At 35.7% G+C, this 57,522-nt stretch overlaps 2 pseudogenes; both read left to right on the top strand.

Annotated features, from left to right (window-relative positions):
• The first annotated feature begins 34,821 nt into the window (after window positions 1–34,821).
• LOC116119212 lies at window positions 34,822–37,612 on the top strand (annotated as a pseudogene).
• Window positions 37,613–46,365: 8,753 nt separating this feature from the next.
• LOC116119238 lies at window positions 46,366–48,061 on the top strand (annotated as a pseudogene).
• Window positions 48,062–57,522: the final 9,461 nt, after the last annotated feature.

Raw genomic sequence — 57,522 nt, 5'->3', positions numbered from 1 at the left:
CTCATCCGCATGCACTCTCATGGGCTACACCACTTCTCTTCTCATACTTATGCCGCTCTCTCTCAATGCGGCGTACATGTGGGAATACTCTACCCATAACTCACGAGTTCCCCATCGCACAACCTACTCTCTTCTCTTTTCTCTTAAGAAAGCTCACACTCAAAGTTCTCTACTCTTTTTCTACTCTTTCTCTAATGCATAACTAATGCATATGGATGATTCATGCTTATTAATGCACTCATGAAATGAACAAATGCAATGTTGCTCTAAAATCGTCATTCTGCACAGGTCACACTAAAAAGGGCATAACTTGCGTTATACACATCGATGGCTACGGTTTTGGTCTCGTTTTAAAGCTTGGAGACAGGGCTATAACTTTATGTTTTGGTCTAAACCCAGTTCAATCCGGAAAATGCCCAAAAATTACTCAGAAAGTCACGGCTGTGACAGGGCAGTTTCTCACTTAGGCATTTCATCAAACACTCATATGCTACCAAAGCTCTACTTATCTATAACTCTACTCTTCTCTTATCATCCAAATGGGAGGAAAACCCCTCATATAGTCATAATTCTGCCAGGAAAACACTCCCAAAATATTCATACACAACTCCTCCACTTCAACTCAATTTCACTATCTCATCACACTCAAATACAATATATTTAAGTGTATTCAAGAACTATGACTAAAACACATCTCATCTAATTTTTCAGTAAGTGTAACATATATACACAAATTAAATAAATCTCTACTCATTTACTTTCTTGAATCTCAACTTGATGGATTTACTTACCTTGAATTTGACAACTCCAACACTATAATCTCCCTTGATAGAATTCCCTTTCCTCTAACCCTAAGCATATAAAACCATAAGAATTCAAACTTTAAATTTAATCTTATTCTGATGCAAGAATCTTACCTTTGGATGCTTAGGATGAAATCCACTCAAAAATACCCAACTATGAATTTCCTTGGAAATCTAGTGAAGAAATTTGAGAGAATTTAGTAGAGAATGACATGAAGGGGGATAGAGTGGCTAGGGTTTCTACTCTTGAACTCTATTACATAATAATATATATTTAGTTTCCCATTTCGCCCTTGCTCTTCCTTGGAAATTCATCTATATCCTTTGATTCTTTGCAAATACATCCTTATCACCAACACATTCTCTACTAAATTTCCTTTTATTTTCCCCCACTTTTCCTACTAATTGGGGGTAAAAGGTCTATGCCCAAAGGAAGAATTCTCTAAAAAACTAAGAATTTTTTTTAAGCTCTTCCCGCGGCGAGAACATTCTGTCACCCGGCGAAACACGGCAGAACCTACCCGTGGGTGCAGCACCTCATCGCCACGGCGAAGATTCTCCTTCCCCCCGGAGTTGGATTTCCAAAATTCACCAAATCTCAACCAAAACCAAGGCAAACACTTAACCATTACAACATCAACTCAATTGAAACTAATCAATGAATTTTAAGTAAACAGTAATTTTAGTACGTACCTCAAGTGGGGCGTTACAATTCTCCCTCCTTAAAAGATTTCATCCTCGAAATTCACCGACAATAACTCAGGGAGCGATTCTGCATATCTGTTTCTACCTCCCATGTCACTTCTTCTACCTTGTGATACCTCCAAAGGATCTTCACTAGCGGAATACTCTTGTTCCGGAGTTCTTTAATCCTTCGATCTAGAATCTGTACTGGATTTCCTCATACACGAGGTTCTCTGCTACTCAACGTCCTGTACACTCAGAATATGGAGGGATCACTTACATACTTTCGTGGCATTGAGACATGGAAAGCATCATATACCTTGTCCATATTAGGTGAAGTGCTAATCTGTAGGCACTTTACCCATTCGTTGCAATATCTCAATGGACCTATGAACCTCGGTGCTAATTTTCCTTTGTTCCCGAAGCGCATCACTCGCTTGTAAGGGGAAACTCTCAGAAACACTTTATCCCCCCTTGAAATTCCACTTCTTTCCTCTTTAATCGGCATAACTTTTCTGTCGATCTTGGCTTGCTTCATTCTTTTCCTGATTAATCTTACATCCTCTATCATCTTCTGAGTCATTTCTAGCCCAAGAGTGGTATTCAACTCATCTTTTCACCGAGCTCATCCCAATGTAGTGAGACCTGCATCGTCTACCATACAAAGCCTCGTATGGTGCCATTTTAATTGTAGACTGATAACTGTTGTTGTAGGCAAACTCCACCAAGGTAACATTTCATGCCATGACATTCTATAATCCTGCAGCAGGCTCTCAACATATCCTCAAGCACCTGAATGTTCTCTCTGTTGGCCATCCGTCTGAGGATGAAAGGCTGTACTGAATGCCAAACGGGTACCCAAATTTCTCTGTAAACTAGTCCAAAGCTAGACAATCTCGAGTCTTTGTCTGACACTATAATCTTGGGCACACCATATAACCTGACTATCTCTTTCATGTAAATCTTAGCCAACTGATCCGAGGTGGTACTTTCCTTTACTGGAAGAAAATGGCGGACTTAGTTAATCTATCCACAATCACCCATATAGCATTATATCCCTCTGTACTCAGGGAGACCTGTGATGAAGTCCATTGAATACTCTCCCATTCCATTTGGAATACTAAGTGGCTGAAGCAACCCTGACGGCCTTTGGTGTTCTGCTTTTACCTATTGACACGTCAAACATTTTGCTACAAACTCTGCTATATCTCTCTTTATACCTGGCCACCATTAGCCTTTCTTACATCTTGGTACATCTGTTGCTCCAGGATGAGCAGTGTACGGTGTGTCATGAGCTCTAAAAGAATTCTCTTTTCAACTCATCATTCGGAGGAATGCATAACCGATTTCGAAATAGAGGACACCATCAACTAAGTGGAACTCTATCGTCTTGCCCTCAGCCACTTGCTGCACTACTCTCTAACACCACTCATCGGCCACTTGTTTAACTCTAACGTCCTCCAATAAGGTAGGCTGAATCTCTACCTGGCAATCCTTCCCGAAATCATTTCGATCTGCTATCTACAAAATCTTCTATTAGTTCTTTCTGCTTGGTGAGCTGGGATAAATAGGCTTTCTACTCAAGGCATCGGCTACCACATTGGCTTTCCCTGGTTGGTACTTGATCTCACAGTCATAATCCTTCCTAGCTCTAACCACCTTCTCTGTCTCATATTCAGCTCCTTTTGATGAAGAAGTACTTTAAACTCTTATGATCAGTTGTAAATGTTACTCTGGCCCCATAAAGGTAATGCCTCCAAACTTTAATGCAAACACCACGGCTGCCAACTCTAGTCATGCGTAGGGTATCTTGTCTCCTACTCTTTCAGTTGCCGAGAGGCATATGCTATCACCCTACCATAACTGCATTAACACCGCCCCAAGTCCTTGCAATGAGGCATCCGTATAAATTCATAATCTACACCCTCTTGTGGTAACACTAACACTAGAGCTGATGTTAACCTCTTCTTCAACTCTTGGAAACCTCCTTACAAGCTTCTGACCATACAAAAGGACTTCTGTTTGGTAAGAGTTGTCAATGGTTTAGCCAACTAGGCGAACCCTTCAACAAAGTGTCTGTAATAACCTGCCAGGCTAAGAAACTTCTGACCTCTTTTACTGTCTTCAGCCTCTGCCATTCAAGGATTGCCTTTATCTACTCGGATCTATTGAAATCCTTTCCTTAGACACTGTATGGCCTAAAAATATTACTTGATCGAGCCAAAACTCACACTTGGAAAATTTAGCATACAATGCTTTTCTCTCAATCGTTGCAGCACTATTCTCAAATGTTCTCATGCTCTTCTCTCGATTTAGAATAAACCAGAATATCATCAATAAACACCACAATGAACTGATCTAGACAATCATGGAATACTCTGTCATCAAATCCTAAAACTGCTGGGGCATTAGTCAAGCCAAACGGCATCACTACAAACTCATAATGCCCATACCTTGTAGAACAAGCAGTCTTAGCTATACCTGCTCAGCCACTCTTACCTGATGATACCTTGACCTCAAGTCATCTTGGAGAATACTGCTGCTCCCTTCAACTGATCAAACAAATCATCTATTCTAGGTAGCGGGTACTTATTCTTCACTGTCACCTTATTCGACTCTCTGTAATCAATACACACCGTAATGACCCCATCCTTTTTCTTTACAACAGAATCAGGGCTCCCAGGGAAGATGACTCGGTCGGATAAAACCTTTACTAAAAGCTCTTGAAGTGTGTGTTTAATTCCTGAAGCTCTGCTGGGGCCATTCGGTAGGGGCTTTAGATATAGGTGCTATTCCTGGTCTAGTTCAATACTAAACTCAACCTCTCTTTCCTGTGGCAAACCTGGTAAGTCTTCCAAACACATCTAAAAATTCTCGAACTACGGTACCCTCTGAATTTCTGGCTGTGGCCAACACCTCTGCACTACATGGGCAATATATCCGGAACACCCCATTCTCAACATCTTTCTCACCTTTATACTAATTAACATACTCAATTGATGGCCTTCTCCAAAACTAAACTTATCTCCACTGTCGAGATTAAATCTTGCTTCTTCTTCCGACAATCAATTTCTACTCCATACCTCCCTAGGAAATCTATGCCCAATATCACATCAAGTTGGGCATATCAAAAACTATTAAATCAACTGCTAACTCTCGTCCATGGATCCATACGGATTCTCCTAATAACATCTCTTGAGTCAACAACCTCACCCCATCAGATAACTCTATCTTAATAGGTTGACTCACTCTAATAGGTTTCAATCCTAATCTCTCGATCATTCCGTGAGAAATAAAATATGGGTAGCCCCAGAATCAATAAAGCATATAGAAACAGCATGAAATAACAACTGACCAGTTACAACTGATGGACTGGCCTCGATTTCACCGTAAAAACTCTGGCATTGGTACCTCTAGAAGTCTGAGCCACATGTGGAAGAGGAGCCGGTGGAAGGGGAACTTTACATATCTCATCAGATGCCCTGGCTGTCGGCACCTATACACACATTTCTGTCCCTCAAACACTCTCCTGAATGGTTCCTCCCACATTTAGCACAAGGGGGAAACCCTTCTATCCTAGGCTGCTTGTTCTACCAGTCCCTCCTGTTCCTCTTGTTAAACTTCTTCTTGGCCCTACATCTCTGTCTCAGACTCTACTCTCTCCCGCTGTAAGGTAGTGGATGGTTCACTGGGTACCACTGGAGATAACCCTTCTGCCAAATATTTGTTTACATAGATCTCTGCCCTTAAAGCCCGTGCTAGAGCTTCACTGTAGGTATGAGGGCGCTCGCTCCTGTTATTACATCTTGGGCAATATCTAATCTCAACCCTTGTATAAACTTATCTCTCTTAGCTCCGGTGTGTACACTATTTCAGGTGCAAAGCAGGCAAGGGAGTTGAATCTTACTGAATATTCTTTCACAGTACTAGTCCTTTGCCTCAGATGAATAAACTCTTGGACTTTCTCATGTACCGATCTTCTGTTCGATACTCAGCCTCAACAATCTTCTGAATTCTTCCCAGGTCATTGAGCCATATCGTGAGTCTCCTCATTAATTCCCACCAATCCGGGCATCTCCCTTGAATAGAAACTGCATACCTGATCCTCTCTCTATCATTCATGGGAAACAGTTGCTGCCATCTGCTCTACGGACTTAAACCACTCTTCTGCCTCTAGCATCCTGTACCCTAAATGCTGGCGGTTGATGCTGGTTTGCAAGCCCTTGAATCAGTCAACCCGAGTCTGTACTGTATGAGGTACCAGCCCTTCTCGCTCTTGTCTTGTGGGCAGTACCCTAGTGGGGATCTCGGTTCTCTCCTGAACAACTCTCCCCTGATTCTCTGCTAATACTTGCTGTACAATAGTTCGAATCATCGTCTCATCAAGGTAGGGGGGTTTTGGTTCTGGTGGGTTAGAGGATTCTCCCTCGTTCATCACATTCTTACCCTTCCTCCTGTTACTAACGCCCATCACAAACAACTATACTTAATTAATAATAAAAAACAATTAATGTAAGGAAAGAATTAACTTACACAGTCGGCTCTTGGACATCGTAGCGATGAGAATGGTACACTGTCAAATCCCAAAATCTCAGCTCTGATACCAAAATGTAATTGTACAAACATCAAAACAAGATGGACAATGTAGCCATTTTCCTTCGCTTGCCGACGTCCATCGACCGGTTCCTCCTAGGTCCTGCAAACACATGCAAACAACGGGGTGACACAAATAATGCTCAGTAAGTAAATCCTCACGCATCTATCCCCGTAACTATCTCTCTCTAATTCTTTCCTTACAATTCTCGTTTACTCTCTCTCTTACATTTCTCTCTATTTCTCTTTCTCATAACTTTTTCTACTAACTCTCTTTAGTAGTCACGGCCCCATCTTACTGGAGGCACGGCTGATTCGCTCCCACTCTATATGACTTCTACTCATTCTAGCCGATCGGACTCGATTATGCATGGATTCGAACCCTTGGCCATGTGAGTGTATAATCTCTCTCTCTTGGATACTCCGGGTATAGCCCTCATCCGCATGCACTCTCACGGGCTACACCACTTCTCTTTCTCATACTCATGCCGCTCTCTCTCTCAATGCGGCGTACATGCGGGAATACTCTACCCATAACTCACGAGTTCCCCATCGCACAACCTACTCTCTTCTCTTTTCTCTTAAGAAAGCCACACTCAAAGTCTCTACTCTTTTTCTACTCTTTCTCTATGCATAACTAATCATATGGATGATTCATGCTTATTAATGCACTCATGAAATGAACAAATGCAATGTTGCTCTAAATCGTCATTCTGCACAGGTCACACTAAAAAGGGCATAACTTGTGTATACACATCGGATTGCTACGGGTTTGGTCTCGTTTTAAAGCTTGGAGACAGGGCTATAACTTTTATTTTTGGTCTAAACCCAGTTCAATCCGGAACATGCCCAAAATTACTTAGAAAGTCACGGTTTGTGACAGGGCAGTTTCTCACTTAGGCATTTCATCAAACAACTCATATGCATACCAAGCTCTACTTATCTATAACTCTACTCTTCTCTTTAATCACCAAAATGGGAGGAAAAATCCCTCATATAGTCATAATTCCTGCCAAGGAAACACTCCCAAAATATTCACACACACTCCTCCAACTTCAACTCAATTTCACTATCTCATCACACATCAAAACACTTATAATTTAGTATTCAACAACTATGACTACGCACCATCTCATCTCAATTTTTCAGTAAGTGTAACAATACACACAATTAAATAAATCTCTACTCATTTACTTTCTTGAATCTCAACTTGATTGGATTTATTTACCTTGAATTTAAGCAACTCCAACACTATAATCTCTCCTTGATAGAATTCCCTTTCCTCTGAAACCCTAAGCATATAAACCATAAGAATTCAAAACTTTAAAATTTAATCTTACATCTTGGATGCAAGAATCTTACCTTTGGATGCTTAGGATTGAAAATCCACTCAAAAGTACCCAAAATCTATGAATTTCCTTGGAAATCTATTGAAGAAATTTGAGAGAATTTGAGTAGAGAATGGCATGAATGGAGGGATAGAGTGGCTAGGGTTTCTACTCTTGAACTCTTATTACATTATAATATATATTTAGTTTCCCATTTTGCCCTTGCTCTTCCTTGGAAATTTTATCTATATCCTTTGATTCTTTGCAAATACATCCTTATCACCAACACATTCTCTACTAAATTTCCTTTCATTTTACTCCCCACTTTTCCTACTAATTGGGGGTAGAAAGGTCATTATTCCCAAAGGAAGAATTCTCTAGAAAACTCAAAAAAATTTTTGTTAAGCTCTTCGCCGCGGCGAAGAACATTCTGTCGCCCCGGCGAAACATGGCAGAACCTACCCGTGGGTGCAGCACCTCATCGCCACGGCGAAGATTCTCCTTCGCCCCGATGAAGGTTGGATTTCCAAAATTCATCAAATCTCAACCAAAACCAAGGCAAACACTTAACCATTACAACATACAAACTCAATTGAAACTGAATCAATAATTGTTAAGTAATACAGTAAATTTTAAGTACGTACCTCAAGTGGGGCGTTACAAAGGCTCCTAAAATTGCACTTTTAGTTATAGCATGTCCCTAGGATGGATGAAAACTGACGCAAAAATGCTCAGAAGAAACTTTGAAATATCTACATAAACCATGAAACATGTTTTCCCTACTAGAAGAAACTCTAGGTTTCTACTTTAAAAAATACAAACTATTAAGTTCAATCAAGAGAAACAATATAACACAAGTTAAATTTCAGCCTTATCTTGCAATGTTTGTAACATATCAATAGCAAACCATAGCAAAGTTATACGAGTTTGGTAACACTCAGGAAAACTAAATGCCAATATCAAACAAATGCACAAGCACCAACATAATTACAGGTCAAAAGATGATAGAGAAATGCAATGGGACTCAAATTAAAATAATAAAAGCATGGCAGTATGGAACAGTTATTGAAAAACAATACATTTATACCCAATTCAATGGTAAGACATTTCATATATCGATAATTGAAAGATGATCAACTTAGATATAGCTCTCTTGCTTGTTCATTAATTCACCATTTCTCGGTGCTCCAACGAGTGTCATGAAATAATTGTATAGGACTGACAGATTCCCCAAGTTGGTGCGCCTTAACAGTTCATATTGTCATTGACTATAAATTGAAATAAAATTTGTAAACAGGAAAACAAAGTTGTATATTTGTATAGGTGAATCATATTAAATAACTTTTCCTTTTCGTGCTAGATAAGCTTCTTGGAACCACCATGGTGGCTATACCTCGGCTTCGACCGGTTCTCAGAATAAGTTTTTGATCGTGTCTAACACCACAAAATTTAATATTAAAATACAATACATATATAATAACATTAAAAGCCATGTTGACCTTGCCTGAAACTTTTCACTAGAAAAAAGGTCACAAAGATATATCCAAGCCATGAATTTCTTGGAGTTGTTTGTACTTCATACAAGTCAAGACATGAAAAAGCAAATGGGAGAACCATAAGATTAAGGAAATCTTGTAAATTAAATTAAAATAAACAAAATTTATGTTATATACATATTTTATATTTCAATTATAAATCCCTGGAAGTATTCTGTTCAGAGATTTAAGAAAAAGAAAAGGGACCAATGGTGATATCTTGTTTATTCATCTACTATATTGTTATTGATTCAAACTTTACACAAACTTTCTACAACATTTACACATCTCTGTTGTTCACCAGTTTCTGACCAAGGTTATATTTCATAAAGAAAGAGCGATTTCCAGATCCATGAATCAAAGTTCAGTTGGGAGTCCCGTCTGTCTCCAGGCAGCATACCCTCTAGCCATATTAGTAATGCCGATAAAACCCTGAAGTTGAAAACCAAAAGCCATTAGCTAGATTAAAATTAAAGTAATTCAATCTCTTAACATCGAAGCGAATTGGATTCTTTGCTTTAAATGTAGTAAAACACACTTGATGTTGAAACTGGAGCAAATTATGATGTTTACATTATCTCTGTTATGTAGAAATTAATTTGCTTGAATGAATGCTTAAAAACCAAGTTTAAGCTTTAAAGCATAATGTGCTTACCGCAGCTAAAAGATTTGTAGCAGCCATGAGAGACCTTTTTCCAAGTTCACACCCCTGTACAAACAAGATTTACATTATATTTTCCATGTTCAATGCCAATTGAAAGAGAGTTCAAGACAGTAGAATAAAAAGAAATTTAGTTATAGGAGGTAGGAACCCACAACTGAAATAACTTTCCAGAACAAGCTCTGATACCAATTGAAAGATTTAATTCCTTTACTAAGTGAATTAAACCTAGGCAGAATAGGTTGCTATGTTGATTTTAAAATTCCTTTGAGCATAAACATAAAGTAATAAAAATAAACCAAATTAAAACAACACCAGGAGTTTTTACATAGTTCAGCAATATGCCTAAGACATATGAAACCTGATTCAAACAAAAGAAACCTCAATGAATTTTCAGAGTAATATCCGAGGAATAATTAGGCTTTAAAAGAATTGCATTGGAGGAGACAAATATATAGAAAACTTGAGCTTTAATGCAAGGGAACATGTGGCAAGGAATAACTTTATTGCATTCACCTTTATAAAAGTTTATTCCAATATCAAGATGCCACCTATCAAAGAGAATAAAATTTTCCAGCACATTGAATATAAAAATGACAAGTGTTATGAACCACACAAATATCTCAAAAGAGAATAAAATAACTCATGCATTCTAGAAGATAACACGTGTTACCCAAATAAATCTGTCAGATGCGTTGTGATCACTCTGACTTGGAGGTGCTCTTCTGATATAGCAGATAAACAACATAATAGAAGGTGGTCACTTTTCACACAAGGTCATCACACTGGAAATTTAAACAAAAATGATTATGCAAAAAATCAAATTGAAGTGTTCATACCATGACTTGTGTTACACCAAAGAATCATAAGTTGACAAAATAACTTACATCTTCTTTCATACAAATAGAAGCATATACATAGAAAAAGATAAGAACAAAATTTGATTAAGATTACAGTATACATTTCTAATAAATTAATAAAAACTAGATATAGAGAATTTAAAAGTTCACAATATGTATTCTCTATTTTGATTTAAAAAATAATGTTATTCTTATTTTATCGAGAAACTAATTTAAATTAAAATAGTATGTTGTAGAGATTTAAGAGAGTGGATGTTGAAGTCTAAAATGTAGAATAAACAAAAGAATTGAAATGTCACTATCTATATATATATATATATATATATAATATATATATATATATATAATATATTATATATATATATATATATATGACATAAATCATCTTGGGCCTGACGAGGCCCAATAACAAAATAAACATGTCACAACCCAAGGCTTTAGCCCAATTCCAATTGAGTCTACACTTAAATTTACCTTGTGAATTACCCACTCTATGAATTGGGCCATCCTACAAGTCAAGCTAAAACTGGGTTTCGTCCCACTAGCCTACAATAGTCCATAAATAGGAAATTAGAATCTAACTCTATTTCCTCTTCTGTTAAGTTCCCGAATCTTACTCAAACTAGTAAATATAACCTGATAAAGATAAGAAAATATCTTTCTTTCCTGATAGGGATTATCTCTCAAAGTAGAAGTTAGTGTCTTACTAGGATTCCAACCCCTTGGGTTCACTGTATAAATAGAGGCTTACCCTATCATAATTCATTCAATATCCAATATTCAATACTCAAAATCACCTTCTTACTCCTAAACTCTTACTCCCGAGAATTCTACACCTTTGGGCCTCCGGTAATATTTTTTTCCCTAATTCTCATTAAATTGTCTTTTTCAGCTTTGCTGACTAGAGTGTTGAAGTGCCTGCGGCAAACACCACCCTGGTGTTTTTCGTAAGCTTCATACTTATCTTTTCATGTGTGTAGGTCCAACAGATTGTCAGTGGCCTCAACCTTACGAGATCAGACCTTATTTTAGTAACAATAGATTTTTTGCATCTATAGTTTGGTGCCTATCATGGGGCCTTGACAACCATCTGCCAACGATGACTTGCAACATGAGAGGAGACATGGAACTCCCTTCGACTGACATCGTTAATAAAAAAATTTCATCACAATAAGAAAGTTTTTCTATACTTTTCTTCATTTTAAATTCATTAGAAGTATCTAGGAATCATTCGTGTTTGGAAGTTATTTCATGCACTGCCTTAATTTAACTATCTAGGAATCATTCATGCACTGCCTTAAACATTGCTTATATTTGGGACTCTATGTGCACCAGTGCATGGCTAATTGCCTCTTTGGAAGGTATTTCATGTTTTAAATATCTCACTGTGATGTTTTAGAATGCTTTAAACCTCTTTCCAGAACTAACTTTTGAGCCAAAATCCTAAAATCCTTTCCCTTCTACTCTACTCGGGTGCCTTGGCAGTGTGATGTTGAATTGCAACGCCAAGTAGAACCACCTCCGTTATCAAGGCAATGGCCACTATCGTCTTCTTTTATTCATCACAAATGTGCTATCTATCTCCAACTACTTCTCAATGTTTGGCCTCCAACACTAATTTTTTTTAACTGTCATAAGTGTTATAATATTTTGTTTTACATGATTGCATCTTATTATCTTTATGAAGTGACATCTTACATATATGCTAAATCACAATATACTTGCATTTAACAATTTTATTCTTTATGGATTTTTTGTGTTATTATTATTCTTAATATTCCTAATTTGATAGTTAAGTAGTTGCGGCTAATGGGAATTAGTATGCTTCCTTAATCCTTTGCCACGACCATTCTATGAGTACCACCACCATTATCATGTTGATAATTCATGCTGCCTTTACTCATGACATGTGTGCTACTTATCCCCAACAACTTGACAATGTTGATTGTGATGGCCTTAGGCACCAATTTCTTTAAACTGCAGTAAGTGTTATGACCTCACACCTTTATTCATCCTTCATTCAGCTTATACACCTCTAGTCGGCTCTCCTAGGAGACCATACTCCTTTTCCACTATTATTCCTACACACCTCACAAAGCTATTTGAAACTCCCCCACGTTCCATACCATCAAAATCAATTTTTTATTCTCTGCTATCATTGACGCTCTCCCAAATAAAAGCCACCACATCGATGTCCAATGCAAGTCTCGTAAGGATTATGTTAAGAAAATACACGAGGTCAAGAAGGGACTTACCAGATCCACCTCCTCCAATAGAAGAACCCAAAAATCTTCTTGGTCATATCCCGAGTATATAGACACCTAAATGGAAAATAGAGGTTTAGCTCATCTGCTAAAGCTTATGCTTGCCAAGCGGCAAGTGGTGAACCATGTCCCATATCCAACATCCAACTTTTGTAGGAAGGAGCAATCTACAACAGTTAATGAGGTGAGGATGTTAGGGAGTAGTAAATAACATACCATTTCTCCACCCATATGCAGTTTGACTTTGCCAGATAGCTTAACACCGCCACACCACTTGAACCATGAGTTGGTTCATCATGTTCAGGCATCACAATGTGGGTAGCTACAACCTCTTCACCGTCAGCCATGTTCACTCAGCTCGTCATGGGTGACATTTCTAAATGTGTAGCCAAAGGGGAGTAGGTGAAAGCCCAAGCACCTTCTCATATGACATGGCTGGGATAACTCAAAGATGGTGTCGGGCGGTTGAAAAGAAACCTCCAATCACCACCACTTGTTTCCATATACATATACTCCAGTTTGACTTGAAACGTTACACTTAGTCTTGGCCTCTACCAAAACAAGCTCACATAATAGAATAAGCCTAATTGTTTGCTAATAAAATCTACATTCGGCACCACACGGTCAAGCAAACTTGAACTCAAAAAAGGATCACCCTGCACAGTTTGGCGGATACAAATTTGAAACTAGAAGATAAAAATTGCTGGACGCCTTTATCATCACAGTTTAGACAACTTGATTTTGACCAAGGGTGATTAAGGTTAACAAACTTACCATTCAATGTAACTCCGCACCACCATCCTCAACATTCCACTTGGCTCTCCAAAAGGTTTTTTTCACCAAGTAAACAACCAACAATCCCCTCAGACACGTCTCATATGACTTCGCTCGGCTAATGCCTTCTCAAAAAACTCACTCATCTCCTCCATGAGCTTTGGAGGATCACCCAAAATTTTGCTCAGCCTAACAAATGCGATAATACCATGATCGTTTTACCACGAAGAGCCAAGACAACACTCACTCAGCCCTGTCTCCTAAATTAGAAACATTGTCCCCTCTCAGTTTAGCCTAAAATTCAGCAATCTTCACAGCTCCAACCCATTTCAAAACATGCAAACACTCAATTTGCACTTGGCTCTAATAAGCACTAGCTTCTCAAAGAAATACATGTGTCGTTAAGAGATCTCACCCTCTATCTCTTCCAAAACAAACAAGGGACCTTGCTCCACTCGTCTTGTCAAAGAAGTGCTCAATGCTCAAAATTCTAACACTAAACTCGGTTTCACAGTTCGAGTCAAGTCAAGTGAGGCTAGATGAAGAAACTCATCATTAAGGAATCCCTTCATCAAGAGAACCCACTCTCTCTCAAATACTTTCTTCGAGACGCATAAGTCAAACCTAGGATTCCTGTTAGAAGCAAATCAGAAAAACATCAGCCACAAAGAGTAGAAACTCTCAAGCGGCCACTGCGAATGTTTTGAGAAACAAGCCTTTCACTTTGTCATCACAGACCATTGCCACTGCCACTGCTACCGCAGCTGCTGCTGCTAGTACTTTGTGTTGTAGATAACAATGCAAGATTTTATTGCATGATTAAGTGTATAAATCTATAAGGATATTAAGATTGTAATCAATATATATTAAGAACAAATCTATAAAATATGAAGTTAGATTATTCATTTCCTAGATTAGATTATTTGTTTCTTAGATTAGTTTTTTGTTTTCCTATATATTGATGTATAATTTATCAATACATATAATGAAAATCACAACCAGTTCTCTATTTTTCACATGGTATCAGAGCAATTCTAGGTTGTTTCTCAATTTCATTTTCTTTTTCTCTGCCCAAGTGAGCATTATTATGAGTCACCCTGGAGAGTGGCCTTTTTTTTTCTCACCGCCTGCTTAGGAATCCCTAAAGTCTGGTCACTAGAGGAGCAGCGCGTGAGTCTCATGCACCACCTTTTTCATCTGCAACAATCTTCACGCGCAGGCACGTGGGGGTGCTTGTGGCAGAGGACAATGCTCCGATCACCCTTCCCAATTTTATCTTTATATTTTTGGCAAGTCTATGTGATCAGTTCCTCAATATCTCAAGGTGGTCAGATCAATTTTATTGATTTTTGTTGGTATCAGATTTCATTCTTTGAAGAGTTTTGTTGGTTATTTGTGTTGAGGTCAATTTGCTGATTTTCGTTTGTAAGTTGTGTTGGCTATTTGTGTTGAGATCAATTTTTCATCTTCTTACCATGGCTAATAAGCCTATAACTGATATGGTTCCTATAATGTCAAAAATTATGGAACATAAGCTTAATGGGTCTGATAACTATTTTGATTGGAGTAAGACAATTTGTTTCTACCTACGAAGCATTGGTAAAGATGATCATTTCACAAAAGATCCGTCTAAAGATAATTCAAAGTAAACATGGTTGAAAGAGGATGCCGGGTTGTTCTAGCAGATGCGAAACTCCATCAACAGTGAGATACTTGGTTTAATTAATCATTGTGAATATGTGAAAGAGTTGATGGACTATCTATATTTTTTGTATTCTGGGAAATGGAATATTCCTCGTAATTTTGATGTTTGTAAAGCCTTTTATCAAGCTGAGAAACAAGATAGGTCTCTTACAACTACTTTATGGACTTTAAAAGGATATATGAAGAACTTAACGTCCTTTTACCAGTGAGTGCTGATGTGAAAGTTCAACAAGCTCAACATGAGAAAATGGCGGTTATGAGTTTCCTAGCTAGACTCCTTTATGAGTTTGAATCTACTAAATCTCAGGTTCTCATCCGTTCTAAGACCACGTCCCTCTGAGACGTATTTACTAGGGTTCTTTGTACAGAAAACACTCCATCTGTTCAGTCGAGTAGTGCTCTTGTAAGTCAGAATAATGACATTAGAATTTCATATAACAGGAGCAATAATAGAGAAAGGGGTTTGAATAATCGTGATAATCGGAGTAAGGAGGGATTGTGCGCTACTACTATCATGAACTCGGTCATACAAAGCGCACATGTAGAAAGTTGAAAAATAAGGTCCAGAAAACTCAGTTAGCTCATGTTGTTGCTACTGATATTTTTGAGAAGACAGTTATGATTTCAGCTAATGAGTTTGCCAAGTTTTCTCAGTATCAAGAATCATTGAAGTTCTCATCTACTTCCATCACTGCTCTCGCCAAGTCAGGTAAACCAAATACATGTCTTATTTCCTCATCCTCCAAATGAGTCATTGATTCTGGTGCCACAAATCATATGACAGGTAATCCTAGTCTCTTTTTAGCATATCAGTCACATAATTCCTCGTCTAATGTTACTTTAGCTGATGGGTCAACTTCTTGTGCTCTTGGGTTTGGGTCTGTTAACCTTACTCCGTTAATTTCCCAATCCTCTGTATTGACTCTACATAATTCGCTTTTTATTTAATTTCTATGAGTAAACTCACTCGTGCTCTTAAATGTTGCATCTCATTTTTCCCTGATCACTGACTGTTTCAGGATCTTATGACTAGGCAGATTATTGGTAAAGGACATGAATCTTGAGGGTTTTACATCCTTAACACACAGGTGCCCAGAACCATTGCATGTTCCAGTATTTCGACCCCTTTTGAGGTGCATTGTCGGTTAGGACATCCTTCTTTACCATTGTTAAAGAAACTATGTCCTCAGTTTAATCATTTATCTTCGTTAGATTGTGAGTCAAGTCAATTTGCCAAACACCACTGTCTTCCTTCAAGTCCAAGAGTCAATAAACGAGCTAGTGTCCCTTTTGAATTAGTTCATTCAGATGTTTGGGGTCTGTGTTCTATTATGTCTAAACCTGGATTTAAATATTTTGTTACCTTTGTTGATGACAACTCTCATGTAACTTGGCTTTATTTAATGAAAAATTGTTCTGAGTTGTTTTCTAATTTTTGTGCCTTTTGTGCTGAAGTTAAAACTCAATTTAATACTTCTGTCCAGACATTAAGAAACGATAATGCCAAATAATATTTTTCGAGTTCTTTTCAGTCTTATATGAGTCAGTATGGCATTCTTCATCAATCCTCTTGTGTTGACACACTGTCGCAAAATGGAGTAGCCGAGAGGAAAAATAGGCACCTTCTTGAAACCGCCCAAGCCCTATTATTTCAAATGCAAATCCCTGAATAGTTTTGGGCTGAAGCAGTTTCCACGGCCTGTTTTCTAATTAACAACATGCCTTCGTCTGTTTTGAATGCTTCCACTCCTTACAGTGTCTTCTTCCCGTCTAAGCCTTTGTTTCCTATTGCACTAAAGATATTTGGTAGTACTTGTTTTGTTCGTGATGTTCGACCCCAGGTAACCAAGTTAGATCCCAAATCTCTTAAATGTGTTTTTCTAGGTTACTCTCGCCTTCAGAAGGGATGTCGATGCTATTGTCCTAGTCTTAATAGATATCTGGTGTCACTTGATGTTACTTTCTTAGAAAACACCATTTTTTCCTATTTTGTCTACCTATACAAGTCAGGGGGAGGACGATACTAATCCACACTGCCACATCCCTACTAGGCTACTCTTACATATGAGGCTTCCCTACCTACTATTCCTACTCCGACACCACCTCTTGTCTTTCCACTACCACCAATTCGCATTGTCTATTCTCGTCAACAGGAACCTCCTATACTAGTCCCTTCGCCGTTAGATCCACTCTCTAATGATCTCGATACCTGTGTTCCTCGTCAAGAAAATCTTTAGAGTTCATGTCCTGCCCAAGGCTCTTCGTCATTGGATCCAACCTTGAGTGATTTTGATCTTTTTATTGCTCTTCGAAAAGGTAAACGTTAGTGTACTTATCCTATCTCTTCACTTGTTTCTTATGATCACCTATCATCTTCTTCTTGTTCTTTTATGGCATCACTAGACTCTGTCTCCCTTCCTAAAATTGTTCATGAAGCTTTATCTCATCCTAACTTGCATGATGCTATGATAGAAAAGATGAATGCTTTAGCTATTAATGGTACTTGGACCTTAGTTGATTTACCTACTGGAAAGAGACCTATTGGATGCAAATGGGTGTTTGTTGTTAAAGTAAATCCTGATGGGTCAGTGGCTAAGCTTAAAGCTCATCTTGTAGCTAAAGGCTATGCTCAAACTTATGGAATGGATTATTCTGACGCTTTTTCCCCTATGGCTAAATTGACTTCTGTTCGCTTATTTATCTCTATGGCGGTTACTCATTCTTGGCAATTACATTAGTTGGACATCAAAATGTCTTTTTACATGGTGACCTTTAAGAAGTCTTTATGGAGCAACCACCTGGGTTTGTTGCGTAGGGAAAACATGAGAAAGTTTGTCATCTTTGCAAATCATTGTATGGTTTGAAACAGAGTCCATGTGTTTGGTTTGGAAAGTTTAGTCCATTAGTTGAAGAGTTCGGAATGACAAAAAGCAAGTTTGATCACTCAGTCTTTTACAAATAATCAATAGTTGGCATTATTCTTCTTGTCGTATATGTTGATGACATTATCATCACTGGGAGTGACACTGTAGGGATTTCATTACTTAAGTCTTTTCTTCACACCCAATTTCATACTAAAGATTTAGAAGTGTTGAAGTATTTCTTGGGGGTTGAGATAACAAGGAACAAGAAAGGAATCTTCTTCTCTCAAAGGAAATATATACTTGACTTATTAACTGAGACAGGAAAATTAGGAGCTAAGCCATGCAGTACGCCAATGTTTCCTAATTTGCAACTTACCAAAGATGGTGAACTGTTTGAAGATCTTGAGAGGTATAGAAGACTGGTTGGAAAGTTGAACTATCTAACATCACTCATCCTAATATTGCGTACTCTATTAGTTTAGTAAGTCAATTCACGTCTTCTCCTACAGTTGATCATTGGGCAGCGTTAGAGAAGATTATGCGTTATCTAAAAGGAGCTCCAAGACGAGGTATTTTGTACAAAAATCATGGACATAGTAATATTGTGTGCTTCTCTAATGCTGATTGGGCGGGTTCCAAGATAGATAAGAGATCCACTATGGGCTATTATGTTTTTGTTGGTGGAAATTCGGTCTCATGGAAAAGTATGAGGCAAATTGTTGTGTCCCGGTCTAGTGCAGAATCTGAATATAGGGCTATGGCCCAGTCTGCGTGTGAAGTAATATGGATATATCAATTTTTGATTGAAGTTGGTCTTATGGCCTCTTTGCCAATGAAATTGTGGTGCGATTACCAAGCCGCTCTTCATATTGCTTTTAATCCAGTATTTCATGAACGAACTAAGCATATTGAAATTTACTGTCATTTCATTCATAAGAAAATACAGCAAGGTTTAATGTCTATAGGATATGTGAAGACTGGAGAGCAACTAGGAGATGTTTTCACTAAAGCTTTGAATGGGTTCGGATTGATTATATTTGTAACAAGTTGGGCATGATTAACATCCATGCTCCATCTTGAAGGGGAGTGTTGTGGATAATCACCCAAAATCTTATAGATATTGCATGATTTAAGTGTATAAATCTATAATAGGATATTAGGATTGTAATCAATATATATTAAGAACAAATCTGTAAAATAAGAATTTAGATTATTCATTTCCTAGATTAGATTATTTGTTTCTTAGATTAGTTCTTTATTTTCCTATATATTGATGTATAATTTATCAATACATATAATGAAAATCACAACCAGTTCTCTGTTTTTCACACTTTGCAACCTGACGCCTTCAATCTCCCTGCCATTGACTCTCCCTCAGCGTCATTGTCTCACAAGTCATCATCTACATCTCCCTCTGTGTCTCTGTCTCACTCTCCATCTAAGTCTCATTCTCCCTTTGAATCAGCCAGTTCCATGTGTAGTACTTGGATCATGTGACCCTTAAGGGTACTTAAGTGGACTTTCACAGTCCTGCTCCATGCTTCCGCTATTGGTAGGGAAGTGGTGAGCACAAATATTGACTTTGGGCCATTCCTTGCACAGGCTCTTGAAGTGTAATCTCCATGCTATATCCTATGAAGGTATGAGCTTCTCTACAGTTCCTACAACTCAAAGAAACATACAAGTGGCTTCAATGCCTTCACTCGGCTCAACCATTCATCTGCCAGTACTCCACAAAATTCAGGTCATAAACCTTTAGAAGAGCCTTCACTATTCTAATTGTTTGTAAAGTCTCTACCCCCCCTGCCACCAGTTGCAATCTGTTTCCCTGCTGGTACACCTGATGGCATTGATGCAAAAAATCGCAAGGCTGTTTCACTTGTGTATTCTCCATTCGACTTAGTCGACTTAATTGAGTCAAACTGAGAGTGAAATGCCCAGCTATGCTAACTGTTGGCATGATCACAACTGGTGTCAACACTGAATGACCATTATCAACATCTTTTCTCTGATGAAGAATCCAAGAGTCTTCCCTAGGAACCAAACCAACTTGAGAAGATTTTTTAGTCAACTTCCCAGCTACAATAACTCCAACAGAATTTGCTTCGTCATTGGCCAAAGCCATCACTCGTAGACTCCATATTGTCTTTATTCTGAAATTTTTATCACTCAAATTCGCTCAGTCTCAATAGCATTCTACATCCCAAGAAGAGCCGAGTGAGCCATCCATTTTTTGCTCAAACTTCTACCTGTACACGACTCCACTAAAGACACCTTGAAAGGTCGCATCCTTTAGGAGGAATCGTGTGGATCTCCAGGACCTCTCATTTGACCATGCATACACACTTAGATGAAATTAGTTTCAGTTAGCACAAACTCGATCACACTTTAGTATGAACTACCTATGCTCAGCTCAACTACCAAAGTTAGCTACACTAGGTAATGGTCTCCATTTGGCTCAAAGACTAATAGCGAAGCTCTATTCAGTTCTGTGCAAACTCAAAACAATATTTGAGTCAGTCAGCTATACATACGCCTGCATTCATGATATCTCTGAAGCTGGTTGAATCACCTTCAAGGAAAACACCACCACCCGATCCAGCAAGCATGGGTAGCTGCATATAAAGTGGTAAAGGTATGTCCCAGTCGACCCTTCACTTCACCTTTTAACTTACACCCCATTTGCTTTATTCTTTCTCCATTTGGCTTATTACTTAGACATATGCACATTATGCATATCACTTCTCTATTTGACTTGTTGCTTATCACATGCATACCATGCATGACATCACTAGAAAGTCTTAAAATCATGTTAAGCTATCCACTTGCCTCCACTTAGTAGATTGATTGGGAGTATATGGTAGTGGGATACAAGTGGCAACACGCACATGTTCACTCGACATGGTTAGTTCCACTCATTGTATTAGCATTGGGAAAAAATTCCACTTGGTCCAGGTTCACATTGAATCATTATCACTTGGCTCAACATTTCATGTGAATCTTCCACTTGAATTGTGATATGCCACGAGAAATGGATTTCAAGGCCAAATTAAATCCCTTTCAGCTCCAGATAATTGTATATTGTCACCAATTTCATTCGGCTCTACCCAAATGCCTTAAAATTATGTTTGTTTTAATTTGTTCTCCATTCAACTCAAGGGCCTTCATTCGATCCCAAATGACTTAATGAACACTTGTTTCCTTCATTCGGCTTCAACCAACAAATAAGCATGCATAAGCACCATTTGGCTTGGCCTCCTCGCCATGAACTTCAATGACATGCTCCATTTGTTTCATTCTTCTCCAGTCATGAATCCTCCACTCCACTCAGTGATCTCCACATGACCCTCAATAGCCTCATATGCACAATGTCCAACTTTAAAGAAAAAGCTCTATACAAGCTCCACTCGACATATACCGTCTAGTCATCAGCATGAGCCAAGCAGAGTGAGAGGTACACACCCCCATCTTAAAGTGACTCCACTAAACTTCGTCCAAGTCCACACCTGGATGAATCAATTCAAACTAACTCGACTCTTGAAGGGCTACGATTCACATATTCTTACACCTATGGAAGGAACAACATACTCTCCAAGCTACTTAATACTCCCAACTCAGGTTGGTTGAGTGAACCTCCATATTTTTCCTAACTCAAGTTGGTTGAGCAAACTTTCATGTTTCAAACAATGGTCCATCCAACCTAATGAGATGTTAGCGCTGATCTACTGAGTCCGCATTCAATCGATTAAATATACTCTCTAAGCTAAATACCCTTTAACTTAGAAGAGATAGGGGGGGCTAACTGTATGGGGAAAAAAATCGTCTTGGGCTCACAAGGCCCAATAAGAAAATAAACATGTTGCAACCCAAGGCTTTAGTACAATTTTGATTGGGTCTATGCTTATATTTACATTGTGAACTGCCCACTCTATGAGTTGGGCCATCCTACAAGTCAAGCTAAAACTGGGTTTCGACCCATTAGCCTACAATAGTCCATAAATAGGAAATCAGAATCTCATTCTATTTCTCTTCTGTTAAGATCCTGAATCTTACTCAAACTAGTAAATATAACTTGATAATGATAGGAAAATATTTTTCTTTCCGGATAGAAATTATGTCCCAAAGTAAGACTCAGTGTCTTACTAGGATTCTAACCCCTTGGGTTCACTATGTAAACAGAGGTCTGCCCTCTCATAATTCATTCAATATCTAATATTCAATAATCAAAATCACCTCCTTACTCCTAAATTCTTACTCTCGAGAATTCTACATCTTCTCGCCTCCTGTAATATTTCTTTCCCTAATCTCATTAAATTGTCTCTTTCAGCCTTGCTGACTTGAGCGTCGGAGTGCCTATGACAAACACCACCTTGGTGTTTTCCATAAGCTTCATGCTAGCCTTTTCATGTGTGTAGGTCCAGCGCATTATCAATGGCCTCAACCTCACGGATCAAACCCTATTTCCATGACAGTAGATTTTTTTGCATCTATATAATATATATATATATTAATCTATGAATAAATGTCCTTAACAATAACTTTTAATTAAGAATAAGGATCAATATATTTAAGTGTGTTAAATATCTAGGGGACCAATTTAATTTAAGTATCATATGTTAAACCTAATAAGAAGAATATGATATATATAGGGTTTTGGTATGTATGTGGGCGCAAAATGCATTTATAATTTTATTTTTATACCTTGTTTTTGATAAATTAAAATAAGAATAAAGCTGTAATTATATATAAAAATATTTAAAATGTGGGATTTCTTTTATATTTATTGTAGAAAAAACAAATGTAACTATACTCATCACTTAATGTGCATTGAGTTGGTTGAGCCTCTTTTTTTCTTTTTGGTAATTAAATGCATATTCATGAGGGCAGACATCAGCTACTCATAAAGAGATTTTATATTCATTGAGTTATCTTAGCGTGTATTCTTACACACACACACACACACACACACATATATATATATATATATATATATCACAAATAAATTTTTGATTATTTTGATGTATTTATTTAGTATATTTTCTATACTTGATTGAAAATTAATGTTGTTAATATTTAAACTTCAATCTTATTTATTTATACTGTATAAGAATCATACTTTAATGCACCTTCTAAATTTAAACTATTGTAACATAAATTTTTTACATAATTTCTTTGCACAAATTTTTATTTATTAATTTAAAACAGTCTTCATTGCATGTTTTAGTAAGGTTGTTGTTTATTTTACAGTTGTTCAAACTTTATCTATTCCTAATTTTGATTTCTTCCAAATTACTGCTCTAGGTGGTGTTACCTATGTTCTTTGGAAGGAGAAAATTCTCTTGGCATTAGAGCGCATGGACCTTGATTTGACACTTTAGGTGGATGAACTATCAAAAGCCCACGAAATCAAGCACCAAGATGAGAAAAACAGGGAGCAATCCAATTGATTGAGTTTGATGTTTATAAGGTTTCATATTGGGAAAAAGTATTTGTGGATCCATCACTGATTGTGCTAAAGTGAAAGAATATCTCAAAGTTGTAAAAGATCAGTTTGAGACTTCTGACAAGGCATTAGTGAGCACCTTAATGACAAGAAAATGTGATTTGTGATAATCATCAGGATTTGATAACTCAGGAACAACCAATCATTGAAAAACCACATCATCATGAAGATATTCTTATAGATCTAGTACTCTGCATTCTCTAGCTGATGATCTTTATGTAACATTGAGAATATCTTCAAGAGTTAGGAAACTTGCAATTTGTTCGGATTATTTTGTGTACTTGCAAGATTATGACATGGACATTGTTGTTGAAGATGAATCTATTACATTTTCATAGGCTGTGAATGGAAATAAATCCATGTTATGGTATGATGCCATGAAGGATAAGCTAGATTCCTTGGCTAATAGCCAAGTCTCAGATCTTGTTGAATTACCTAGAAGGGGGAGAGGTCATTGGTTGTAAATAGGTCTTTAAAACCAAACAAGACTTTTTAGGCAATATTAAAAGATATAAGGCAAGATTTGTGGCCAGATGATTCACTCAACAAGAAGAAATTGATTATCACAATACTTTCTCTCCTATTTCAAAGAAAGATTCATTTCTGATAATCATGGCATTGGTGGCTCATTTTGATATGGAGCTACGTTGAATGGATGTGAAAACAACAGGCATTCCTCAATGAAGATCTAGAGGAAGAGGTTTACATGAAACAACCAAAATGTTTTATTATAGAGGGGAACAATCATTTGGTTTGTAGGCTTAAGAAATCTATATATGGGATAAAACAAGCCTCATGTCAAATGGTATTTAAAATTCCATAATGTCATTTCTTCATTTGGTTTTACAGAGAATATTATGGATCAATGTATATATCATAAGGTCAGTGGGAGCAAAATAATTTTCTTAGTCTTATATGTAGATGATATCCTACTTGTTTCAGATGATTTGGGCTTACTTCATGAGGTTAAGCAATTTCTCTCGAAGCAATTTGATATGAAAGATATGGGAGAAGCTTCATATGTCACAGGCATAAAAATGGAGGGAGACAAATCCCGAGGGACATTAGGATTGTCTCAAGAAGCCTATACTAACAAAGTTTTAGAGAAATTTCGTATGAAGGATTGTTCATCTAGTGTTTTACCTATTGTCAAAGGTGATAAATTCAATTTGAAACAAAACCCAAGAAACAATTTAAAGAGAACAAATGATCAAGAATATTCCTAATGCTTCCACCATTGGGCGTTTAATATATGCTTAGGTCTGTGCAAGACTTGACATTGCATATGTAGTTGGAATGTAGGCAGATATCAAAGTAACCCAAGTTTGGACCATTGGGGAGCTACAAAGAAAGTCATACGATACCTTCAGGAGACTAAGGACTATAAGTTTACATATAGTCATTCTGATAATTTAGATATTTAAACACTGACTTTGCTGGTTGCCCTGACTCGAGAAAGTCGACATCAGGATATGTCTTCTTATTAGCAGGAGGGGCCATTTCTTAGAGAAGTGCAAAACAATCTTTGGTTGCTACTTCCACCACTAAAGCAAAATTTGTATCATGTTTTGAAGTGACATAATAGGCTATATGGTTAAGGAGTTTTATTTTAGGGTTGACTCAATTTCCAAGACATTGAGATTTATTGTGATAATTCTGCTGCAATGTTTTTGGCCAAGAACAGTAAAAGCAGAAGTCGTAGTAAAAATATCAACATTAAATATTTAGTTATTTGAGAACACGTCAAAGCAAACAAAGTGGTTATTGAGCACATTAGTATTGGGTTGATGATTGCTGATCCACAGACAAAAGGTTTATCACGTATTGTTGATAAGTTATAAGAGACATGTTGAGCATATGTGACTCAGTTATATTATGTTTTTTTTTTTCTTATGTGACTGAGATACCTTTTATGTTTGTATCGCATTTTGTTGATTTAGAAGACTCCATTTATTTTCATATTTGTCTTCTCTTATTTAGTTGTATACATGAAGTTTGGAGAATGACAATGCATATTTGAATTTTGGTTGTTGACATTGAATGAGCATTTGGAAGTTCATTCATAAAGTTGTGCACCACATATGGTTCTCACTCAAAAGAGAAAGTTGTATTGTAATATGTGGAAGACAATACTTGCTCTAAAAGGACTTACCACCACGATTTATGCAATTTAAACTTTTTGTTTTTTGGGTATGAGGATATTTTATTTATGAGAAATTTTGAGAATGTTACAATATTGAATTGATACATATTCCGTGTCAAATGTAAGTTGGCCATTATTATTTTAACCTCCCATACTAGTAACTTTCCATCAATTATTTTGTGGTAACCACCCTTTATATAAACTCTTCTTCTTTGATGGATAAGAAGTTATAAAGAACATATAAACATTACGTAAAACCAAAAATATCAGAGAGGCAAACATGGTCACTGGTCTACAAGAAAGTTTTATGATTCTCCATTGATACATGAAATAAGGTATTGAATAGACTAAAACTCATCCCAATCTACAAGCGTCTTGGAATTTGATTACTATGGATGGAGGTAGGTTCTTGAGCTTCCGCTTTCAATTTAATATATATATATATATTGCTTACAAAATGTACATAAAATGGAAACTAATAGTGGTTATTTCATTGTCAAACTCGTTAAAGTTATCAATTTTATTAAATATTTCTGTCAGAACTTTAGGTTGCACGGGCTTATTCAATGTATATACTAAATGATATGTTTACTAAACTCAAGAATTTTTTAACATTTTGGTCTCAAAAGTAAATTTCTTTCTCTGGCCTGCAAACACAAAACTAAAACCGTGAATCAGATTTTAGAGATTATAATAATCCCAATACTGGTGATGAAACTTCATGCTCACATATGATTTCAATAATACTATACTTACAAAGAAATCTTACAAAGATTTTCATATAAAGTGAGATGGCAAAAATGAATGAAAGAGTGAAACAAAAAGTCAAACTTATTAAATTCACTCTTCTATTTATTTTTGCCACATCACTTTGTACTGAGATCTTTGTAAAATTTCTTTGTAAGTGTAATATTACTCATATGATTTATGTTTTCTTTATTTTAACAATATATAGCTATTCTTGATATAACGTTTGCCATATTATAGGGTCGTTTGTTTTATTATTTCAAACCTTATTCCTTATCATATTCCCAAAATACCTGTTTGTTTAATTATTTGAGAAATAGTATTCTAATTTTTTAATTACTTTTGGATTCTTTAAGTTTATTAACTTAATTAAACACCCCCAGAAAAAAAGTTTAAAAATTAACAAAAACAACTCCACCCACCCATAGTTGCCAGATTTTGGCAAACACCATCTGTGATGGCCGAAATCTGTCACAATGGCTAAAAACGACCAGAACTAGCTGTTTATTCACTGATTTAGCCTTTTGCGACTGTCGACAACCAAATCGACACATCACCAGCTAGATTCAACCGGTTTGCGTCGTAACGATAGATTCTGACTAGATTCCAATGGTGGTGGCCGGAATCTGGCATTGTGGTGGGTAGGGGTATTTTTATCATTTTACAAAAATTTTATATATTGGGGTGTTTAGTTAAATTAGCAAACTTAAGGGGTTTTTTTTTTTGTTAATTTTTAAATTTTACCTCATAATACTCACCCTCTTTAACTATTTAATATTATTCCTAAAATCCTATCCAAAATAAAAAAACAACCGCACCCGTAGTTATTGCAAAAGCTGTATTTCCTTATTTGATTTATTAACATTTATTATTAGTAACATTCCATATATATATATATACACACACACACATTTATTAACATTTGTTTGTATTATATATGTTACTTTAATTTTTTTCATTGTCTTTATACCAAATTATTTATGCACATATGTTATCAATTTGCATATTATCATTTATTATATTCTTGGCCTTTTTTCTAAATCATTCTTTAAACATTTTTTTTTTTTTTCCCTCGATTCCTATAGATTATACTATTCTCTTAGGAAAAGTCTAAATTAGAGTAAGGGATAATGTTATTCATACAATTATACTCTAAATTCATCATATCTGCTACATTTTTCTCTTTGTCATCCTAATAAAGAATCTGGTTGTTCACACTGAACACTATGTGAAGTAAATTCATAATTGGACTGTCATAAGGATGATGTACTCCTTGGATTTATCATATAGTTTATCTTTTTTTTTTTCAAACAATAATATCACAGGTCATAGGTTTTTATTCAAAAATTTTCATCTTAAATGATGTCGCATATGGCAATAATAATATTTATTTTTTCAATTTTGGCATGATTCATTAAATTTTATTTCCAAAAAATAATTATCAAATACAGTTTGAGTCCATGATGTTAGAGCATCTCCAATGGTGCTCTTTATTTTGAAGAGTATATTTATTAATTTTTAAATATAAATAACACAATTTTCATTCAAATCCAATAAACTATTTAAATTTAATGAAGATACTCTTTATTTTTTTTAGAGAGACTTAATGGGAGAGAAAATCAATAAATAAAATGAACTTGTAGTTTATTAATTAAAATTAGGATAAAGAGTTAAATCTAACTCTGTAAATGTGGAGAGTCAAATTCACTCTCTAATTTATATTTTAAAGATAAATAGTCTGTTANCAGTCAATTTTCAACTTCCTAATTGGCTGGTGTGAGTGTTTTTTTTTTTTTTAATTTAATAATGAGTTTTGTCTTCTCTAGTTTTAATTCAATTGAATCATGTTAATTGGAGAAAAATAAAAGCTACGGACATGAAAGACTCTCCAGTGTACATTGTACAACAACTCAAGTTACTCAACAAGTCAACAATATGGGATATCCACCCGGACCACCCCTGATTCCATGCTTTATAACTTTAGTAACAAATTGGATTCTATTAAAAAACACCCTACGCTACCTGTCGTGTTGTTGCTGCCCTACCCTGCCGTGTTGATGCTGCCTTGCTGCCGTGAGAGAATGAGCTGCAGTGACCAGCTATTGCTGCCATGACCTGCTGGCGCCTGCTGGCTGCTATTGCCATGAGAGAAGTAAGAGAATGAGGGAAGGGAGTTGCTACTGCCGTGACCTGCTACTGCTATCGTGACCTGTTAGCGCCTGCTACTGCTGTGAGAGAAGTGAGAGAAGTGAGAGAATGAGAGAATGGAGCTACTGCTGTCGTGACCTGTTGCTACTGCCGTGACCTGACTGCTGCTGCTGCTGTCGTGACCTACTGGCACCTGCTGCTGTCGTGACCTGTTGGCGCCTGCTGCTGCCATGAGAGAAGTGAGAGAATGAGGGAATGGAGCTGCTGTGAGAGTGAGGGAGTGGAGCTACTATGAGGGGAGTGGTCTTGGAGCTGCTGTGAGACAGTGAGAGGAATGGTCGTGGAGCTGTTGTGGCTTGTGAGAGAAGAGAATGAGCTACTGCGTTTTTTATTTTTTTCAATGATAAGTTTTGGTTTAGATTAGGGTTTGAGAGTGAGACTTTGAGAGTGATAAGTTTTTTGAATAATTTTTAAAAAAAAAATTAATTTCAAATTTGTGAGTCTGCAGGTAGTACTCGGCCCACCCGCAAAAGTCATGGGCGGGCCAGGTACGGGTCAGATTTTCACGGCTTGAGAGGTCTGTTACCCGTACCTGCCCATTGGGTAGGGGTACCCGTTGACCCGTGGGTACGGGTGGGTATTTTCTAGGTCTAGAAAAACCCACAGAAAAACATTTGATCATGTTCCCTGCTAAAAATTCTTCAATCTCTTAACTGATGCTCCACCTCTCTATAATCTATAACATCCATTATGCCAAGTCAATCTCACGTGCAGCCTACACTGACATTGTTGTCAACCGTAGGCCTCTCAAGGGAATGAAGAGTAGAATCACAACAGATCTCCACAGCTTCCTTACCTTTACTTATATAGACGGATCTACATCCTTTTCTGGGGAAAATTGTGGATTGTAATGGTGGCTTCTAAAATTTTAGTTTTATTTTAGGGGTATATGGGTCTTTTTATTCAAGATCTTGTATCAGAGAACAGGATTCCATGATGTCTGTGAGTTTTGAGGACCAATTAAAAATTAATGTGTCCTAATTTGTCAGTATCACTATAACATTTATAGGTTGATATATTTTCTTGACAAGCAAAGAGACCCATTTTCATTTCTTTCATCTTCCCAATAGAGAACCAAAGACTGAGATAGGTTAATGTGAAAGGAAAATGGTTATACACATGTGAACCGTTTGCACCAATTTAGAGTGAGATTTTAACAACCAATCTTCAAACACACCAAGAACAATCGGCCAATTCAACACACTCCCCTGCAAATTCGGCCAAACAAGCAAGCAAACAAATAACTCCATAAAGTAACTTAATAAACAAATGAGCTAAAATAACCCAAGGCCTAAAGGACTAACCACCGGCCAAGGAAAATCCACCACAGGTAAGATTGGATAAAGGATGCATAAACACTCTCACAATAGCTAAAATTTTCATTCAAAAGTCTAAAACACAAAGGGAAAATTCGGCCTCTTACAAGTGGCCTTACAAGTTACCCTAATACACATTTAATCTAGGCCATCCATGTGGCACAAAAATAAAGAAAGAATCAATCAAGACCTTTCATGTGGCTTTGAAGAGAGATGTTAGTTCAAACTAATTCAAATTTTACATGGAAATAAGCAAAAGCAAGGAGTTTCAAAAACATGTGACATTTCATTTTGGGAAAGGGAAAAGGAGCTGCCAAGTCTTCCAACCTTGTTTTTGCACAAACAGGTATGGAGTGTAGCCGCCCATGTGTTTCCTTGTTCATTTGTATTCAATGCTCCTCACGTGGTTCTTTGACTAATCCTTGGAATATTCTTGGATGCCTTGGTCATTTTTGGTGGGAATAATCCTAAGTGATGAGATTATATCCAAATAAAGGAATTGGGTTCAAGTGTTGGATTGGATTTATCTTCGGCCATTTGAATCCATCTTGTACTAACTTACTCCCTTGGGCCGAACTCTCATCTAGGGTTTTATCCTCTTGGGCCGAACTTTCACAAAGGCTTTTAACAAGTGTAATGGCCTAATTTGTTTCAACATGGGTAGTGGACAGTGACCACTCAAGAGCTTGAATAAATATTTTCATCATAAGTGAAGCAAACAAGCAGAGGCAAGGTAAAACTCATTTTCTGAAGCTTGGATTACTTTAACTTGTAAAAAAAATCATGTCTTTTCCTGTTCTGAGTAAGGGCATAAGGTTTTAAACCTATCATCATAGTGTATAAAGAATCACACTCAAAATTGGAACGTGCATATTGTTAGGAACAAGAAAAACTTACAAAAGGATAAAAAAAAAATTGAGGGAAAACTCTTATCTTATTAAAGAACAAACTTGCTATTATATAGCCTTACAGAACAAACTAAAACAAGAAATAGCAGCTCACGTCTAACAACTCCTAATAATCTGGTAAGACTAAATCAAACAAACCTACAACCCTTTACTATGGGAACTTATTAACTGAGTGGTAACAAACTACCAAAATAGAACCTAACAATTCCTCCCTTAAATTAAATGCTACAAGCACTCAATTTATATCAATCTCAAAGCAAACTCCCACTAACCCTCGCAGCTTCAAGAAAGTTTCCAACTTTAGTGGTTTATTCATCACATTCGACAACTATTCCAGTGTGCCACAATGCACCAGCTCCACAATACTAGCCTTTCTAAGCTCTCGAAGGAAATGGAAATGCACATCTATGTGCTTACTACGACCATGCATTACTAGGTTCTTCGAAAGTTTGATTGTAGAGCTAATATCACAACAAATAATAGTTGAATTGTCTTGATTCTGACCCAGCTTTTCCAACACTCTTTTCAACCATACTACATGGCATGCACACGAAGCGGTAGCGATAAACTCTGCCTATATGGTAGACAAACTTACTACTAGTTGCTTTCTTTATGACCAGGATACTGCTCCTGAACTCAATAAAAACACATAACCTGAAGTACTCTTTCTATCTTCCAAATCTCCAACATAATCATTATCGATGTAAGCAACAAGTTCCTCATTTCTTCCCTTCTTATAAAAAATTCCAAAACTAGTTGTTTCCTTTAAATATCTCAACACCCTGTTTGCCACCTATAAATGAAGCTCAATAGGAATCTCCATATACCTACTAATTATAAGACTCACCACAAACATCATGTCCGGTCTTATAACTGTGAGATACATGAGACTACCTACAACATGTTTATAATAAGTCTTGTCCACCTTCATCATTCACAAGCTTAAAGCCAAGGACAATAGGATTATGAACAAAATTACTTTTATCCATTCCAAACCGTTGCAACACCTTTAATACATATTTCTTTTGATTGATAAAAACACCATTAGATTTTTGCAAGACTTCAAGACCAAGGAAATACCTCATCTTACAAAGATATGTCATGCCAAACTCATGCTTTATGGAATTTTTAAACACTGTAAACATCAATTTATCATTTCCAGTAAAAATGAGATCATCAACATACAAACTTATGATTAATACTTTGCCTTCCTTTCTTGTCTTAGTGAACAAAGTATGTTCTAGTCACACTTCTAAAAACTTCCTTCATGAAATAGGCTTTTATACGATTGTACTAAGCACATGGTGCTTACTTAAGCCCAAAGTGTCTTCTTTGATGTATAAACCTTATGTTCATTTCCCTTTTGCATATAACCACAAGGTTGCTCCACAAAAACCTCTTCATTCAATTCGCCATGTAAAAATGTTGACTTCATGTCTAGTTGATAGATAGTCCATCCTCTTTGAGCTGCAAGTGCTACCACCAAACGAATTGTCTCCATGCGTGCCACAAGTGCAAATACTTTAGTATAGTCTACCCCATGCTGCTAAGTATACCCCTTCGCTACAAGCCTAGCCTTGAATTTGTCCACTTTTCCATTTTCATTAAACTTGGTCTTATAAACCCATTTCACTCCAACCTTCTTTCCTCCCTCGAGAAACTCCATCAATTCCCATGTGTCATTTTTTTTCAATAGTGTCCATTTCCACATCCATGTTTGTCCTCCATTTCTCACTCTTCACGGCATCTTCAAAGTAAATAGGATCAGCAGCTGCAAACATGGCTAAATGAGCATCATTATCTTCTTCAAAAAGTCCATCTTTGGTTTCATAGCCTCTCAGCCAAACTGGTGGTCTCCTATTCCTCCCTTCATGCAAGCTAGGAGAGCTTTCTTTAGTCAAGGAATCAAAGGAAAACTCTCATTCTTCCATATCAGCATCAAAATCAGACTCACTCCCCCATTCATTCTCATCAAACACAATTGTTTCCTCTTCACGATCACCCCATTCCAAATCGCATGTGATGGCTTCTTCATACTTTTTATCCCAATCCCAATTTTTGTCTTCTTCGAATATAACGTCCCTGCTTATTATGATCCCTTATGAAATTGGATCATAAAGTCTGTAAGCCTTTGACTCCTTACTAACTCCCAACAAAATGCAATTCAAATTCTTATTATCCAGCTTAGTTCTTTTACAGTTAGGCACATGAACATGAGAGAGACAACCAAACACTCTAAAATACTTAACCAAAGGCTTGACTCCACTCCAAGCTTCTTCTGGAATCTTAATTTTCATGACCAATGTTGGACTCCGATTTAAGACATTTACTATCCAATTGATTGCTTCAAGCCAAAAGGTTTTTGGAATTTTCTTTTTTGAAATCATACTACGAACCATATTCATAATGGTTCTATTCTTTCGCTCCATAACTCCGTTCTATTGTGGCGTGTATGCAGTTTTCAATTGTCTTCGTATACCATTTTCATCACAAAAACTAGTGAATTCTTGTGATGTAAAGTCTCCTCCTCGGTCAATACGTAATCCTATAATAAATGAGTTTGTTTCCTTCTTAACAAGAATCTTAAAACTTTTGAAAACAACAAAGGCTTCTAATTTCTCTATTAAAAAATAAACCCATGTTTTTCTATTAAAGTCATTACTGAGAGTAATCAAATACCTTTTCTTGTGGTTAGAGATAGGCTTGATCGGTCACAAATATCAGCATGCACTAGTTGAAGAATTTGTGAAGCTCTTCAAGTGCTTTTCTTTGGAACGAGTCCCTTTGTTGCTTCCATACCATGCAATCCTTGCATAACCTCGAGGGAGACCTAAATTGTGGCAAACCATTCACCATCTTCCTTTGCTGAAGAGTCTTTAAGCCCTTAAAGCTCAAGTGTCAATATCTACATTGCTAAAGTTGCACCGTGTCTTCTGTAATTGTATTAAAATAAGCAGATGCTATAGGCTAAGATATAGCATGCAATATGAACATTCGATTCGAAGACATCTTCGTCTCCATGATTAAGCCTCTCTTAGGATGAAACACCTTTCCATGTTGAAACAGAATAGCAAGTCTAATACTAAGCAAATTGTTCTTCAACTCTGGCTCTCAAAAGACTCCTCTGATGGTCTATGCTATTCCATTCACCTGTAGTCGTACATTACCTTTTCCTATTACGACCATGCTTGAGTTGTTGCCTAGCTTCACAAAATCTTTGAAACTTCCATCAAAATCCAAGAAGTGTTCCTTCTTCCCACACATATGATTGATACATCCTGAGTCAAGAAACCACATATCTTCTATATTGGCCTTATTCGTTTCCATGTACGCCATCAACAACATCTCTTATACCTCTTCTTATTTGCATCCCTTCCTAAAGTCAATCTTCTTGGAATATATAATTAATAAAGAAACAAACTCTACAAGCAAAACCACTCATCATAAACAATCTCTAAGATACTTGAAGAGAGTTTAAGTTAGGACTTAGAGTAGGGATAGTAATATTTGGGTTACAGGGCAACTCACCCAACCCTAACTCAAATGCAATTCCACCCTACCCTATACGATTTCTTAAAATCAACATTGGGGCAGGTATGTTTGGGTTGTGGGTTTCCCCACCTCAACCCACTTTGAACCATTCTTATAATTTTTATAATGGATATTTAACATTATTATTACAATATATTTTAAAATATTTATTTTTAAGCATAACTATCACTAATATTGTTATAATTAATTAAAACTATACATTTCATTTCCAAAGCTATTTTAAGATGACAAATATAACATACACCATTTTTCAAATTACAAAATAAACTTAAATAGACATTTAATTTTTTAAAATAAATCATTTAATAAATTTATAAATACATTTGCAAAAAATTTGAATTCACCATCATCTGCCACTAATCAACCGACAATCGATGTCGATCAATGCCAAAAAAGGTGGCATGTGTTTGTGCCACCATCAGCCCCATCGAGACCGATAGACAACCATTTGTTGAAATCTGATGGTTCCACCGGATTCCAACACTTTAGTTTTGGTCGTGTTTTGCAGCAAAATAAAATGTTGGAATCCAGTAAAACTACTGGATTGCGACAAATCGTCACTGTCTAGTCCCGATGGGATTAGCAGTTGTGCAAATGCACAACTTGTCATGATGTGACTGGGAACTCACCAGTGTAGGCCAGATCACAATTTTTTATGTTTAATTAATAAATAATTTATCTAATTAAAAATATTTAAGTAAATTACAAATTTGGAATTATTAAAATGTTTTTAAAATTGAGTAAAAAATTATTTTACTTTAATTTTTATTTTATATATATATATATTCTTAATTAAGTTTGGGTAATGAGTTGGGTATGGGAAACCGCAAACCCAACCCAAATAAAATGGGTTAAGACTGGGACAACTCAATCTCACCCAATACTAATTGGGTTGGGTCTGGTGCACCACAAATGGGTTGAAACCCGAAAGGCCCTAACCTATTTACCCGCATTGCCATATCTAACTTAGAGAACTGATGTTGATATATATATTATATATTTTCCCGGAAAAATTAAAGTAAAATATTCACTGATTTGTCCCCTTTATCAACATTTAAGGTTCTACGCATACGTACTGTGGTCTAATTTTTGGACGTGTATTCGAGAGGAATTGAAAATTATGAGAGGAGAAGAATAATTTTGGAATAAATCTTAGTAGCCATGAAAATGATACACATTAATTGAAGACAGTGCTAGTCAAACTTCAGTTTGTCTTCTCACCCACCATTAAAATATTTCAGCTCTTTTCTTGCTTGATTGTGATGGAGATATATTTACTTCACTCATCAAACTATTTGATTATAGAAAATCTATGGATTCGTTGCAAGTTACACTTTATCTCAAGTAGTTCATAAGAAAATTTTTTCAATCTCTCCTATCTTTCAGTAGTAAGTAAATTAATCACACAACGAGAACATAAATGAGAAAAATTCAACACACACATACACGAGTGGACTATATAATATGGTTATGTTTATATGATTTTAAAGGTAAAACCTTATTGTTTAGTAATAAGGAAGGTTCTGATATCGTAAACCTAGTTAATTGGCATCCACACACACATACACGAGTGACTATATATATATATATATATATATTGGTATATGAGTTGGGCTCGCCATACTTCTTTTCCACTCAACACCTCTCTCTTTCTCTTGGTCTTTTCACAGCACTTTTGTCTAATTATTCTGGCTTTGAGGAAGACAAACAAGTCATTCATCATCATGTGCTGATGGTGGCATTCGCAGCTCAAGGTACATTAACCAGCTTAGATTGGCAAACGCCTAGTCTCCAAAGGCCTCCATGTCATTTGCCTGCACCGAAAACGCCAAAGAACGCGTGCTCAAGCCCTTTACCACCACCGCCACCACCAACAACGGCACCACAATCCGTTTGTTCTGATATCAGTTTCTGTTTTTCTCTGATGGGTTCGACTTAGACTCTGACCGCAAAACAAATTAGATCAGTACTTGAAACTCTAGCCAAAGTTGGACCCGTTAACCTCTCAAACCTGATAAGAGAACACTACTTAATAAGCATAAGAAGCTGTCTTGCATCATTAGCAATCGTTTGTTGCATGGGCGGCGATGTTGCTGTTGAGCATGGCGTCCCCTGCGCCTTGCTCTGGATCCAACCATGTTCACTCTTTGCTATTTATTATCGTTTTTTAAATAAACTTAACCCGTTTCCGACCTTAGAGAACCCTGACTTAAGCGTTGAGTTACCAGAATACCACTGTTGTCCACAGAAGATCTGCCTTCATTTATTCTTCCTTCAGATCCTTTAGTAATCTCCTAAAAATGTTCTCCCACTTGTTCCAAAACATGAAGAAGCACAACTGGGTATTGCCATTCATTCTTTGAGTTAGAGAAAGAAGTCATTGACTTCATGTCTGGGCGTTGTCCAATCCGACCCGTTGGTCCTCTGGTCCCTCTTTCGCTACTCGGTGAAGATGAAAAGCTAGATATCGGGGTTGAACTCTGGAAACCTGAAGATGCGTGTTGAATGGCAAACAATCAAGCTGCTTCTTCAGTAATTTATGTATCGTTTGGTAGCGTCCTCGTCTTACGCAAAACAAATGGAGGCCATAGCAACAGCTCTAAAGAATTGTAACCATCCGTTATGGGTTGTCAAGCCACCAGAATTTCCTAAACCTGATGGTGCAGGACAATTACCAAATGGGTTCGCCGAAGAAACAAAAAACAAAGGCTTTATTGCATCCCGGTGTCCTCAAACCAAGGTTTTGGCCCACCCGGCAATTGCATGTTTATAACTCATTGCGGGTGGAATTCTTTGTCAGAAACAATTGTAGTGGCGTGCCAGTGATAGCATATCCTCAATGGACTGACCAACCAACAAATGCAAAGCTTGTAACTGATGTTTTAAGATTGGTCTAAGGCTTAGGCCAAACAGTGACGGTATTGTTAGCACTGAGGAAGTAGGAAAATGTATTAAAGAAATCATTAGTGACCCAAATCAGAAGATTACAAGACGAATTTAATGGAATTGAAGCTTGCAGCAAGGAAGGCAGTGGCCGGCGGCGGTTCGTCGGACATGAATGTCCAGTGGTTGGTTGATGAGATATTAAAGGAAATTCTTGTGGACGTGAAAGGTTACTTAGTGACAAGCAGCCAGAAGAAGAAGATAAGGCTCTGTTTCATGTGATAATAACATTATAATTCAATTTACAGCTGTTTAGGTTCACATAGTGACAATGGGAAATAGTTCCATCGTTTGTAAATTAAACGTACATGTATTATTGCTGTGGATGAATCATTTGAGGATGCAGCTATGATCTGATCAGTTTGCCTCTTGCTGAGAAAACTGTGATACAATGAATGACAAAATCAGTATCTATTCTTCTCCATGACAAAAAGTGGTGGATTAATTGACTTGTTTGGACCACCTTCATTTTCAGCTAATGTATACAATTTTTGTTTCACCACTCGAACTTTTCATTTCATTTTCAGGTAAATTGGATTAAATTACATTGTTAGCTAGGTGTATACATACATGTAAACTAAGTTTACTTTTTTTTTTCTTTTTTTTTTTGGTAACCAGAATGTCTGGCCAGTTTGCTTAAATCTCAACTAATTTTCTAGGCTAGCTTGCTTGAATCTCAACTAATCTTCAGGGTTCATTGAACATCCTACAAGCTCAAAAGAATAGATGTCACAAAGTGATAGGTGACCCTAAAGTTTGAACCCAGAACCTTAAAAAGAGAGTAAACCTTTTTAACCGTCAAACAACCTCTTAAGGATAAGTTTGACACATTTTGGTATCCTAAATAGGGATATTAACTAATTTAATTAATAATTAAAATAATAATTAGTATAACTTGCACAAAAAACTTAAGATGAAATCCAGTAGTGTTAGAAGAAGAATGAGGTTGAGGGCTCAACATTTGAAACTTCTTTCTGAAAATGTACTCAGACTGTTGAACATCATGAGGATGAAGCACAGAATTGAATTTGAACCATGTTCCAATATTGGGTTGAAAATAAAAGTTTACTTTTAATTTAGTTTTAGGCCACAGCCCGGCTGAGCGGACTTTGGGTCCAGCAGATAATGTTTTTCAGTCCAGCCCATCCTGGCCCATTGGAACATAGAAATTGGGTGGGTGGTTTTTGGATGAATTTCACTACCATTATTAAAAGAAGAAAAAAATCACTTTTAAGCTGTTGGATTTAAGTTGATAGAATGTTATAAATTTATTATTTTAAATGCAATATTAAAATGTGAGACTTCAAAGGAAAGTATTTTTAATTTCTCTCTATGCAACGTTAGTAATTATTTCCAACTGAGTTAGGCACACGAGCAAACTAGGGTGTCAAACAATTTTCAACTGGGTTAAGCGCATGAGCAAACTAGATTATGTAGAACAAGAAATTTTCGGCTAACCCTAGGGTTGAGAGTGAGCTAAACTCGCTCCAGCCCTAAGTCTATTGATATTAATCTATTTTTATTTTATCAATATAACTTTTATACATACGACTTAAAAAAAATTTCTTCATTTATACACTAAATCTCAATAAAAATGGTATTAAAGATATATATATTACAATTCCAAAAGGGACAGCCCGGGTTTAGCTCCTCCATGCGGGGATTCCCTGCCCCAGTGGGAGGATGAAGGTTGAGTTTAGTGTATTGGGAGGATGAAGGTTGAGTTTAGTGTATTAACACTTCATTTAGTTATACATACTTAAAAACAATATCCAAATTATAACATTGGTCATTATGAATAGTATGAATTATCCATAAAATCACACGTGTCTTTCGTTATATTATATCAAAAACTTGGATACGGCAGCATGCCCTGACTGGGGGAAGATAATGGTGGAGGCCTGAAGGGAGTCCAGATACATCCAATTTAATGCGCCAGGGTACGACCGAAAACTAAACCCCTATCTTTTAACAAAAATTATACAGGTAAGGTAAACATCATTTTCAGAAACGCACGCAGAAAACTTGGAATTTTGCCATTTGCATCACCTATAGTTTCTACCGAAATCCAGTTTCACTAAAACATATTTATAACAGGTTTAGTCAATTCATGACAGAAAATATATTTATTAATTATCCCAATACACCAAAAAAACTTAATCAAATATCATCACCTTACCACAATTCCATTTCTCTTAATCAACCAAAGCCCCCCTCAGAATGTGGGTTCACATTAATCGGATTTTTCCACTTTATTTTCAGTTCTTTACCTAGAAATTAAGTTTAAAAAAGGAGAATGGTGGTAATATATCTCAAAACTAAGCAGAATAACACAACCAGAAATAAATGAGAAAAATTCAATCAACAACAAAAAACTATTTTCCATTGAATATAAAAATTAACATCGATACATTTTTCACTGGTTCTGAATTCTATATGCAATGTAAACCACAAAATGAACGAAAGAAAGAAAGAATATACTTTGGATATCGATTACTAATGCTTATTCCCTGTATAAATAATCTTATGTCCCTACCGGGACTTGGACCAGAGTTCTTAACCCCTCCAAGATCTTAACATTATTGTATCTGTGTCCAATTCCAGGGCTCGGTCCTGATTCTTCTTCGCCGTGAGATAAAATCTTTCAGCAGAGAAATCTGAACTCTGCAATGGCCGTGCTTCTGTTGCATAAAACACGGTGCTCAACAAGACACAACCAAGAAGAAGAAGAAAGAAAATGCAAGTAAACTTGTGCAGTACTCCTCCACTGCCCATGTTAGATATTAATTCCAGAGCCTTAATTTTTTTTGCAATGAATATGAATTATGTGATGGGTTCTATTTATAGAGATACAATGATATTGGTTGGGGTGGCCGGGGGCTTTGTTGACTAGTGAAAAGCATGTGGGTGAGGTTTATAAATGTTGAGGTGCCGCCATCTTTGCGGTTCATGAGCAGAAGTACAGAACCCACAAAGCAAGGTATTTGGAAAGTGAAAATCAATGGAAAAAAAGAATTAAGTTTGGTTTAATGAAAAGACATTAATAAGAACCAGAGTCAAACTCGTGTAACATAAGCAAAATCTGATACGTTTGCAACATTCTTTAGACTTCAATCTAGCTACCAATTTGGTGACAGCATTTCATCCTCGCAAAAATATTGAGTGTACACCTTTGATACTTCTATTTTTAACAGAATTTGGCCGGTAGCTAATCCAAATGAAAGAAATAACTTGATTTTTAAATGATGTTTGTTAAGAAGTTTTGAACTGGGGAAAAAACTAGGTGTTGAGAATGTAACTTTTTTTTCTTTTTTTTTTTTTTTTAACATGTGTTCAAACCAATTTACACCCATACCTTAATTAATCTTTTGGAACCTTATAACTATCAGTCAGATAAAAACTCAAGTAGTTACCTCTATTAACACTAAAGAGAGTCTTAAAATCAGGATCTCTTGAGTAATAGTTTAAAAGTGTCTATTAAATCACTCGGTCATCCAGAAATAGTTTTCAGAACTTATCTTTAACACACTTTCATTTTTTTTTTTTTTTTTTCTTTTGACATTTCTTAAATTCCTTTTGAGTTATCATATCAAATAATGATCGATCCGAACTAACCACCATATATTAACAATTGAATCTGAAATGCTTAGACGCCGGCAGCGACAGTGATACCCACTTTCCAACAACATGAAACATGGCTCAAATTCAATTCATTTGCTTCATCCACATGTTCAACAATGTGAAAACATTTTCAGAACTAACTAAGAGTTTCAAATTTTGAGCCCTTAACCCCATCCTTCTTCTAACAATACTGGATTTCATCTTAAGGTTAGTAAATATCTGTATTTAGGATACGATATAAATATAATTTATTCAAATTTACCGGAAAATGAAATGTAAAGCTACAAGTGTAGGTGAACCAAAATTTGTATATACGTTAGACGAAAATGAAGTGTGCCAAACAAGTCAATAGAATCTCGATTGAAGATTTAGACGGTGAAACTTTTGTTATGGAGAAAAGGTGTAGAGCCCACTGAAGAATGTTGATGAATTATTTTGAGTCTGTATTCATTCTTCCTGGGATTATAGCAAATAAGAGTCAATGCGAATTCCTAACTGCCTGAAAGCTCCACAAACTAGTGATATAATAATGTTGGTTCACCCATAACCTCTATTCAAATTTACCAGAATATATAGCTCAATTTAGCCACTGAGAAGAAAATTTTCGTTGCCCTCATGCATGGTTATGTACTGTAAAGTTTTAAGTCATGAATTTAGTACAAACATCAAGGGATCCCTAGTTTAATGCGTGGAACCATATGTTATTTTTATGTCTTATCATATTTAAACTAAAAAAAAAATCCTCACGTAATATGTTACTGGTTTTTTATTTCACATTTTGTAAAGATAATGATTAGTTAATCAACTTTGATCTGCAAATTAAAAATTTTAAAACGTTTGCACGACAAATAGACAATTTAAACCAATAACAGATCGTTTGTCTCCAAGACAAAATAATTATGCTTATCTTACGGAAAATATGACAGCATAAATCTATATGATCACGTAGAAATGAATTAAATACGAAAATCAAGAGATTCCCAATACGGGTTTGGAAGATCATGAAACGTAATGACTCCGTCTGATGGTAAGAGTCAACCGGAGATAGAGATGAATATCCCTTGACCCTATGGAGTAGTAGATGAAAAGAGGGAAGAAAAGGCAAGTAATAAGCTGTAAAGCAATCATATTTCCATAATGCAATAATGCTTCCTAATTAATGTATACAATTCAGCAAATATTATATGCCTAACTTCTATCCATTAAGAAAAGTGTAGTGTTTCCAGAACTTGGCACTGTGAATTGTGATAGTGATCAGTCCGGAATTTACAAGGTAATTAACTTTACTTTATCACATCACAACTATAAAATTAAGAAAAATATGTCAATTCTGGAGATTTGTAATATTCTTTCAGACTTCACAACAAAATTATTGCCCATTCCATTGGAGAAAAACATTTTCTTTTTCCAGATTCAATCAAATAATTTCCATTGGCTTTATAGAAAACATTTTTTAATTAAAATATTTTTCATTCAAAATATATATTGAAGTAGAGACGAGATCTTTTATCTTAATCCTTCGACTTAAATTAAAATACAAACTTCTAAATATAGATATTATTATTAGATATGGTGTGTACTTCTCTTAGCCTTGATGAACTGTCTGTCTATGACGACTCATTCGAGAGTCCCAATTGTTTGCCTACGAATAGGTTTTCTATTATATATTTTTAGTAATAGTGAAAAACCTAATATACAGTAAAATATAGAGAGAGAAAGAGAGAGAGTTGTCGATACTATTCATCTTTGTATTTTTGTAGTATTCTGATTCTTAATAAGATCACTCTATTTGAAACATATTTGACTTTTAGATTCAACAATTATGCAATCCAGTAAATGTGAAAAGGAATTTGGAGGAATGTATATTCTAAATACTTTTCTAATCCAAAAAAGTAAATTTATTTTTACAAAATAGACACAATTTTAGACTATTAAACTGTTTACCACTCGAAAAGAGTTGGCAATTGCTATGCCAATGTGATAAAAAATTAAGGTGATCACGTGGTTTGACGTAGAACTAGAAAAAGCTGTCAAATTCAAAAAAAATATAAATAAACTATCTGCCATCACATTCAGAAAATCTAATCCAACTAAAATTAATGTGCCAAGACCAGTCAGTAACCATCATTACTCAAGTCTGAAGCTAGCTAACTCACTGTTACAATTAAATTTAACTTTCGCATGTGCTTTACGACCTAACTTGAATCTGGATAAGTGCCAAATATCTGTTAATTTCATTGGTGTTCATCCACATCAGACAATAATATTGGCAATTTGGCATCACTGTGGCAAGTTGTTGAATAATTATGCTTTGCGACTTTTTTAGGATTTCTTCGACGTCAAGACTTCAAATTCTGCCTTGATTTGTGATAACAGGGAGCGGACTTTGGGTCCAGCAGATAATGTTTTTCAGTCCAGCCCATCCTGGCCCATTGGAACATAGAAATTGGTGGGTGGTTTTTTCTGATGAATTTCACTACCATTATTAAAGAAGAAAAAAATCACTTTTAAGCTGTTGGATTTAAGTTGATAGAATGTTAAAAATTTATTATTTTAAATGCAAATTATAAAATAGTGAGACTTCAAAGGAAAGTATTTTTAATTTCTCTCTATGACAACGTTAGTAATTATTTCCAACTGAGTTGGCACACGAGCAAACTAGGTTATGTCAAACAATTTCAACTGGGTTAGCGCATGAGCAACAAGATTATGTAGAACAAGAAATTTTCGGCTAACCCTAGGGTTGAAGTGAGCTAAACTCGCTCCAGCCCTAAGTCTATTGATTATTAATCTATTCCTTTATTTTATCAAATATACTTTTATACATACGACTTAAAAAATTTCTTCATTTATACACTAAATCTCAATAAATGGTTATTAAAGATATATATATTACAATTCCAATAAGGGACAGCCCGGGTTTAGCTCCTCCATGCGGGGATCCCTGCCCCGTGGAGGATGAAGTTGATTTAGTGTATTGGGAGGATAGGTTGAGTTTAGTGTATTAACACTTCATTAGTTATACATACTTAAAAACAATATCCAAATTATAACATTGGTCATTATGAATTAGTATGAATTATCCATAAAATCACACGTTTGTCTTTCGTTATATTATATCAAAAACTTGGATACGGCAGCATGCCCTGACTGGGGGAAGATAATGGTGGAGGCCTGAAGGGAGTCCAGTACATCCAATTTAATGCCGCCGGGTACCCGACTAAAACTAAACCCCTTATCTTTTAACAAAAATTATACAGGTAAGGTAAACACATTTTCAAAACGCACGCAGAAAACTTGGAATTTTGCCATTTGCCATCACCTATATTTTCTACCGAAATTCCAGTTTCACTAAAACTATATTTATAGGTTTAGTCATTCATGACAGAAAATATATTTATTAATTATCCCAATACACCAAAAAACTTAATCAAATATCATCACCTTACCACATTCCATTTCTCTTAATCAACCAAAGCCCCCCTCAGAATGTGGGTTCACATTAATTCGGATTTTCTTCACTTTATTTTCAGTTCTTACCTAGAAATTAAGTTTAAAAAAGGCAGTGTGGTAATATATCTCAAAACTAAGCAGAATAACACAACCAGAATATAAATAGGAAAATTCAATACACAAAAAACTATTTTCCATTGAATATAAAATTACATCCTGATACATTTTTCCATGGTTCTGAATTCTATATGCAATGAAACCACAAAAATGAACGAAAGAAAGAAAGATATACTTTGATATCGATTACTAATGCTTATTCCCTGTATAAATATCTTAGGTCCCTCACCGGACTTGAACCAGAGTTCTTAACCCCTCCAAGATCTTAACATTATTGTATCTGTGTCCAATTCCAGGGCTCGGTCCTGATTTCTTCTTCGCCGTGAGATAAAATCTTTCAGCAGAGAAATCTGAACTCTGCAATGGCCGTGCTTCTGTTGCATAAAACACGGTGCCTCACAAGAACACCAACGAAGAAGAGAAAGAAAATGCAAGTAAACTTGTGCAGTACTCCTCCACTGCCCATGTTAGATTATTAATTCTCAGGAGCCTTAATTTTTTTTGCAATGAATATGATTATGTGATGGGTTCTATTTATAGAGTACAATGATATTGGTTGGGGTGGCCGGGGCTTTGTTGACTAGTGAAAAGCATGTGATGTGAGGTTTATAAATGTTGAGGTGCCGCCATCTTTGCAGGTTCATGACAGAAGTACAGAACCCACAAAGCAAGGTATTTGGAAAGTGAAAATTCAATGAAAAAAAAGAATTAAGTTTGGTTAATGAAAAGACATTAATAAGAACCAGAGTCAAACTCGTGCTAACATAAACAAATCTGATACGTTTGCAACATTCTTTAGACTTCAATCTAGCTACCAATTTGGTGACAGCATTTCCCCTCGCAAAAATATTGAGTGTACACCTTTGATACTTCTATTTTTAACAGAATTTGGCCGGTAGCTAATCCAAAATGAAAGAAATAACTTGATTTTTAAATGTTTGTTAAGAAGTTTTGAACTGGGGAAAAAACTAGGGTGAAATGTAACTTTTTTTTTCTTTTTTTTTTTTTTTAACATGTTTCAAACCAATTACACCACTACCTTAATTAATCTTTTGGAACCTTTAACTATCATTCAGAAAACTCAAGTAGTTACCTCTATTAACACTTAAGAGAGTCTTAAAATCAGGACTCTTGAGTAATACGTTTAAAGTGTCTATTAAATCACTCGGTCATCCAGAAATAGTTTTCAGAACTTATCTTTAACAACCACTTTCTTTTTTTTTTTTTTTTTTCTTTTGACATTTCTTAAATTCCTTTTGAAGTTATCATATCATAATGATCGATCCGACTATAACCACCATATATAAACAATTGGAATCTGAAATGCTTAGACGCCGGCAGCGACAGTGATACCCACTTTCCAACACATGAAACATGGCTCAAATTCAATTCATTTGCTTCATCCACATGTTCACAATGTGAAAACATTTTCAGAACTAACTAAGAAGTTTCAAATTTTGAGCCCTTAACCCCATCCTTCTTCTTCTAACAATACTGGATTTCATCTTAAGGTTAGTAATATCTGTATTTAGGATACGATAAAATATAATTTATTCAAATTTACCGAAAATGAAATGTAAAGCTACAAGTGTAGGTGAACCAAAATTTGTATATACGTTAGCCGAAAATGAATGTGCCAAACAAGTCAATAGAATCTCGATTGAAGATTTAGACGGTGAACTTTTTGTTATGGAGAAAAGGTGTAGAGCCCACTGGAAGAATGTTGATGATTATTTGAGTCTGTATCTCTATATATATATGGTATATGAGTTGGGCTCGCCATACTTCTTTTCCACCTCAACACCTCTCTCTTTCTCTTGGTCTTTTCACAGCACTTTCTTGTCTAATTATTCATGGCTTTGAAGGAAGACAAACAAGTCATTCATCATCATGTGCTGATGGTGGCATTCGCAGCTCAAGGTCACATTAACCCATTGCTTAGATTTGGCAAACGCCTAGTCTCCAAAGGCCTCCATGTTACATTTGCCTGCACCGAAAACGCCAAAGAACGCGTGCTCAAGCCCTTTACCACCACCGCCACCACCAACAACGGCACCACAATCCGTTCTGTTTCTGATATCCAGTTTCTGTTTTTCTCTGATGGGTTCGACTTAGACTCTGACCGCAAAACCAATTTAGATCAGTACTTTGAAACTCTAGCCAAAGTTGGACCCGTTAACCTCTCAAACCTGATAAGAGAACACTACTTAATAAGCATAAGAAGCTGTCTTGCATCATTAGCAATCCGTTTGTTGCATGGGCGGCTGATGTTGCTGTTGAGCATGGCGTCCCCTGCGCCTTGCTCTGGATCCAACCATGTTCACTCTTTGCTATTTATTATCGTTTTTTAAATAAACTTAACCCGTTTCCCATCTTAGAGAACCCTGACTTAAGCGTTGAGTTACCAGAATTACCACTGTTGTCCACAGAAGATCTGCCTTCATTTATTCTTCCTTCAGATCCTTTCAGTAATCTCCTAAAAATGTTCTCCCACTTGTTCCAAAACATGAAGAAGCACAACTGGGTATTCACCAATTCATTCTTTTAGTTAGAGAAAGAAGTCATTGACTCCATGTCTGAGCTTTGTCCAATCCGACCCGTTGGTCCTATGGTCCCTCTTTCGCTAGTCGGTGAAGATGAAAAGCTAGATATCGGGGTTGAACTCTGGAAACCTGAAGATGCGTGCTTAGAATGGCTAAACAATCAAGCAACTTCTTCAGTTATTTATGTATCGTTTGGTAGCGCCCTCGTCTTATCAGCAAAACAAATGGAGGCCATAGCAACAGCTCTAAAGAACTGTAACCATCCGTTCTTATGGGTTGTCAAGCCACCAGAATTTCCTAAACCTGATGGTGCAGGAAAAATACCAAATGGGTTCGCCGAAGAAACAAAAAACAAAGGCTTTATTGCATCCCGGTGTCCTCAAACCAAAGTTTTGGCCCACCCGGCAATTGCATGTTTTATAACTCATTGCGGGTGGAATTCTTTGTCAGAAACAATTGTTAGTGGCGTGCCAGTGATAGCATATCCTCAATGGACTGACCAACCAACAAATGCAAAGCTTGTAACTGATGTTTTTAAGATTGGTCTAAGGCTTAGGCCAAACAGTGACGGTATTGTTAGCACTGAGGAAGTAGGAAAATGTATTAAAGAAATCATTAGTGGACCCAAATCAGAAGATTACAAGACGAATTTAATGGAATTGAAGCTTGCAGCAAGGAAGGCAGTGGCCGGCGGCGGTTCGTCAGACATGAATGTCCAGTGGTTGGTTGATGAGATTATTAAAGGAAATTCTTGTGGACGTGAAAGGTTACTTAGTGACAAGCAGCCAGAAGAAGAAGATAAGGCTCTGTTTCATGTGATAATAACATTATTAATTTCAATTTACAGCTGTTTAGGTTCACATAGTGACAATGGGAAATAGTTCCATCGTTTGTAAATTAAACGTACTTGTATTACTGCTGCGGACGAATCATTTGAGAATGCAGATATGATCTGATCAGTTTGTCTCTTGCTGACAAAATCAGTATCCATCTCTTCAGTCTTCTCCATGACAGAAAGTAGTAGATTATATTGACTTGTTTGGCACACTTCATTTTCAGCTAATGTATACAATTTTTGGTTCACCTGCACTCGTAACTTTTTATTTTATTTTCAGGTAAATTGGATTAAATTACAATTGTTAGCTAGGTGTATACATACATGTAAACTAAGTTTTACTTTTTTTTTCTTTTTTTTTTTTGGTAACCAGAATGTCTGGCCAGTTTGCTTAAATCTCAACTAATTTTCTAGGCTAGCTTGCTTGAATCTCAACTAATCTTCAGGGTTCATTGAACATCCTACAAGCTCAAAAGAATAGATAAGTCACAAAGTGATAGGTGACCCTAAAGTTTGAACCCAGAACCTTAATAAAGAGAGTAAACCTTTTTAACCGTCAAACTAACCTCTTAAGGATAAGTTTGACTATTTTGGTATCCTAAATAGGGATATTAACTAATTTAATTAATAATTAAAATAATAATTAGTATAACTTGCACAAAAAACTTAAGATGAAATCCAGTAGTGTTAGAAGAAGAAGATGAGGTTGAGGGCTCAACATTTGAAACTTCTTTCTGAAAATGTATTCAGATTGTTGAACATGAGGATGAAGCACATGAATTGAATTTGAACCATGTTCCAATATTGGGTTGAAAATAAAAGTTTACTTTTAATTTAGTTTTAGGCCACAGCCCGGCTGAGCGGACTTTGGGTCCAGCAGATAATGTTTTTCAGTCCAGCCCATCCTGGCCCATTGGAACATAGAAATTGGGTGGGTGGTTTTTTTGGATGAATTTCACTACCGTTATTAAAAAAAGAAAAAAATCACTTTTAAGCTGTTGGATTTAAGTTGATAGAATGTTATAAATTTATTATTTTAAATGCAAATTATAACATAGTGAGACTTCAAAGGAAAGTATTTTTAATTTCTCTCTATGACAACGTTAGTAATTATTTCCAACTAAGTTAGGCACACGAGTAAACTAGGTTATGTCAAACAATTTCCAACAGGGTTAAGAGCATGAGCAAACTAGATTATGTAGAACAAGAAATTTTCGGCTAACCCTAGGGTTGAGAGTGAGCTAAACTCGCTCCAGCCCTAAGTCTATTGATTATTAATCTATTCCTTTATTTTATCAAATATAACTTTTATACATACGACTTAAAAAAAATTTCTTCATTTATACACTAAATCTCAATAAAAATGGTTATTATATATATATATATATTTTTTACAATTCCAATAAGGGACAGCCCGGGTTTAGCTCCTCCATGCGGGGATTCCCTGCCCCAATGGGAGGATGAAGGTTGAGTTTAGTGTATTGGGAGGATGAAGGTTGAGTTTAGTGTATTAACACTTCATTTAGTTATATATACTTAAAAAACAATATCCAAATTATAACATTGGTCATTATGAATTAGTATGAATTATCCATAAAATCACACGTTGTCTTTCGTTATATTATATCAAAAACTTGGATACGGCAGCATGCCCTGACTGGGGGAAGATAATGGTGGAGGCCTGAAGGGAGTCCAGATACATCCAATTTAATGCCGCCAGGGTACCGACTAAAACTAAACCCCTTATCTTTTAACAAAAATTATACAGGTAAGGTAAACATCATTTTCAGAAACGCACGCAGAAAACTTGGAATTTTGCCATTTGCCATCACCTATAGTTTCTACCGAAATTCCAGTTTCACTAAAACTATATTTATAACAGGTTTAGTCAATTCATGACAGAAAATATATTTATTAATTATCCCCATACACCAAATCAAATATCATCACCTTACCACAATTCCATTTCTCTTAATCAAACAAAGCCCCCCTCAGAATGTGGGTTCACATTAATTCGGATTTTCTTCACTTTATTTTCAGTTCTTTACCTAGAAATTAAGTTAAAAAAAGGCAGAATGGTGGTAATATATTTCAAAACTAAGCAGAATAACACAACCAGAATATAAATGAGAAAAATTCAATACAACAAAAAACTATTTTCCATTGAATATAAAAATTAACATCCTGATACATTTTTCCACTGGTTCTGAATTCTATATGCAATGTAAACCACAAAAATGAACGAAAGAAAGAAAGAATATACTTTGGATATCGATTACTAATGCTTATTCCCTGTATAAATAATCTTATGTCCCTCACCGGGACTTGGACCAGAGTTCTTAACCCCTCCAAGATCTTTAACATTATTATATCTGTGTCCAATTCCAGGGCTCGGTCCTGATTTCTTCTTCGCCGTGAGATAAAATCTTTCAGCAGAGAAATCTGAACTCTGCAATGGCCGTGCTTCTGTTGCATAAAACACGGTGCTCAACAAGACACAACCAAGAAGAAGAAGAAAGAAAATGCAAGTAAACTTGTGCAGTACTCCTCCACTGCCCATGTTAGATTATTAATTCTCAGGAGCCTTAATTTTTTTTGCAATGAATATGAATTATGTGATGGGTTCTATTTATAGAGATACAATGATATTGGTTGGGGTGGCCGGGGGCTTTGTTGACTAGTGAAAAGCATGTGATGTGAGGTTTATAAATGTTGAGGTGCCGCCATCTTTGCAGGTTCATGAGCAGAAGTACAGAACCCACAAAGCAAGGTATTTGGAAAGTGAAAATTCAATGAGAAAAAAAGAATTAAGTTTGGTTTAATGAAAAGACATTAATAAGAACCAGAGTCAAACTCGTGCTAACATAAGCAAAATCTGATACGTTTGAAACATTCTTTAGACTTCAATCTAGCTACCAATTTGGTGACAGCATTTCATCCTCGCAAAAATATTGAGTGTACACCTTTGATACTTCTATTTTTAACAGAATTTGGCCGGTAGCTAATCCAAAATGAAAGAAATAACTTGATTTTTAAATGATGTTTGTTAAGAAGTTTTGAACTGGGGAAAAAACTAGGTGTTGAGAATGTAACTTTTTTTTTCTTTTTTTTTTTTTTTTGTTTTTAATAATGGAGGGTGTCCGAAGCAGCTTACACCCCACACCTCAACTAATCTCTCCGAACCTTGAAATTATCAGTCGATAAGAACTCAGTGGTTACCCAATTAACACTTGAAGAGAGTTCAAAATATGACCTCTTGAGTAATACGTTAAAAGTCTTTATCATCACTCAATCATCAGAGTTTTCAGAATTATCTTTAACAACCACTTTCATTTTTTTTTCTTTTGATATTTCTTAAATTCCTTTTGAAGTTATCATATCAAATAATGATCGATCCGACTATAACCACCATTTATTAACAATTGGAATCTGAAATGCTTAGACGCCGGCAGCGCACAGTGATACCCACTTTCCAACAACATGAAACATGTTCAATTCAATTCATGCTTCATCCACTTGTTCAACAATGTGAAAACATTTTCAGAACTACTAAGAAGTTTCAAATTTTGGCCCTTAACCCCATCCTTCTTCTTCTTCTAACATACTGGATTTCATCTTAGTTTATAATATCTGATTTAGGATACGATATAATTTTTCAAATTTACCGGAAAAATGTAAAGCTACAAGTGTAGGTGAACCAAAATTTGTATATACGTTAGACGAAATGAAGTGTGCCAACAAGTCAATAGAATCTCGATTGAAGATTTAGACGGTGAAACTTTTTGTTATGGAGAAAAGTGTAGAGCCCACTGGAAAATGTTGATGAATTATTTGAGTCTCTATTCATCTTCCTGGGATTATAGCAAATAAGAGTCAATGCAAATTCCTAACTGCCTGAAAGCTCCAAAACTAGTGATATAATAATGTTGGTTCACCCATAACCTCTGTTCAAATTTACCAGAATATATAGCTCAATTTAGCCACTGAAAGAAAATTTTCGTTGCCCTCATGCCTCATGCATGGTTATGTACTGTAAGTTTTAAGTCATGAATTTAGTAAACATCAAGGGATCCCTAGTTTAATGGCTGGAACCATATGTTATTTTTATGTCTTATCATATTTAAACTAGAAAACAAAAAATCCTCATGTAATATTTTACTGGTTTTTTATTTCACATTTTGTAAAGATAATGATTAGTTAATCAACTTTTATCTGCAAATTAAAAATTTTAAAACGTTTGCACGAGAAATAGACAATTTAAACCAATAAGAGATCGTTTGTCTCCAAGACAAAATAATTATGCTTATCTTACGGAAAATATGACAGCATAAATCTATATGATCACGTAGAAATGAATTAAATACGAAAATCAAGAGATTCCCAATACAGGTTTGGAAGATCATGAAACGTAATGACTCCGTCTGATGGTAAGAGTCAACCGGAGATAGAGATGAATATCCCTTGACCCTATGGAGTAGTAGATGAAAAGAGGGAAGAAAAGGCAAGTAATAAGCTGTAAAGCGATCATATTTCCATAATGCAATAATGCTTCCTAATTAATGTATACAATTCAGCAAATATTATATGCCTAACTTCTATCCATTAAGAAAAGTGTAGTGTTTCCAGAACTTGGCACTGTGAATTGTGATAGTGATCAGTCCGGAATTTACAAGGTAATTAACTTTACTTTATCACATCACAACTATAAAATTAAGAAAAATATGTCAATTCTGGAGATTTGTAATATTATTTCAGACTTCACAACAAAATTATTGCCCATTCCATTGGAGAAAAACATTTTCTTTTTCCAGATTCAATCAAATAATTTCGAATGTCTTTATAGAAAACATTTTTTAATTAAAATATTTTCCATTCAAAATATATATTGAAGTAGAGACGAGATCTTTTATCTTAATCTTTCGACTTAAATTAAAATACAAACTTCTAAATATAGATATTATTATTAGATATGGTGTGTACTTCTCTTAGCCTTGATGAACTGTCTATCTATGGCGACTCATTCGAGAGTCCCAATTGTCTGCCTACGGATAGGTTTTTTATTATGTATTTTTAGTAATAGTGAAAAACCTAATATACAGTAAAATAGAGAGAGAGAGAGAGAGTTGTCGATACTATTTATCTTTGTGTTTTTATAGTATTCTGATTCTTAATAAGATCACTCTATTTGAATATTGGACATAATTCCTTAAAAAATGAACGAAACAGGATATATTATTATGTTCTATCTTTTATTTTATACTTTATTTGTGACATATTTGACTTTTAGATTCAACAATTATGCAATCCAGTAAATGTGAAAAGGAATTTGGAGGAATGTATATTCTAAATACTTTTCTAATCCAAAAAAGTAAATTTATTTTTACAAAATAGACACAATTTTAGACTATTAAACTGTTTACCACTCGAAAAGAGTTGGCAATTGCTATGCCAATGTGATCAAAAATTAAGGTGATCACGTGGTTTGACGTAGAACTAGAAAAAGCTGTCACCTTAAAAAAAATATATAAATAAACTATCTGCCATCACATTCAGAAAATCTAATCAAACTAAAATTAATTTGCCAAGACCAGTCAGTAACCATCATTACTCAAGTCTGAAGCTAGCTAACTCACTGTTACAATTAAATTTAACTTTCGCATGTGCTTTACGACCTAACTTGAATCTGGATAAGTGCCAAATATCTGTTAATTTCATTGGTGTTCATCCACATCAGACAATAATATTGGCAATTTGGCATCACTGTGGCAAGTTGTTGAATAATTATGCTTTGCGACTTTTTCAGGATTTCTTCGACGTCAAGACTTCAAATTCTGCCTTGATTTGTGATAACAGCTTCGTATCGACAGTATACTCCCACGAAATGATTATTTAATGTTACGTGAAAGTTAAAACAAAGTAGGATAATATCATTTTCATTACAAGGATAATCTTTTTTTTTTTTTGTCGTTGTTGTTGTTGTTGGGGGGGTTTTCATACTGTTACAATGACAATGAATATTTAGGTTTATGTCATCGAGAATGCTTAAAAAATGATCGATGAAACAATTGTTAAAAGAGCAAAACCTTTGGCAAAATATTCAAGTAACTAAATAAAACTGCTGAACAGTGAACAGTCCATTTTCCAATATGAACAGAGAGTGGTGAGTTTCCATTGCACTGGTCTCCCAACATTTACCGCACGATTTGCGTGCGTAACTCGAGGATATTCACATGGTAATATTTGTTTCTTTTTATTATTATTATTATTATTATTATTATTACTATTATTAACGTGAGTTTACGGAATATATGAGTAAGAGAGGGAAACAAAGCTTGAAACAAGGCCATTGTTTCTGGCTCCAACATCAGTTATGAACTTGGTTAAGGTTAATTTTGTTTTACGCATTGTTTGGTCAATGGATCTTTTATGATCCCAATATTTTAATCTTTTAAAAGTTGCATCAGAATCCTCCATTTCTAGCCAAACAATTTCCCACTATCTATCTTTCTTAATAAATCGTTAACCTTTTTCTTTGAAACTTTACATCTCTCATTTTCCCGAGAAATTGCCGACAATCTTTTAAGTTAATTAATGCAGGCAAGCAATCGTTACTATTCTTGCTAACTTTGTCAAACACAATAAAGGAAAACAACCCGAATGCTAGAATAGACAAATTAAGATGTTAAATTGTTTAAACAAAAAGTATAGCTTTTGGGCAATAAAATCTTAAGTGAAATATTTCGAATTCAACTCATTCATGAACGAAAACCTTTGTGTTAACTATCTTTGAATAATTGAACAATTTGATAGGGATTTTTCGATGTATTATTTTAAAGATCATAAGTTCAAATTTTTTATCGATTACTAATAGAAGTAGTTATTAGAATACTTATCTGATTGGTAATTTCACTAGGGTAATCATCAAAATACTTACTCAATAATTCTAAAGTCTCAAAAGATTAATTAAAGTGAATGAAAGTTTATCCGAATACTCCAATCATTTAAAAAAAACGCACTTTTTGTTATTACACAAGATTTTTAACCTTATAACAAATAAAAATTAATCAAATTCTTAATTTATCTTATTGTTAAACTTCATAATTGAAGGTTACATTATATTTCTTTTTTCAAGTTTCAACTACCAATTTGTACGACTCATTGTGCTCTTTTCAACGCATTGCCTAACAAATCATTGCCCCGCCCCTTAGAGTTAAAGAAATGATATAAATTAAATGCACCTAGTTACTTGCGTGCATGGCATATTTATATATGAATAAGAGATACCCTAATCTCCAACTCTCTTTTCTTATCTTCGCTGTTGTTTACCCTGTAAAATGGGTAGAGAGCTCAAGTATCTCATTATTCTTCTCCTAATGTTGAGCTCCATTTTCTTTGAATCAGAAGCTGGGTCGTCCTTGAAAGAGATGATGATTGATGATTCATTGGAAAGATTTTCTCTGGTAGCAGTGAAGCATTCCGGGCCAAGCCCGAGAGGCCCTGGACATAGGTCAAGAAGTCGTCCAACTCAATACTTTGGTCAGGCCTCCGGTGGCCAACAACATTTATATTTCAGCCGCTTTCACCGCTGATTGACACCGTTATTGTTTATGGATTTCTTCAAGTATTCATTTATCATACGGTAGTTCTCTTGTGAACTCCTTCCTTCTTCAGAGTTATTTTGATATAATATTTTTTTCGATAATCAAGGTGTTTGGTCAGTTTGTGTACATCTCAACTAATCTTTAGGGTTTATTAAAAACCCTACAAATCCACAAGACCAGGTTAGTCACAATGTTATTGTGGTAGGTGACCCCAAGGTTTGAATCCAAGAACTCAAGGAATGGAACAAACCTCCTTAACCGTCAAACCAACCCCTTAGAATTTCTAATATAATATTTAGCTTGCTGTATTTCTTCTTTAACTTTTTTCTAAGGCTTGACGATAATGTAAGTCAATATTTGATTCAATAAATATCTTGTTGAAATGCAACATTTTATAAACAATTCAGCAAAGAAAATCATTTTTACATTTAATATTCTTAATTTTACTTTACAAATTTAAACCACACATCTCTACTGTGAGCAATCTCTCTACACTACTATGATAATTTAAAGTTATGTCAAAAAATATTTAATATAATAACAGGAATAACATTATACCTTTTCTTAATAAATTTATAAAACGTTTTGTCCTAAACTTACTTAGTTTTTGTTTTGATCAGGTTGTATATTGGTTAATATTTATAGATTTGACTTCACTCACTCGCTTTTTCAGTATGTATATTAAATTGTTATTTTCACTCCCTTAATTTTCTTAAAATTATATTAAATTAATAAACTTATCCCTAATTGACAAATATTGCTCAACGATTTTATATTTTCCGTTTTAAGTTGTATTTCATTTTATAATTCTTAGAATGAATCTCAGTTTTATTTTATTTTTAATGAACAACAAACTCTCTTGAAGTCTAAAAAAAGCAATAGGCAACCAACCTTAGGTGGTCGAATAGTTCGATAAGAACTCTTAGGGGATGTTTGGTTGAAGGTAATATGAGATTACTAGAGTTATATCATTTTATATTACTTAATTACCAGTTTGGTTGTCAAGTAATATAAGATTCCGGTAATCTTCAAATACCAATAATAGTTACTGTGGTAATATTGAAAATAATTGATTATCTCATTTTTTTAGGTATTCTAAGATTACCAAGTAATCTTTTTTTTTTTTTTTTTTTTTTTTTTTACAATTCTATTCTTTATTAATAAAATTTTAGGACAATAATGCTTTTATTTTAAAATTTATTTACATGAATATAACTTTTACTATTTTACCCCAATTAATTAACTTTTTAGACAAAATTACCCTTTAATTCAAAACAAATTGCAACCCACCCAAGCTACTACCCCCACCCACCTGCCACCGGCAACCACCACCGCAGCCAGCCGCCACCATTGCGGGAACGGCTCACAAATAAAAATGATCGTCGTGCACCGATATGTCCATTTCCAACCAGATCGATGGCCGTTGATGGCCACAAATGTGGTTGTTAATGACCATCGATCTGGCTGTTGACTGCCAAATTAGACCTGGTTGTTGACGACCAGATCTGTCACGTCTGGCCATTTCCAACCAAATCTATCACTTCTGGCTATTTTCGACCAGATCTTTGGCCGGAAATGGCCATACGGTGCACGGAGGTCATTTCCTGCCTTCCATGTGCCGTTAGGTTGCCGGCAGTGGCTGGGTTGTTGGGGGTGCTTTGTTGATTTTCCAAACTTTGGCCAGATCCGTCCATCCGGCAGTCAACGGCCATATCAGTCACATATGGCCATTTCCGGCCAAATCTCTGGCCAGAAATGGCCATACAATGCACGGAGACCATTTCCTGCCTTCCATGCACCATTAGGTTACCGACTGCTGGCGGCCTGCGATGGTTGCCAACGACCGGCAATGGCTGGGTTGGTGGGGGTGCTTTGTTAATTTTCCAAACTTTTATTATAGGCTTGTTTTTGCTAAGTTTTTAAATGTAAGGGGTTTATAATAATCAATATTAAAAAATAATA

This window comes from Pistacia vera, unplaced genomic scaffold (assembly GCF_008641045.1).
Source record: "Pistacia vera cultivar Batoury unplaced genomic scaffold, PisVer_v2 Contig878, whole genome shotgun sequence".
Classification (NCBI taxonomy): Eukaryota; Viridiplantae; Streptophyta; class Magnoliopsida; order Sapindales; family Anacardiaceae; genus Pistacia; species Pistacia vera.
This window is presented reverse-complemented; position numbering and strand designations above follow the sequence as displayed.